We start from the raw sequence: 72,089 nt of genomic DNA on the forward strand, positions 1-72,089 counted from the left end.
TGGGCCCCAAATGGTCCAAGAAATCAGTAGATATAGCTGGCATCTGTCCCAATTTTTTCTAGAAATATAATTTTAAGGTGGGCCCCACTTCAGTTGATCTGGGCCACATATTCCTAGTCTTCCCTATGATTTTAGACGTGGGAATCGATTCGAACCGTGCATTAGGTTAACCCCACTATTCATGGGCCAACATGAAAAATCCATGCCCGATTTCGATAAATGGTGTGGAGGCGGCGATGGTGATGGAATCCTAAATCCCTTATAAATTACTCCGATGACATTTTATTTTGAAACCAAACAGTTTCTAAAATGCAGGTCACGTTTGGATACACTGCCGGATTGAATCGCGATTATTAGTCTCGTGAAGTTTAAATAATCAAATTGTAATTTCCTTATCAAATCCCCATTTCTCTTCCTTTTTCTCACTCTTAGAGATTTTCTAGGTTTCTTACTGATAGGGCTAGCAAATGGCCTGGGTTGGCCCTCAGGCTTCCAGCCTGGCCCGCTTCAGGTCGGGCTTAGGACTAAAATTTGAGCCCTTTTAATAATTCTTTTAAGAGCTTGCCAGCTCAGCCGGGTCCATTTAGGATCTCAAAGGCATTTTTGTCATATATCATGCATGAGTAGCCAGGCCTGAGCTTGGGCTTAATCATCAAGGTCTAGGCTTAGACCTGTCTTTTTTTTAAAAAAAATAATTTAAAACCGTCACAAGCCTGGGCCTATGTTTTAGTTTAGGAGCCCAGCCGAGGTCGTTGACAGCTGATGTTGAGTGGGTCACGGATAATTTCATGGCCAAGATGAACCAGAAAAGGCACAATCGGAGACGGAGATGATCCAGACCGTCAAAATTTAAAAGGATATATCTTGCGAACCGGAATGAGTTATCGGACGTAAAATATATGATTTTCGGGTAGGACGAGCTACTTTAGCCACCCAACCCCCTATGCCAGGTTGCGCAAGCCAGATTTGTGAAATACCATCAGATCAACGGCTGTTTCCCTATTTCAATTCCGTTTTTACTATAAATAGTATGTTTTAGTTTGATTATAACTCTTCATCTGCTGGGCTTTAGGAGTTGCGCCTAACATGAAAAGTGTTTAGAATAATTAGGAGAACAACTTGGTGGAGTCAAATAGGACACTTAACCGTTTTTGGCCAAAAACCTTGTGCACTAGTAGACATCATGACCATCTATAAATAGTAAGTCACGATTTCTAAGAGTTTTATTTGTAGTTTGATTCCAAAATTTCTTCAATGGCTTAGTATCCTAATGTAGAGTGGGTCACGGACAGCTTCATGGGCAAGATGGATCAGAAAAGGCCCGATCGACATCAGAAGTAATGCGGACTGTTTGACCTTAAATCAAGCGTATCTCGCAATCCGAAATAAGTTATCGGGCGTAAAATATATGATTTTGAGGTAGAACAAGCTACTTTAGCCACCATGCACAAGCCGGATTTACAAAATAGCACCAGATCGACGGTTGTTTCCCTATTTTATTTCTGTTTTTACTATAAATAGTAAGTTTTAGTTTGATTATAACTCTTCATCCGTTGGGCTTTAAGAGTTGCACCCAATGGGAGAAGTTTTTAGAATAATTAAGAGAACAACTTGGTGAAGCTAAATAGGATACTTACTATTTTTGCCAAAAACCTTGCGCACTAGTAGACATTGCGACCATCTATAAATAGTAAGTTTACTATTTAAAGTAAGTTACGAATTCTAGGAGTTTTAGTTATAGTTTGACTCTAATTTCTCTCCCATTGCTTAGTATCCTTATTTAAAAGGTTGTGAACTCGTTTAATTCATTCATCAATCAATTTTGAATTTCATAGAATGTATTTTCTATTTTTCTTGTTCTTTTCCTCATGGATTCAAGGAGTCTCTGCGAGGAGTCCAGAGAAGTTCCATGGATTTGGAACAGTTATCCCCTTGAGGAAGACGGTGCTCGACCTCACATCCTCCCATGCGTCATATCCCTATTTAAAGGTTTGTAAACTTGTTTATTTTATTCATCACTTAATTTCCTCGTGGATTCAAGAAGTCCCTGTAACGAGTCCAGAGAAGTTCTGTGAATTCAGAACATTTATCCCCTTAAGTAAGACAGTGCTCGACCTCATGTCCTTCCCAGCATCAACAGCCCTACTTACCAATGATCTAATTAGGCAATGGGCTACCATAAGGTGGTGTTTGTTATTTTAAATCATTATTACTTTTTATACATATTTACTCATATACACAGATAGTGAGTATTTCCTCATGGAAAATCAGTTCAAAAATGGTGCACTTAAATTTGTGGGCCCCACCATGATGTGTGTGACTTATCCACTATGTCTATCGATTTTATCGTAACATTTTTGGTTGTAAGCCAAAAAATGAGGCAGATTTGAAGCTCAAGTGGACCACACCATAGGAAATAGTCCTAAAGATGTCCACCTTTTAAAGCTATTTCCTTCTTAGTGCCCCAAATTGATGTTTGTTTGTTATCTAAACTGTTCATAAGGACACAAAGACATGGATAAAGAGAAAACACAAATATCAGCTTCTTCCAATACTTATGGGCCCTAAGAAGTTTTAAACGAACGGTGTCTAAATCCCACTGTTTGCTTAGTGTGGTCCACTATAATGTTGGATTTGCCTCATTTTTCAGCTCATGCCATAAAATGATATTGCAAAAAGTATGAATGCCATGAATAAGTCACATGCATCAAAGTGGGCCCTACATGGCAGAAATTACAAATGTAAATAATCATTATCCATTTAGGGGGCATTTACATGAGGATTTGAAAAATCAATCACTCCCTGACATCACAAATATATCTTGTTAGGCATTTGGACTCTTCAAACTACCACTTTGTTGAATTAAACTTAGTTTGAAATTGTAATATGGAATTTGCTTATGTTCCCATCATTACATTGAATAGTCAATAATCCTCTTCCATTAATCTATTCTTGAAGACCATGCATTAAGTGAGATCACATCCCTACGATGGGACGTTGAAAGTTGGTGGTGGGCCCGCATGGGCCATTCTCACCTAACGGACAGCGCCAGTTGTATGTTTGGGACCACTTACATTAATTAACATAATCATCTTAATCTTGAAAGATGCTAATGTCATTCTATAAACAAAATCTCATAAAAATCCGCATCTTATTATTAAAATGTGCTTTGCATCATATGCTACCACCTCTTCGATGTTGTTGGGTTTATCCTTCCTAGTTAGGCTGTCCACAAGTTATTTTCGTCTCTATCGCCACTTGAAATCCCAGTATATGTGTTGCCCTGGTACGGCCCACATGCTGAGATGGTCAGGTGACTATGGGACCATGGCTCACTCATGATAGTACTGAGAAGATGGACGGTTTAAATCATGACCATCTCAGTATGTGGGCTTGGTGAGGCAACACATTACTAACACTACCTAAATCACTGTTTCTCACACTATCATGACTGTGTGTAAATGGGAGCGTCGGGCAATATGAGCCCTTCTGTTGAGCTTTTATTCATACTCAAACACTCACCTGAATCGGTTATTGGGAACGGTTAAAAGACTCATAGACTTAAGACTGATTTGTTTCCTGAGTTGAGTTACCTGAGTTGGGGCTGAATCAGCTCAACTCACCCGAGTCAAGGTGACTCATTGACGCAAGGATGGACGTGATGAGGTTGATCACAGTCTTCTTCAAGGGGATAATTACTCCGAATCCATGGAGCTTCCCAACTCCTCACAAATATTTCTCGAATCCATGAGGGAAAATAGAAAATAAAAATAAATTCTAATAAATTCAAAAATAAATTAATTGATAATAAAGATGAAATTACAATCCTTTAAATAGTAATCTCAAATTTAAGAATAAGTTTCATAATCAAACTCCCTGAAAAACGTCACTTACTATAAATAGTAACGGTCATGATTCCTACTAGACTTTATGGTTTTCAGCCAGAAAAAAAGTAAGTGTTCAATTTGGCCTAACTACGTTGTTCCTCTAATTTTTCTAAGTCATTTTCATGATGAGCACGACTTCTAAAGCTTAAAGGATCAAGATTAAAACTTACTATAAATAGTAAAAACAAAATTAAAAAGGAGTTTCGACTGTCGATCTGATTGGAGTGGGCAACCCAGCGTAACGGGGTTGGTTGGCTAAAGTAGCTTCTCCTACCTAAAATCATATGTGATACGTCAAATAACTCATTTCAGTTTGCGAGATATGTCTGTTTTAGGGTTTTGACGGTCATGATCACTTCCACCTCCGATGTGGCCTTTGCTGGTCCATCTTGGACATGAAAGTGTCCATGACCCACTCTACATCACTCATGGTACTGAACCAGTTCAGGTGCTGCTGAATCTGAGTCGGCTCGGACGAGTCATGTCGAACTCATCCGAGTCTTAAAACCATGTCTGCTGAGCTTCAAAGTTGTTGACCTAGCCCCTGGGTCTATAGGCTCAACCCAAACCCAGTACATAGCAGGTTGGGACTGGGCTGGGCCCTCCCAGACTGGCCCACTTTTGACCCTAACCATAGCCTATGATATTCTGATGTGGATACGCCCAGAGGCTCAGCCAAGAGCCAACACTACATTGGGTTGAGTCTACAAACCCTGGTTAGTAGATGATGTCCCAAAAGTGCCAATAGTGCTGACATCATGCATGTCGCCATTCAGGATAACACCATGCGCATGTTAACAAACACAGGTGTAGCCATGACATGGGCATATACGTATGATTATAGTTTATTTAATACTCTGTCAGAATGTGAGCTCGATTCGCAGGCGCTAAAAAATCAGATTGGGTTGAATAATCCCATCTTCTGATTTGTAGACGGTTAATGCAGATATTGTACTCAAATAAGAGTGCAAGTTTTTTTCAGATTTGTTTGATTCATCGTACATCTAAACAGGGACCTACAATTTTGATAATTTAATCTGTAATTCCTAAGTAGTTTTTAAGTGCTTGCGTATCATCTATCACCTCTGCCAGATTATTAAAGTTTTTCTCTTGTGGTGTATATGTTTTAGGGTAAGCCTAGAACTATTGAGGAAATTAAATAAAATACTGTAGATATAAATGGAAAGGTGTCTTTGACTTTTTCACTAGGACTTATCTGCTGACATGGAGTTGTTAGATAGAGAAATAAAATCAATTCTTATTACACTAAATCTGAAATGGATTACGTCCACCTGAGCATTGATCTCACTACTTTCGGTGATAATGGAAAGCGTCGTATGTGTGTGTACAGGCATGGGACCCACATTGAAAAACTAAAATTGTTATTTTAGTCCGAAAGTCTTTAGGGCGTGTTGGGGAGTGTGGATTACGAACCCTTTGAATTTGAAATCCTCCTATTGTGTTTGAAACTCCAGAATCCCTTATGATTTAAAAGTAGTTATGTATCGTATATTTACATGGGTTTGAATTTAATTACTAGATTAATATTAATATCTTTAATTAGTGTATGTATGTAATATTTGACATGATGCTTATAATAAGCCCATTGAAATATATACTCCGCCCAAAAGTGATGAACTTCCTAATCTTGGATAGGCCACAAGCACAAGATCACATTTGAGAGACTAACCGGTGATTTTTTTACCATTGATTTATATGGACAATGTTTGGACGACACAGATCATCATATAAAATATAAGGCGACAAATGTCTAATTAATTTAAAAATTCTTCCAATCATCCCAACATGTACTTCGCATTTAGAATCGTATATCCCTAGCACTATAAAATATATTATCTAATAATCATTATATCATCTACCAAATCCAAATAAATACACGTACGTGAATGCAACATAAGGCCTATTGGATTTTCCAATAGCTCGTAAATTGAGAGTAGGGCTGTACACGAACCGAGTTATCTCACTTAGCTCGCTTGACTCGACTCAAAAAAGCTCAATTTGACTCTGTTCAAAATTGAATTCGAGCCCAGTTGAATTGATTTTTTGAGCTCAAAAGATTTTCAAACTGAGTTCGAGCTAGCCTGAGCTTGACTCAACTCGAATCGAATCAAACCCAGAATCGAACTTGGATTGAACCAGTTTGGTGACTCGGTTACTTTGATATCGATGTTGCTCAACAAGTGTTTGATGAAATGACTCAACGAAGTGTGGCAAGTGGCAAGGAAGGTGTGTATATAAATCAAATACCCTTTTTTTTTCTTGATTTTTTTGTTGCTAAGAAGGTATTTGACAAAATACTTGTAAAACCACCACGGCTGTTTTGCATACAATGAGATTTTGAAGGTGCAGTCCATATGCCTATGAAAGTGTTGCACAGGTGAACTCAACTCAATCTTGACTTGAATTCAGCTCGAATTAGCCCAAGCTGCTGACCAAACCGAGCCAAGCTGAGTTCGAGTTGGGGTCAGCAAGTGGCCGAGTCAAGTCAAGCTGTGCCCAGCTTGACTTGGTTCAACTCGTGTACACCTTTAATTAAGAGTTTAATATAGTGGTAAAGAAAGTATGTAAAATCAATTATAATTATTACATTTTTCACATTATAATTACCATTTATGAGTAAAATAAACAATGTGGCAAAGTTATTATAACAATCAAACGTAAATGATGCGATGACACAATTACAAAAGTAAATAATCATTATCTATTTATTGATAAATTAACATTATAATTGGAAAACAAAATATGCCTCTAAAATTAATGAACACTGAATGATTACATCCATGCATCAGGTGGGCCACAACATAAAAATCAAATCCAAAAACCAAATAGGCCCATAAAATCAAGAAACACCTAATGAGTTCATCCACACATTAGGTGGGCCACGGCATAAAAATCAAATCGAACCCAATGATCTGACCTAACACACAGGTTTCAGCCTGATTTCAAGGTCAGGCTATCTTCATGATGGGGCCAAAAATTTCTGCGGTTGGGATTTTCTAGGCATGTAACACACACAGGTTTCAGCCTGATTTCAAGGTCAGTGAGCAGCAGTAGTGGATCGCATGTCTCTCATTTAAAATCTTATTATGAGGTAATGACAGCGTCTTACTTGACTAATTGCCCTAGTCCAAACAAAGATTAGGAACTTGGGTGGGCCCTGATCTTATTAAATAATCTCTACTTTTCCAGTTGTATTAGAGGTGGTGGGTCACATTACAGATTATCTGGTCAATGGTATTAATATTGTAGTATGGAACTACGTCTAGATTCCTTGAACCCGAGCCCATGGTCACATCAGATTAATTAAAATGGCTGAAAGTAGAAGCTGCATGAGCCATGTGGTCCAGGGAATGCCAGTTGGGATGCCGATGGACGGTCGATGTGGGATTTTGAGTGGTCCACCATATCCACATCAACCTACATTAATTATTTTCCTATCGTGCTCCATTGGTTTTGCCCGTTTTGGGCTGCTAGTGATAATCAGGGACTAAGATTCTTTTCTTTGTTGAATTCTTGGAAGATTTTTGATGGCCCATCATGTGTGTGGCTGAAAATGTAAGACCACACGATTTGATTGGATCAAATAAGAAGTGGGGCCCACAAACCTGAGTATGGTTCCATTTTTCTCTGCTTATTTTAACTAATCATATTAGATCGCACCAAAACTTACAATAAATAGTAAAAACAAAATTAAAAAGAATATTCGACTATCAATATGATGGAATCTTGCAAATTCGACATGGGCAACCCTGCATAGCTGGTTGGGTGGCTAAAGTAGCTCCTCTTGCTTAAGATCATATATATTACTGTCTAATAACTCATTCTGTTTGTGAGATATGCTTGTTTTAAGCCATGACAGTCCTATCACTTCCGCCTCGGATCGTTCCTTCTTTGGTCCATCTTGGACATGAAAGTGTCTGTAACCCGCTCTACGTCAGCCGCCCAGCCCACTGGCCAAATATACACATATCACCAGTAATAATCATACATGACCCAAATGCGATCGCGAGCCTGGCAGCCCACCATGTGCAAATCAGGGCTGTTCATATATGTCCCCACCATGGATGATATATGACAAAAAAGCCCTTGAAACCTTAAATGGGCTGATCTGATGGGCTTATTGGCATAGCCCAAACTCAACCTGACTAATAAACGGCCTTAACTTTAGCCCAGGCCCAGCCCAAAGGCTTAATATTTCAGCCCAAGCACGGCCGATACGCTGGCTCATTTACAGCTGTACATTAAGAGTTAATTAATTATGGGCCTGAACAGCCTGAAATCTTGGGCTTTTTTATACAAATAAAAACCCAATCTCGGAAATACTGGTTGTCAGCATCAGAAATTGGAATTCATTCCCAAGGCCCACTTTCACCCCTAGATGGGCCCCACATGTTTCTATGTACAGACCGGGAAACACTAGAATCAAGCAAGGGAAAAATCAAGTGAGCCTTTCCTTTTCTAAGAATATCTTTCACGGCTCTTAGCAGATCAAACAAATCGCCAATGAAAAAGACTGGCGCTGATCTTAGCCACCCAAAATAAATAATAATAATAATAATAAAAGAAAAAAAAAAAAAAAAACCCACTAAGACAATCAAAGAGCCTGTCATCACTTGCAAAAATAGGTTTAAAAAACAATAAAAATCTTCGATGTTTACACCCAAATATTGCATTGGCCAACACCATTTCTTTCATCAAAGGGCCTGTCCTTCCGACTGCCGTTTTTATCGGTCCATGGCAGGTGTTCATGGACTGAAAGTTCACCACCATGACACCCAGCTCCATAGCTCAACTGGCAGACTGAGTGGAGATACCTCGTTTCAACACCTGAGGTTTTGGTATCCATCTCTAGTGGGGGTGGCTAACATGGAGTGTGTGTATGTACTAACAAACTCTAAGAAATGAGTACGGAATTTAAATGCTATAAAAGCATGTAGGTTTTGTAATATTCTCTATTTTTTCAAAAATCCTATTTGTGCTTTCTACCATTCGCGGGTCCTGCGCATCGTACTATCTGTCACGCGTGCACGTACAACCGTTGGATCATTTCATCACCATATAAATATACAGACATTAGTCCAGAGCCTCGTACAACCACTTCTTGTATGCATGAATTCAATTCCTGTATCCATGTGTCATGCACAAGAACGGATTTTTCAGAAATGTGAGGGGACAGATGCGTTTTGATTCTGTCTCGCTGGACCCAACCTAAGACGAAGTTGGGGTATCTATCCTCTCTCTCCTTCTTAAATCATGTCTTGGCATCTGTTGTTGTTGGGATTTCCAACTCGACGAGTCAAGTCAGATACGAATCACGGTGCTCGAAGGGAAGACCTCGGGAATATACGAAGGATAAGCAGAGCCGAGTCCACCCTCAGCTCATCCCGACTCCGAACCGCCATCGTTTAAGAACTCAAAACAGTTAATCTACGTACCAGTCTTAGTCCGAAGTTTGGAGTCAATGCCATCTTAGTCCGAACCCCAGATCTGAAGCAAAGGGTATTTGACCAGTTCCGACCATTAGTAATCGGCGTCGGATTGGATGAGGCTGAGGCTGAGGCCAAACGTAGATACTTCGAGTGCCAAACTAGGAAACTACCCAAACACGGATGTGACTGAATATCTCGCCAGCAGATACACATCTTTTAAACATGTAATGCTGTACGAATCATAGATTGCAGATCATATCTTCATGATCACAATATCCTGCTGATTGAGCAAATCATACCGAGATTAACGGACGTGGATCGTTCAACCCACAAGTATAAATACCAGAGAACTCCATTGTTACAGGTACGCAAGATCTCGCACCCTCTCTTTTTTACTTTCGACTTAGACTCAAATTTTTTAGCCTGACTTAAGCATCGGAGGGTCCCCCAGTTGAGCAGGGTCTCCTTTGCTCACCCTTTAGTTGGGACGAGGACTCGTTGGGAGATTTGTAGAATTAAGTAAAGGGTAGTGTAGATTTTGACATAAAAAGTATCGTTCCCTAGTGGGTGTGGCTAACATGGAGTGTGTGTTCTGACATGGGTGTGTTCTAGCCGGCTAATCCCCCCATCCCCCCCCCCCAAAAAAAGCATCGGAGGGTCCCCCAGTTGAGCAGGGTCTCCTTTGCTCACCCTTTAGTTGGGACGAGGACTCGTCGGGAGATTTGTAGAATTAAGTAAAGGGTAGTGTAGATTTTGACATCAAAAGTATCGTTCCCTAGTGGGTGTGGCTAACATGGAGTGTGTGTTCTGACATGGGTGTGTTCTAGCCGGCTAACCCCCCCCCCCCACCCCAAAAAAAAAAAAAAAAAAACAAAGAAAAGTTCACCACCACGTTAAACACGACAACAGCCCTTTAAGGCATGGAAGACCATCCAAATCACTCGCTGATTCAATTATTGATGGAGCATCATAACAGGAAGCGGGGATTGCGTACTGAGTACACTGTGGGGTCCACCATGGATGTATGTCTTATCCATGCCGTACATCCTTTTTACAAGTTATTTTATACCATGATGCCAAAATTTAATCAAATCCAAAATTCAAGTGGACCACAAACAGGAAATACTGGGAATAATGATAATGTCCACCGTTGAAATCTTCCTAAGGCCATAGTGATTTTTATATGTCATCCAACCTGTTTATAAGGTCACATAGACCTGGGTGAAGGCAAAATGCAAGAACCAAAACTTCTTTGGTTCCCAAGAATTTTTCAAGGGTAGGCATTAAATTTACATTGTTTAATGTGGTGTGGTCCACTTAAGATTTTTATATGCTTCGGTTTTGGGCTCATACATTAAATTGAGCTAGTAATATGGATGGATGGTGTGGATAAAAGACATAAATCACGGTGGGCCCCATATTGTTGGGTACAATCCAGTTCCCTCATGACACAAGTACACTGAAAATCTATCAATATAAACAACATCGACAGCCTTCTTTTTATAACATTTTCTTCTGGAAATTTTTGAATTTTTTAACATGAATGGTACTAAAAAAAAAAAAAACTGTGTAAGTAGCAATATCATAGGCCCATCGTTCTTTGATCTAAGTGATATACTTGTGTACCAATCAGGTCCATTCAGTTATTGGGCCCTGACATGGATGGCACATCTATTAAAAAGTACGTTTTGACATTCCTATTGCTCTGTATTGTAGCGATTAAAACGAATATAGAAACAAAAGTAGGATTTGGATTGAGTATTCCTCCTATCTCCATTAGGCTTCCTCTTCACTTGATGACAAGAGGCCGTTGCAAAATACCGAGCACTGTAAAGTATGTGAAAGTTGTCGAGTTGAATACTGAGCAATGTAAAGTACGTGGAAGTTATCAAGTCGAGTGAATGTTCATTGGTTTATTTTCGATAATATCTAATTTTTTAATTAAAGAAAGTGATTGAAATAAAATAAATTCAAAATATTTGATTATAAAAAATCATTAATTGGTGAAAAAAATATGAGAAATGAGAATATGTAACATTTATAATTTTTTGAAACATCCACCGTCCGTTTTTAGTAGTGGCCCTGATGGATGGATGGACGGATGGATCCTATGAGTGTTGTGTCCCATGCGATAAAAGGCTCTGGCAATAGGTAAAGAAGGTTCAAATGGTGAGAGGTCCCCGTCAGAGTTTTCCATGGGGTGATGTCACACAGGCATTATGGTGGGCCCCACTGGGATTTTTTGTTGAACGGCTCCAAAATCAGTGTCTATAGTTTCATGCAATTCTTCTATTCGAATTTGGATTATTTGGATTACTCACCATTTTATGTTTAACCATCCATTTGATTGTAAAAAAAATTTAATGGATAGGATTGCTTGATTAGTGTAATTTTAAAGATATGCTTCATCCACAGTGCACCTTACAATTTAGCCTACGATTTAGACGTCTTAGATGGTGGTACATGCGTGCAACATCCGAGAAGGATTCCTCACCGCCATTTTCCAAAATGGTGGTGAACTACCACACCTGTCTGCTGGAAAGGGCACTCCATCTACAAAAGATCCCAGGGTCCCATGCCCCAAAGTCCCGTCTAAATTTACCTTTCAAATTGATAAAAACATTAATACTCTGGAAGAGTGTGATGGATGATACACGGTCACCTAGAAATTGCATACACGGAGTTCTACTTATTATTAAACTGTCTAAATAATAGTCTAGTTAAGATGTATCGTGTATTAAAAATTAAAATTATTTGATTATCTAACCATCAAATTTGTGAACATTCATCGGACAGTTAGAAATGAAAAAATTTCAACAAGCGTCCACATATTTTATTTATTATTATTATTATTATTTTACACACTCACACACACCCCACACACGTACGCCGGGGGATTTCAACACTGATAGGTACTCGAACCCTTGACCCGGTGTTGAAACTCCTGGGAGTCTTCCACATATGACTATATGAGAAGTTAGAATTGCTCAGCTACAGTGGTTCCACAAATTATTATTCAGTTTAATCTGAGTGCCTGCGTATCAAACATCCTATACGGCCAGAGTATCAAATACCCGCCCTTTCAAATATCATGGCATCATGAACAAAAATAAAACACCAAAAAAACACCAATTTTCTTTGAACTGATACTCTCTATTTTTATTTATTTATTTTTAATTTTTTTTATCTTTTTAAACACGGACATACCCCCACACCCTCCTGAGAGTCTACCACTCGAGCCAGAGTAAGGATCCAAAACTGATACTCATCTACAAACCATATACTTTCTACAAAAAAAACTCATACATCAACCGATACTTATTATAGGAATTACGGAGACCGTACACATCTGGCCCATTCTCAACTGATCCAATCCATCGATTTAGTGGGGCCCATTAAAATTTCTTAACCATTTCAATCACCCACCAGCTTTGTATCTCATCTTATTCAGCATCGATCTGCCGGCAGCTGATCGAAAGGTCAGGATCTTCTGCTGTGGTGGGTCCCACAAGATCGGACTGCTGCAAATCTAAGATGCTATAATTCCACCTCTATACATCCCCAAAAACAAAAACACTCTCATGTACAGACTATCTTCTTCCCTAATGGGAATCGATCTTCTAACACCATGACTGATATTTCCAACGTCGTTTTCCTTTCTTTGGGATCTTTCTAACAAATAACACAGGAATTCGGATTCTCTTCAGCGCTCGGGACGTAGTAATGCGTGGTGAGATAAGGATTATAGGCCTGATAGGCCTTGACAAGCTCTGCGATATGATCGTTCGGATCCTTCTTCTTCGCATCTTCTTTCTTGCCCTCATCCTTCTTGGGTTCCTCCTTCTTCTTCTCCGGCTCCTTTGCGGGCCCCACCGAGAGGATCTCGGTGAACCAGAGCTTCCGCAGCTTCTGCACAATGTTTACTGGATCCACGTCTCCGGTCACCGTCAATTTCTTCTCTTTCATGTCCATCGAGATCGAATCGATCCCTGCACAATTAGAAAACCATCATATGCGTTTCCCTCCAAATGGAATTTAAATTTCAGGAACTGAGGTTTCCCAAGAAAGGTAGGATACCTGAAAGGCTAGAGACTGCCTTCATAGCCTTCTGTTTGGCTTTGTCATCATGAACTTCCAATTTCAGAATCACTTTCTGCAATCACAAGAAGATGGAAAATCCAATCAAATCATGAGACGAGAGAGACCCAAATAGATTCAACGTGATAAGAAATCCTAAGTATAATCCAAATCTCCAAGAAAAAACCCACATCAAGTGCTCTTCTAGATGCCCAAACAGCAAAAACATCAGAAAAGAAAATGTTCCAAAAAGCAAGAACATCAGAAAAGAAAAAAGTTTGAAAAAAAAGTTTCAGATTCTTCAAAACCAAAGAAATAAACAGTAATACATCAAAACAAAAGAAACCCACAAATTCTTGATACTAAAAACCACTAAAAATGAATTTTTGAATTGGATTTCAATAAAAGATAGTAACAAAGAAGAAGAAGAAAGATAAACCCAAGATTCTAAAAGCTATAAAAGAGAAACTGACTTGAATTTGGATCTTAAGAAATGCTTATGAACCCTTCATAGGAAGAAAATAAAGAAAAACAATGATTCAGAAGACCATCAGAACAGAGAAATTGGATTAGGTATGCTTGAAATTGAGAAAATCTAACCTTCATTTCTTCAGCTTCTCTGATGTCTGATGTAGAAAGATAGATAGAGAAGCAGAGATTTGATGAAGAAGAAGAAGAGATTTGAAGAAGAGAAGGAATGGTTGATGTCGAAAAGAGAGATGGAGATGTCCATTTAAACGAGTAGTCGTCAAGGAGAAATAGGGGAGTCCGTCAGCAATTCAGCTACACGCGCGCGAGGAGTCTTCCATCGGAGTCGCGTTTCCTGTAGTCCAAAGTACACGGATTTCACCGCGTTCGAAAATTCATAGGAATTTATGCCTTTCAAGTTGGTTTAAAAGAGATGATTTAAATTTTTGAACTACAAGGTAATGCATATGATATATCCATACCGTCCATCTACTTTATTACAATATTTTGAAATTTAAAACAAAAAATGAAGAGATCCAACTTTCAAGTGGCCCACGCCAAAAGAAACAGTGGCCCAACAAAGTTTTTAACGGTCAGTATTGGATTCCCTTTTTTGTATGACGTGGTCCACTTGAGTATTGGATATGCCTCAATTTTTTACTCATGCTATGAATTCAAATGGAACAATGGATGAACGGTGTAGATAAACGAAATGCATCATAATGGGACCCACAGATATTTTGTAATATTTTTGGCTTACGTGTCAAAAAGTAAGCAGTCAAATCTAGTATGCCGTAAATGTATGGATAACTATTACTTTTTTACCCACTTTACCGGAAAATCAAACACGCCCTGAAAATGAGTGATTATTACCGTTTCGCGCGTTTGAATAGTTACGGAGATTTCACTTCTTGAAAACCGGTTCAGAAGTAGTAGTGGCTATTTTAGGACCCCATCTGGATGTATATGATATATCTGTTCCATCGATCCATTTTATCACAATATTTTGAGATATAAGGAGAAAAATGAGTTAGATCCAACACTCAACTGGCTGATACCAAAAGAAACAATGGCCCCAAAAAGTTTTTAATAATAAGTATTTAATTCACTTTTTTCTATGGCGTGGTCCACTTGAGTGTTGGATATGCCTCTTTTTTTTGTCTTATGCCATAAATTTATTTGACATAATGGATGAACGGTGTAGATATATGATATGCATCATGGTGGGACCCACAAATGTTTTACAAAATTTGTCACTTTTATTTTAAAAAAGTAGGCCGTCGAATCAGCTACGGGGAAGTGTGCGGCAACTACGGAGGAAAATAATTATTACCACTTACCTGGGTATTTCCCACTTCCTTGAAAAACAAGCAGCCCTAAAGAGCGGCGAAGGAAACGTCCACCGCTGGAACCTTCCTGTGCCCCTCGTGGAGACGCGGATTGCATACTACCCTCGCCCGTCCCTACCTCCGAACGGCCAGTTATGTAGGCAGGTTCACAGTTATGTATCTGTACATCCAAACCGTCTATCTCTTTTCTCAAATTTTTTTAAGGCACAAAAAAAAAAATGAGGCAGATCCAACGATCAAACGGACCACACCAATAATAAGCTTAGTTGCATTAAAATGCACAAAACATTAAATCTCAATGGCATTAAATGCAAGAGTCATCTGTGTGGATATATCTCATTCTTATTTTTATGCTTAAAATAATCTAAGAAAAGGAATAGACGGTTTGGATGCACAGATACGCCACGGTGGGCTTGCCCACAGAACTGCCCGTTCGGAGCGAGGGACGGGGTAGTACGCAATCCGCATCCCCCTCGAGGATGTTTACGTGTCATCGAACGCCCACAATCGGAACCTTCTTGTGGGCCTCCGTGATATTTGTATACCATCCAACGACGTGATTCCCAACGGGACGAAGGAAAAACACAAATATTACAATCATCCAAAACTTCTGGGCCTCACAGGAAGGTTTCAATGGTAGGCGTCCAATCTCCACTTTTTATTTGTGGTTTGGCCCACTTGAGTATTAGATCTACCTCATTTTAAGTCTCACGTACTAACATTAGCTTAAAAAGCTGATGGTCGGAGTGGATTTCAACTGGACATCTCGGTGGACCCCACAGCTTTGTGTTGCAGAAAAACTCACGCCCATCCCATTGGGACTCTCCCTGCACGTGCCACTTTGGCTCGTGCTATTGAGATCCGATCGTTCGCCACGTGGCCTCTGTCGTCCAGTCCGGTGGCGTCCAGTCATCAGTTGTGACGGAAGTGTACGTAAGACGTGGACCGTAGACTCTTGCTCGGGTTATCATAACCGTCCAATTTCCTACATCAGCCTGATAATGGGCGACGGAATGAAGAGGGCAAGGTCCAAGTGTCATATTTATAACCGTCCATTCCTCATACATGTGTAGCTCCTTGTGATGACTAAATTGGGTTGATCCTTGTGGGCCAGGGTACAATGAGGGGTGGTGGGATCCACCAGTTGAATCATTCGGATCTGGCACAAGATCGCAACGTTGATGCGTGTGGAAAGAGTATCTACGGTTTGGATGATACCAATTACGTGTAGCATTTTTCTCCCCTCCCCTGACGACAAAGGGAAGACGAAGAAGAGTCTCCGTCGGTAGAGAGAACTTCGATGCTCTGGCTGTGGGAAGACTGATACGCCGGCACTTAGAAATTATTTTATAATTTCTCACAAGGCATATAAGTAATTCAAATTAAACTAACCAAATTATTCTTCTTAGTTTATATGTTTTATGAACCAAAAATAGTAGCTTCTTTCATCATCTCACTATTGGATTGGTGGACATCTATTGGACGGTTAAAAATGAAACATATGAAGCATTCTTTTTTCAACAAACAAGTGTTCACAAATCAGATGCTATGATTTCTCAACCAATAAAAGTTTTGGGCTATTACTTAGAAACAATGGGATCCACAATTTAACCGGCTCTTATTGTGTTTTGTTCTGCCACGCGTACAATCTCTAAGTGCCTGTATATCAAGCATTATAGGCTACTAGACTATCAAATAACCCTCCTCGCTCGAGTGCTGAGTGAGGCCAGCACCATATTTTTATTAAAATACGGATATTTTTATTAAAATACGGTGCTGGCCCGACCCAGCATCCTTGCGCAGGAAGCTCCTACGAAAGGAACTTTCAGTCATGACCGAAGACTCGGCAAGTCAACGTCACTTGGTTTTCTATCGATCGCGCCTTTTAATAATCAGGGCGGCTATCAGCCGGTTGAAAAGATATTCAACGGCTCAGATCAGCTTCCGTTTGCTGCAAGCTACTAACCGTAGCTGGGCATCGGCATACATGAAGGTCCATCTGGGCCGTCTATATCGGCATACACCAAACTTCAAGATGATGGAACGACCCTAACATCTAATTGGTTTGAAAAGGATGGTTAAAACCTAAATTCAAACCAGATTGTAAAAATCGTTTTATGGGGGCCCACCGCGGTGATTAAACACCCACCATTAAAAAGTTTCAAGATAGAAGTTTTGAATCAAGCTGATATAAGCGTTTTCTCTTCATCCACGTCAGATTAACCTCATGAAACCGTTGGACGGATAATAGACGTCATAGTGAGCCTAAGAAAGTTTCAACGGTGGACGTCATTTTACCACCGTTTCCTGTTGTGTGGTCCACTTGAGGTTTGGATCTTTCTCATGTTTGAGTCCATGCCTTAAAAGAGGAGTTAGCAAAACCGATGGACGGTGTAGATATAACACACACATCACGGTAGGCCCGCAGAGCTAGGTGCTGCTGTAATCTTCGTGCAGCCGGGCGCTGCACGGCAAGGTCTGGGTTGACGCGGCCAACGCACATACACACGATGACACGAAGGGCTACTTCGGGAGCGGATTGGCTGTTACCCGAGCAACAGCATAGTGGGTGTTACCCTTACCGTATGGGGCCCACATTGATGAATGAAATCATATCGCCGCCGTTCATCAGTTTTTTCAGATCATTTAAGTATGTTATCACAAAAATTAACAAGATAAACATCTCTAGTGGACCACACCACTGGAAAAGATAGTTCATGATCATTAAAATCTTTTTGTAGGCCACAAGAATTTGTATCTAAATAATATTTGCCTTTTATATTCATCCAGTTCTGTTTGATCTTATAAACGGGTTGGATGGAAAATAAAATTTATGGATATGATTACAGTGGGCCTTGGGAATTGTTTAATGGTGACCATTCAATCATCACTGTTTCTTGTGATCTAGTCCACCTGAGATTTGGACATATTTAATTTTTGGATATTACCTAAAATGGGATTTTAAAACAGATGTACGGAATGGATATACGAAATATAATCAACGTCGGCCAAACAGTAAGAGCCTATTTGATTTTTGAGGATATGACAATTTACTTTCTAAACATTTAAATTGAGAAATTTACAAAAATCAATGTGTGGCTATGCCGCTATGGTGATGTGTGTGACTTATCTAAATGGCTCATTTGTCATGAGCTTATCGCTGCATGCCCTAAATGTGGGCCCATCTTCGCACGTATACTTCTATAAAAGAAATGCCATCGTGCTTATTGCTGCACGGAAGTTCTAAGGATTTCACAAATTAATGCATAAATGGAAAAATTTTCGGAAGATCGGGACCATCGATCTGGTTGTCAAATCTTTGGGTGGGCTATGGAATGAAATTTTAAAAAGTACGGATCTAACTAATCGTCTATTTTTTGTGTGTTCTTCTGGTAAAGTGTGGAGTGCTTTTTTAAGCGTTGGATTTGCAGGACACTTCTTTGATAGAATCCACAGTCCAATCCTCTTGATTTTCAGGATATTGTCGATCCACATGTTATATCTCTGTGGATCTAATTGGATTAGCGGTTTGGATCGTTGATGCATGACCCAGCATCTACGTAATCCTGCAAAGCAACAAAAAATGTACTTTTATAGTGATAGACAGATCTTTGGATGGATTCACTTCCGTTCCCACAGTTTCCCATGACTTGCCCCGCAAGAAACTCTCTCGAAGATTATATGCGCCGCGTGGTATGCACATGCTTTAAGTTCGTGTAAGCAAGGCCCACAGTTTAGTGATCCAGTCCGTTGATATGATGGAAATAAGATTGAATAGATGATTATGTGAAAAAATCCTTATAAAATCTAACCCTTCCTTTGGAGACCTTTGAGTATAAAGTTGAGAAATGAAATCATCAAGGGTTCTCATCCATCTCCAGATATGTAATGGATAGAATCTTCCTTGCTAGGAATTTTTATGGTGAGATCCATCCATAATGAGAAAAATCATATTAACGGTCTGGATGACTGAAAATGGGTGCATAGTCGAAAATTGAAAGTAAAAAACTATATGACACTGTGCATTTTTTTGTTGGAGGATCGTGTAAGTACTGAGTAAACTCTCTGGCCCACCGTGATGTGTGGTTTCTATCCATTCCGTCCATTCGTTTTTTCAATTCAATTTAGATGATGAGCCGAAAATTAAGGCATATATAAAGCTAAAATAGAACACACCATTGGGAATAGAGAGGATAATAACGTCCACTCTTGAAACCTTCTTAGGACCTACAGTTATGTTTATTTGTCATCTAACCTGTTCATCAGCTCACCCAGATATGGATGAAGAGAAAAACGTAAATATCAAGTTGATATAAAACTTATGTGGACCACAAGAAACTTTCAATGGTCGGCATTCAATCACCACTGTTTCTTTTGTTATTTTCTACTTGAGCTATGAATATGCTTCAATTTTGGGCTTATGACATATGAAAAAACGAATGAACGGCGTCGATAAGAGACATAAGTAACAGTGGACCCTACATAGTTTACTCAGCATCCTATACCGTCCTGAGTTACACGATTTGTGTCCGACGCGAGCGGACGCAGATCAGGTCGTGTATTGGTGATTCGTGATGCATTGTACGCTGTAGGCTCACCATGATGCATGTGTTTTATCCGTGCGTTCGGTCCGTTCGGCGAGCTCATTTTACGGCACAAACCCAAAAATGAAACAGATCTGAACCATAAGTAGACCACACCACACGAAATAGTGGTGATTGGAAGCTGGCCATTAAAACTTTTTAGGAGCCACAAAAGTTATAGAGCAAGCTGATATTTGTGTTTGCCCTTTTATCTGCGTGACATTATCAACAAGTTGGCTGGCAAATAAGCATTTAGGTGAGTCCTATGAAGGTTTCAACGGTGGGTATCTTTGTCCTCACTGCTTCCTCCATTTTGGTCCACCTGAGCTTCTTATTTACTTCAAATTTTAGGTTCATGAGTAGTAAAAATGGATGGACGGTATGGATATAAAACACATACATTACAGTATTACAGCAGTGAGTAAGCCCGACCGTTTCCGACACATCACCCCCACCACCGCTGAAGTGGCTCCACCACCTAATCCGCGTCCGACGCGGCCTGCCACAACCGTCCGTATTTTTCCACTACAAATGGTCTGTTCTTTTTCCTTTTTTAAGAATAAAGGACAGGATTGTCTTATAAGGAGGTTTGTTTTGGAATGTTCATCCGTTGCGGATTAGTGGCATCATCTGGGTCACTAAATAATGTTACCCACCTTTCCTCTGTGCAGTCAGAAGCTAAGTGGGGCCCATAGTGATGTTTATTGGAAATCCGCTCCGTTATTTTATTTTGCTAGCTTATGCTTGGAATTGAGCCAAAAACTGGAGTGGATTTAAAACTCAAATGGGCCACAAAATAGGAAAAAAGTGGGGAGGGAAATGGCTACCGTTGAAACTTTCCTAAGGTACTTGATGTTTATACGCCATCCAAACTATTCATAAAGTCACTCCCGCTCAGATGAACTGAAAAAAAAAAAAAAAAAAAAGCTCACCTGGCCCACGAATGTTTCAACAGTAATTGCTCAGTACCTACTTCCCTACCGTGTAGCTCATTTGTGTTTGTATCCAACTTATTTTTTGTCTCATGTTTTAATACCAAGTTAGCAAAATGAATGGATAAGATTGATTTTGAACGCAGATTGTCTTACCTCCGCTGGTTTCTAGCTGAGAATAGGCAAGAGCTTTGAGTGGCCACCTTGATGCATGCGTCATTTTAGGGTATAAGGCCAAAAATGAGATAAGTCCAAGGGTCAAGTGGAGTACAAAATAGGGATTAAACTCTCACCGATTGAAAACAAATTGAGGACCACAAAGTTTTGAATGGAGCTAATATTTGTAGGTTGGAAGGCAAATAAACATTGGGGTGGACCATAGAAAAGTCTCAACGGTGAGAATCATTATTTCTCATTATCTCCGTTGCTTCCTATGGTGTGGTCTACTTAAGCATGGGATCTGTTTCATTTTTGGATTTATATTATACCTTAAAATGATATGAAAAATGGAAGGATGGTGTGGATAATGACCCATACATAACGATGGCCACTCAAAGCTCTCGCTCGTTCCCAGTTAGACCCGGGCAGGGTAGGATGTAAAAAATAGACCACTTAAAGTGTGCTTGTAAGTGGTTCAGTTGAGCAGGTAATGAAATGGTATCACAGGGCTGGACCGATCAAATCTCATTAGGTAGGGTTTCAATATTGTTTGAAAGTTGTTAGGTGAGTGTTCTCTCGCTAAATCGCTGCATCCCAACACTTTGGAAGTATGTGCCACGCAATCCCCTCATACGATGCTTTTTAGGAAGTTTAAAGAAAAACCTACCTACTTAATATACATTTAGGTGCCATTTTCAAAAGTGGTTTCCATAAACTACCTCCTTAATTTGAGTACTTATCGGCCTAATACATTGGGTTAGATTTTTTTAATTGTGCAGGACTTGGAGGCTTGAGTTGGCCCCACTGAAGTCCACCCTAATATTCGGGTGAGCCACCACCTGTTAGGCGTATGATAAAAACATAAAAACAAAAAACATAAAAACAAACTGGTCTCATGCGTGATTCAAGTGGACAACATCCTCTAACCTTGAATCACATATGGGCGTGATGTTTGGGACTCAGACCAAAATTTTTATGTGTCATCTGGTGGTTGAAGTGAATTTCATAAAACTATAATGGTGAGCTTGTAAGAAATCAAGGTTAGACATCTCTCTCCCAATAATTTCCTTTCACATGAGCCACCTAAATCATGGGTTAATTTGATTTTTTGGCTATGGGCTTAGCATCATATAATGGTTGGGATAGATCTTACATATGCATTGTGGAGGGCCCATGACCTGTTTGGTACGTGAGATTGGATTAAATGGTATGGAATTATATTAGATGAGATTAACATTATTATTGCACAATGATTGCATATCTGGAATTACCATTTGGGTCATCCAATTCCCATGTTTGGGATAAAATTATTGCCATGAGAAAAACACAATAATTGCATGCTTGGTTGATTATAGCATTGTAAACAATGAACCAAATTTATAATGGATGTCGGTTACTTGTACATGTATATAATTAGAATGTCATGTGCAAAAGGTGTGTATGGATGGATAAAATACATGCATCAATGTGGGGCTCACATGTATGATGGATTTCAAAATCTACATAAACCCTGCATTGGACCAAATGCAATTCCATGCCACCTAATCCCATCTAATACCATGTGCCAAACAACTCTACATAAATAACGGTAGCTTTCCCATCCCAAGTATTAAAATGATATATATTAAAAAGGAAAATTATGGGACACTAACCCTTGATTTTTTACAAGTCTACCGTAATGTTTATATGACATCTACGTTAGATATATAATCTCATGGTAGGTGCATGGTAAAATATATGGCTGACCTATGATTCAAGTGGGAAATGTCAAAGGAAACAATAAAGAGAAAGACATCCACCCTTGCTTTCATAGGGCCTGCCATGATAATTATGCAAAATCCACTCTAATCTATAGTTGAAACATCAAAATTTAGGTCAGGGCTAAAAAATCAAGTCAACTTGTGATTCAGGTGGGCCACACCAATACAACATTTCCCATTTGGTGACCGTTGTGATAACCAACTACACGAAGAGTTCATGGTGTGTTGACATCCCTAAGTTATGTGTGCCACACCATGATGTACGAATGTTTTACATTCACACTATCCATCCCTCGATTTAGGCATGATCCCAAATATGGGGTAGATCCAAACCTCAAGTGGACCACACCATAGAGAGCAGTGGGCACAATGACTCCCATGATCCTAAGGCCACCATAAATTTTATTTTCCATCCAACTTGTCCATAAGGTCATACAGACCTAAGGGAAAATACAAATGTAACCTTGATCCAAAACTTAAGTGGCCATCAAGAAGTTTTCAAGGGTAGGCGTCCTAGCCCTATTGCTTTCCATGGTGTGTTTCACTTTAGGTTTGGATCCGCCTCATTTTTTGGCTCATGCCCTCAAAAAATCCGGTAAATTTGATGGATAATTTGGATACACAAATACATCATGATAATGGGGCCCACATAACTCAGTGACATCAATTCATTAGGGAGGTCGGTGGTGTGTGGCACATCGATCGCACAATCTGCTTCTACTACAGGAAGCTGAATGGAGCCAACCATCATGTTTTTGAGAAATCTACTCTATCCATCCATTTTCCAAATCATATTACCATATGGGCTAAAAATGAGATATATCCAAAATTATTGTGGGCCACACGATGGGAAAAAAATAAAAATAAAAAAAATGAGTAGTAAAATGCCTATAGGTAAAACCTTCCTAAAGTCAGTAATGATTACATCATCGGTACCATTCATAAGGTCATTTCTAATGAGATGAACTGAAAACACAAAAATATTAGCTTAATTCAGAACTCTGTGGCCTATGAATGTTTCAACGGTGGACATTCAATCCTCACCGTTTTTTGTTGTCTGGCCGATGTAGGAAGTTCATGTGGTTGAAGCTATCTGGGGATGACAGAGATGCTGGTGAGAAATCCACTCCGTCCATCAGTTTCTCAGGCTCACAATACAATAAACAGAATCCAAAAACTTTGTGGGGGCCACACAACACCAACGGCGGGATTGAACGCAGACCATTGAAAACTTTGTGGGTGCCACATAAGTTTTGGGTTAGGATATTATTTGTGCCTACTTTTTAATCCAGTGATAATAACCCCTTGTGAACGGTTTGGATGGCATATAAACATTATGGTCGGCTGTAGAAAGGTGTAAACGGTGGTAGTTACCTTTCCCACTGTTCCTCTCGTGTGATACACCTGACTTTTGAATCTGGCTTATTTTTGGGCTCCTATTGTGAGCTTGTGGAACTGATGGACGGTTTAAATTTCTGAGGGGAGTATTGGTAGGCCCCGTATGGCTTCTGACCATTGGAACTTACCGTTAGCTACTCACGTGGGCACATGCGCAAGGGAATATGCATTGACTTGACCATTGACCAATGTACATGTGGGGCCTACCCACCTAGTGTTTTGTGCCAATCATCTCCATGGTGGGGCCCACCTGATGAGTGGTTTGGATCTTGAAAGTATTCCAAAAGATGCACACTTGACCGCATATAGGCAGTTCCTTTCGAGGAGAGTCCAGCCACTTTATCATATCAACCCAGAAATCAAGGTGGCCCATGCGATATTGAACCCGGATAACTCCATGTAAGATGTTTTACTTGTCATGGGGCCCATCTTGATACATGTATTGTATAGGGTTGCACACGGAACCGGTAGAACCAGTAAACTGGACGAGAATTGATCAGACCGCATGGTTTGATCTAGTTCTGAAGTGCATCAGTTCTGGTTCTTAAAATGAAAGAATTGGTTAGTTTGATTCGGTTTTTGATTTGGGGTTATGTAGGCTTGAACCGAACCGTGAACTGGAAGTGGAACTAGACCCTTGTCGATATATATTTAAATTTTATTATCTTTTTTTTAATATAAAGACTATACCATCTATTAAATTGATCACAACACAAATAAACATTGGCAACAAGGTCATTTTGGGAACACAAAAGGATCATAAAAACAAACTATGACATGATTTCTCTATGTGAATATTTTCAGGAGAGGAACTTGGGCTGGATTATAAAAATAAAAAATCATAAATCATACAATTGGGCTGAATTATAATAATAAACCTAGCAAGTCAGTTGGATTATAAAAAACCCAGAACCATAAAACAGAACTAGTTTTTATGGTCCAGTTCTAATTCGGTTATACCGTGCAAACGGTTGGGTCGAAGTTCTAGTTTTCCTCAAACTGTTTGGGAGCGACTGAACCGTGTGCACCCTTAGTTGTATATCCATGCCATCCATCAGTTTCAACAGCTAATTTTAGGGACCATGCATAGTTCTCAAAATGAAGCCGATCTAAATCTCAATTGGAACACACCATAGGAAAGAGTAGTCATTGAATGCCCACTGTTTATTTGCCATCCAACCTGGTGATAAGGAAAAACAGATATGGATGAAGTGCAAATATCAGCTTGATTCAAAACTTTCGTGGCCCACAAAAAGTTTGTAATGGTAAATCACCACTGTTTCCTATGTGGTCCACCTGAGATTTAGATCTGCTTCATTCATGTAACCATGCTCTGTTTATTTAGTGGGCCAAAAATTCAAGAGGCATGACAAGTGTAACCGGAATCTAGGCCCATTTTGGGTCTACTTTTGCAATCTTGACCATTGATCAATAGTCACTGGATCCAGTTCGTTGAAGGTTTGAGCAAAATCGAGTAGGTGGCCCCCATTAACTAGAGTCCAAATGTGTTAATATAGACGAATTTGCATTTTAACAAGCAATGGTCGGGTGGGGCTGCCTATGATCAACCATGACTATTGCGTTGGATGGGCCACTGCTGGTCCAAAAATCGTCCTAATTGGATGATCCTAGCCATCCAATTAAGCGGCCAGGGAATGGACGTTAAGATCAAAAAAGAATCCGTGGATTGGATAAGGCCGTACGTGATCATTTTAGTTAGCAGGGTTTTGTACGGCCATGTGCGTCCTTGGTTGATCCCACCCATCCAATGGTCATTGAAGATCATAGGTGGGTCCCACAGCAGATCTATTTGCTACCTGCTATGATACGAAATTTTTTACAGGATAAACTCTCTTATTTTAATAAAGAGATATGCTCTAGTGCTCTCAGAGCACTATAAGTTATAGTGCTCCTAGTTGCATCAGTTCACTTGGACTGTCCATTTGAATGATCCAAACCGTCCATTAGATCCAGAGCACATATCGTTGACTACAATTCAAAATTTGTACTAATCGAGTGATCCAATTGATCATTGGTTTGGCATTATTTTCTACTTGAATGCACGGATAGGATGTTTATATTTGTCTAATAAGAGTGATTCTTTACAAACGTATGCAATCTATGATATACCCTAACAAACAGATAAATCAAGTTGCTGATTTGATATATTTTTATGTAAACGGTCTTGACCATCCATATGAAAGCCCACTGATCAAATGGTTCACATATGCCAAAGTGGTTTGATGTTGTCTCCCATTATATGTGAGGTGAACTTAATATACTGTCAAGGTCGAAGGATCTGATTATCCATGTGTGGTGGAACTAGGAGAGATCTAAAGCATCTCTCTTTAATAGATGTTGAATTTAGATTCTCTCCTCGCCACAAACAGGCAATTGTTATTTTGCTGCATCATGATCAGTGCACGTCATCACTGACATTGTCAACGGCTGCATTAAATGTAATGTCTGATGATGTGGCCCAGCTAGATCGCAACAAACAGAAATTTTCTGTTTGCGATGAATAAATGATCTGAATTCATAAATATTATAAGTAAGAATCCAGATCATCTGCATGCCACAGAGCAGAAAAATCCTGCTTGTTGCAATCTAATTAAGCCATGTCATCATATACTGCATTTAATGTAGTAGTGCAGGCAACGTCAGTGATGATGTGGTTCAATCATGTTGCAGTAAAACAGAAATTTCTTGTTATGCCGGGTAGAGGACCCGGATTCTACAGGTAAAAGTTCATAAATAAAGAGAAAATATTTTATAGAGAAAAGATTTTGTATGCACAGGGAACACTGAAATTCGATGCAAACATCCCCATGTTCCAACAATTATAGGCGGGAATCTCTGCTCATTTCAAAATTGGTATTTGACAGCTCACTTCAAAATGCTTCCCAAATTCCCGCCAACCTTTTCTTAGCAGAGAGAGGTCCTTCTGGTGGGCCTACAATTGAGTTTTGGAAGCCCTTTCTTTGAAGTGATGTATGGGATTGTTTTGGGCCTTGCTTCAAGCTTTAGTAGAAAATTTTGTAAAACATGGTGCATATAACAATGGTCCTATATTACAAGTCCAAGCCCATTCCATGTGGTGCTGAGAATGAGTCATAGTGACTTATGGTTAAAAGACTTGACAACTTCGAACCGTTCTGATTGCTTTATGAAAAACAACCTTTTCAATTTTCCGTGTAGAAGTAAAATCTCCACATCCATTCATTACAGCTTGTAACAAACCGTCCAACCAGTACAGTGTCCTGGGGTGTCCACGTAGAATTTTTCGCAGGACCGATCACTTAAACCATGTGCGGTGAGGTACCACAAGCAAATCAACCTAAGATTATCCCATTAAAATAAGCCGGTCGGGATATGACAGGACCCGGTGCGGGCCGTCTAGCCAGATGGCTCATTTGCCCTTATCGACAGCCTGTGTGGGCTACACCGTGACATAGGAAGGTTAGAAAATTCTAAAAATAAAGGGGACCATAAATCTCACTGGGTTTGTGGACCATCGCGGACCACAGACCTAGCGGACACCCAGAAGTGGGATCTAGCACTAACTAAATGCACCCCACCAATGCCAGGACCGAAATCTGGCGCTTTCAAATGAAACCGAGATACCAGGCCATCCAACCGTCGAATCTCTTCCATATTTACGGTGGAGGTCTAATGAATTTTCCTACACCCGTCCACCAACTTTGGGACCCGATCGTGGAACGGTGACCATCGATCACAAATCAAACCCGTACAACCAATCCCCAGATCCGATCGTCCCCAAATTTTGCATGGCCCTTCATCGGGCCATGAATCATCTATCCTAGAAATTTCATAGCCAGAGGACCACCAGAACCACTCCAATCACCAGAATGGACCCCTAAAGGTCGTTTAAAGGTTAGAACCGTTAACTCAAACCCCACAACCGTCCATCCGTTTGTTCCCAAATTTTACACGGGCCCTAATCGGGCCACAGGGCGCTTACCCACTAAATTTGGTAGCCAAAGGAGTATTAAGGCCACACCAACCCCAAAAGTGAGTCCTAGTAGGCTATTTTGGAAATTTGAGGAAACTTAAGGCCAAAGGGCCCAAGTCTAGGGAATAAACCCTAGCTCCCATAACACTCTCTCAATTCCTACAACCACCAAGGGAGAAAGAGAGTAAAGGAGAGTGAAGGGAAGAAAAAGAGAAAGGGAGGGAGATTCAAGGTGAACCCTAGATCGAGGAGGGGACTAAGGTAGCCGATCTTGCATCTCCTTATCCTTCTTCCAAAGGGAAAACCCAACACTACAACCTTAAGAATCGTCCGTTGATTGTCTAGGTAAGATCCTTCATCCTTTTTGCTTGAAACCCTTGTGTAGAGGAGAGGCTTACATGGGATTCTAACATACAAATGTATGCTTTAGGGATTTCGGCGATTCAATCCCAAAATCCCCGCTCCTAGGTCGTTCATAAGCCTCCAACGAATTCGAAGGTGCGGACTATTGTTCTTAGGTGGCCTAGCACTAATTCTAATACGAGTTTAATGATTGTGAATACTTGGATGCTATATTTGAAAAGTTTAGAGGAACCTTAGAAATTGTATAAGTTTGCATGCCTAGTTCTTAAATTGGTATGGATCTTGCCTCTTGCATGATATTATGTATAGATGATAGCTTGCTCATGGGTGTAGATTCTTTTCTCTCATATTTGTGCTTTATTGGGTGAATAATTTACTACCATTGTGCTCATGATTTCTTTAGTTGGAGGAAGTGCTCAACTTTCTCACAAACCCACACACTCACATGCACCTTGTTTCTTGAAAATGTTTACTTGCTTGGTAGAAGTATTCGTTTGTATGGTTGAGATGCATGAGAATATGATATTATTATGTCAATTGATAATTTAGATAGTTGGCATGTTATAGATCACCTTTATTCTAATGGGTTGGTCTGGAACATGATGAGAAACGGTAGTCTCATCGGTAGGACTATGCTATGGCTAGACCTGTGGGTTTGGGCGGGTGTGTTCGGGTGGCTGTAGTTAGAGCTGTTCACGAGTCAAGCTAGCTCGAATAACTCGCTCGACTCGGCTCGAGTTAGCTCGGATTGACTCGGCTTGAATGGCTGAGTCGGGGCCGAGTCAAGCTAAAATATTGTAGCTCGATTTGAGTTCGAGTCAAGTTCGACCATGGGCCATTTTACCTCGACTCGAACTCGACTCGACTCGACTCGAAACTCGAACTCGAGCTCGACTCGGCTCGTTAGAAATAGGTTTCTATATATTGTTAAATATTATATATATAATGGTAAAAACTAAAAACTAAAAACCCTACCCCACGTCCCCACCCCACCTGCACGATTGCCTCCCTTTTCTTCTCTTTCTCCGTCTCTACCCCACGGTCCCCACCCATCCCGCTGCCCCTGTTCGCCGCACGCCCGCCCGACCAACATCACAAGGTGAGTTCTTCTTCTTCTTTTTTCGTCTTTTTTGATTCCGTTGGAGAATGGGGTCCACCTGATGAGTGGCTTGGATTTTGAATCGGGTTCATGATGGCCCGCCTGATGCCCCACCTGATGAGTGGATGGATTAGATGTCTCATGTATCTGCCTGTAGCGTGGGTCCAAGAATACCTATAATTGTAGGAGGGTTGGAAGTGGAGAGGATGGACGGAACTGGGGTTGCAGGTTTTGTTCAGAGGAGGGATACGGTCATACGGATAGGCTACTCATCTTGACAGCAGCCTCTGGTGGTCGGTGCTTTATGGGCCCCACCATGATGTATATGCTCCATCCATTCCGTTCATCCATTTTTAAAAATCATTTTACGTCTTTCTCCTAAAAAATAGAGGGATATAAATCTCAAGTGGGCCACACCACAGGAAAACAACAATGATTGGACATCCATCATTTAAATCCTCCTAAGGCCCACTGTACTGTTTATTTGACATCCAATCTGTTGATTAGGTCATAAAGACCCAGATGAAGGGAAAAACCAAAGATCAACTTTATCCAATACTTTTATTGCCACCAAAAAGTTTTTAATGGTCGAAGTTCATTCAACACTATTTCCTGTAATGTGGTCCACTTGAGACCGGGATATATCTCTTTTTTTGAGTATTAGCATAAATTGATGTAGAAAAATAGATGGACGGAATGGATGAAACACTTACATCATGATGGGGCCCACAAAGCACCGACTATGAGTAGCCAATCCATTCAAGAGAATAGATAGAAATCTGCCAAAAGGAGCTCTGGCAACGTCAATTCAAGGCATGGGCTGTGAAGCCCTCCTTGGAGTATGCGCTGGAGCAATGGATTCATGCACTCCGGCGTTGGATTTGGTGTGCATAGTGGTTGGTGCTATGTGGGCCCACCATGATATATGTGTTTTATCTATGCCATCAATCCATTTTGAAATATAATTTTAGGGCTTGAACAAAAAATTGAGGTAGATATAAATCTCAAGTGGACCACACCATGGGAAAACAGTAGTGATTAAATTACACCATTAAAAATCTCGTAGGGCCAACTGTTATTGTTATTTGACATCTAACCCATTGATTAGGTAATAAAGACTTGGAGGAAGGGAAAAAATATTTATCAGCTTGATCCAAAACTTTTGTGGATCCTAAAAAGTTTTTAACGGTGGGCGTTCAATCAACACCGTGCGGTTCTTTATATTTGGATCAAACTCATTTTTGGGCTCATATCATAAAATGATATGAAAGAATGGGTGGACGGCATGGATAAAACACATACATTATGGTGGGGCCCACAGTGCTTGGGCTGACCTACCATTATATATAATGGCGACCACATAATGCCATTTAAAAGGTTTAGGACGTCATAAACCGTATGCTAGATGGTATGTTACCATGCCATTGCCATCGTTTACAGCCATGGAGACATGGCCATATGAGATGACCATCATCCAAACAGTTGAGTTTTTTATAAACTAGAAATATAAGCCATGAAGAAATTCTTCTTGAATCACTCTCTATGAGTAGAGAAGGTAGTTACCATACACAACACAAACTCTTCTTTGGAACTCCATATATATCATCTTAACAGAATCGTGCCAATAAACCTTTCCTAACCGGATTTTCAGTAAACAAGAATCTGGAATGTGGTTACTTTAGGACCCTCTCCTATATTGGCTTTGAGATTTTGATCTCCAGAATTGGCCACAGCTGCTGGAGCTTTGTTGCTGATTATTTCTAAAGGGCTTATAAATAATGTTAACTGTCCATCAAATGGATTCTACAATTTAATTTATTTAATTTGAGTCAATATATTCCAAAAATATATCATTTTTAAGTGACTGCATATCAAGCGTCATAGGCAGGCAAGCAGAGTATCAATTAATTTCCCATCTCTCTCTCCGTTTACATTGGTATACAAATAATTCAAATGAAACCATTCAAATATTGGGTACCGGATTTTATGTATCATGAACTGAAAACTGAGATTATTAGATAATATAACAAGTGTTCAAGAATCAAAGGCCAGGATTGTTCAACTAATCTGATTTTTGGATGGTAACTCAATGAGGGTGGATCCCATGGGAAAAAACTAAATGCAGGTGATGATTTCTCTTTCATCCACGACGACGTACACTTACGTTGATCTACGGTGCCCAAATCACGGCCCCCAATAGCCACACTGATAAAATGGTCTTGATTATCTAAGTATGGCCAGCAAATGGAAAATTAAAAAGGTGATCATCTATGGTCCAAACCTTATAGGTAAGGCCGTATCCTAAGTGAGCTGTTTTAGATGGTCATGATTGACATACATGCATGCCACTTGTTTGGTTAATAAGTCATCAATATTTAGACAATTGTATAAAAAGTACATGGGAAGGCAACTATGTTGGCAGTAATTGACTTAATTAGAATTACTGGCTGTAAGATATCATAAAAATACAATAATTACAAATTACAATCTCTCTTTGATTTACAAAAAAAAAAAAAAAAAAGTAACTTGACTAACCATTTTTATATTTGAATATAAGTGGTAAGATCTTAATAATAATATTTTTACATTACTAAAATATTAAATTAATAGAAAAAATATTATACAAATTATTTTTTTTCCATACAATACAATATAAAATTGTGTTATGTATGTATCTTGGTAAATTTATTTATTAGGAGATTATTTGAGACACTTGTGTCTTACAGTTTATGGAGGGGCTCGATATTATTTGTATTATATATTTATATATACATAAAAATGTCATTGACTGATTTCTTCAACCTATAAAATCCATGATCTTACCCTACTCTTATTAACTTTTGATTTTTAGATGACTACTGAAGAAAACCCAAGTACTCCTGGCCCTGATGCGTCAATCAATTCTTCTTTTTCCGTGGATGAAGAAAAATTAGAAAACAAAGTTGAAACAGTTTCAGGTTCTATGAAAGGAAAAAAAAGATCGATAATATGGGAATCTTTTGATGAGATCACGCAACCAGATGGTTCTATCAAGATTAGATGCAAGTTTTGTAAGACTCTTTATAGCAAGCATTCTGGTTCTTCTACAACTCACTATCAGAGGCATCTAGATAAATGTGTGAAGAAACCAAGAACATCGAAGGGTGGAGTCCAGCAACTACTTTCATTTAATATTTCTTAAGATGACGACTCTAAAGCTGTACTCTCAACGTATAAGTATGACCCGGATAAATTGAATGAGTGGTTTGCGAGGTTAGTGATAGTCAATGAGAAACCATTCAGCATGGTAGAAAGCAAAGTTTTTATGGAATTTTGTAAATTTCTAAATCCCAGATGTGAGAAGGCCTCTCGATATACTGTGAAAAGAGAGTGCATGAAGATGTATGCCATTGAGAAAGCTAACTTGAAAGCTCTCCTGGAATCCGTATCCAGAATAAGTTTGACATCTGATATGTGGACGGCCTCAAATCAGAGAAAGGGATATATGTCATTGACTGCACACTTCGTTGATGCGGATTGGAAACTACAAAAGAAGATTTTAAACTTCCGTCATGTTCCTCCTCATATCGGTGTGGTACTGTCCGATTGCATTTACAACCGTCTTGTTGAGTGGGGTATTGAAAAGAAAATTTCTTCAATTACTTTAGATAATGCCTCGTCCAACGATACGTTGATTTCTTTCTTACGTACTCAGTTCAAGGCTGCTGGAAATTTATTCTTCGAAGGTAAAATATTTCAAGTTAGATGTTGTGCTCACATACTCAACTTGATCGTGCAAGAAGGGCTGAAAGCAATTGATTCGACGATTGCAAACATACGAGATAACATTAAATATATAAGGGGGTCACCTTCAAGAATGAGTACGTGGAATGATATAATCCAACGTTTGGATTTGAAATCTAAACAGCAGTTGAAGTTAGATGTCTGCACTCGCTGGAATTCCACTTATGAAATGTTGGATACGGCTTTACAATTTAAAGTTGCATTCCCTGAACTTGCGGCACGTGATAAAATGTATGCATATGTGCCAAGTGATGAAGACTGGAAGAAAGCTGAAGATGTTCATAGGTTTCTCAAAGTTTTTTACAACTGCACGAAGATTTTTTCAGGAAATAAGTATCCCACGGCAAATTTATTTCTTCCTGAAATTATTTTCATTATGAATGCGCTTAAAAAATGTGCTGCTGATGGTCTGAAATTTTTAAAAGCGATGGCTCTAGGAATGCAGATGAAATTTGATAAGTATTGGGCTGAATGCCACTTGTTAATGGCCATTGCAGTTGTCCTGGATCCACGATGCAAGATGGCAATGGTTAGATTTGTTTTCAGATCGCTTTATTCCAGTTCCGAAAGAGTTTCAGCAGAGACCGCCATTATTAATGCTGCAATTGAAGAGCTGTTCGCATCATATGTTGATAATTCGGCCGATCCATCAAGTGCAATAGGTACTTCTCAAACTGCGGATAGTTCTTCTACTGTGGGCGAGCGACTTCATGACTTTATGTCTTTTTTAGACGAAGAAGAAACGGATACGCAAAAAACTGAATCCGAAGTGGACAAGTATTTAAAGGAACAAGTCATAAGGATAAAAGATAATGATTTTGATTTTTTACAATGGTGGAAGTCGGGAGCTCGTGAATACCCTAGACTTTCGATAATGGCACGAGACATTTTATCAATTCCAATTTCAACTGTGGCATCAGAATGAACTTTTAGCACCGGGAGCAAGGTAATTAACAAGTATCGAAGCTCACTCGCCTCGAATACAGTTGAAGCACTGATATGTACGCAAGATTGGTTGCATCCAGTTTGGGGTGGTAACACTTTTGATGCTGAAGAGTATGAAGAGGAGAATGAAATTGAAAATGCGGGCCAGAATGCTTGAAGGAATAAAAGCTTTGAAATTTTTCATGAACGGATCTAACAATTTTTTATATATTTTAACTATTTTAAATTGATGTTGATTTTGATTGTTGAGGACAAATTATATTTTTTGTGGTATGATATTAATAGTATTTAAAGGTTATCATTTATGTCTTAGTAATGTGGCATTTAATTTGTATTTTTTAGCAAAAATTTTAATAACTTAACCTATGATGAATGATATGAACAAGCTTGAGCTCGACTCGAGGTAAACTCGACTCGACTCGAACCACTAGCTCGACTCGAACTCGACTCGACAGCTTTGGCAAACAAGCCAAGCTTCAATGTTGAGCTCGAGGCCGAGCTCGAGCTCGAGCTCGAACTCGAGTACACCATGGACAAGCCAAGCCAAGCTTGGCCTAACTCGACTCGACTCGACTCGATGCCCACCTCTAGCTGTAGTTCGACTACATGAGTCCTTTGTGCCCGATGTCACTCGTCTCACGCTCGCCTGACTCGTGCGATTTAGCCTACTGCCTGACCAACCTTGATTGCTAACCCTGTTTGCTCACCTATGTATAGAACCTGAAATACCCTACAACCGTGGCAGCCCATCAATAACCTGCTTATAATTGGTCCACAGCCTCGTGAGCCGGGCATAGTGGAATGAAACACTGTGTCCGAGCTGTCAGCCTATGTTAGGGTACCTCGCCTCCCCGTAGTCATCGCGAGCGATCCCTTTCTCACGGCACTCCTCATGTGCTTGAAATCGAGGATGAGGAACCCGACGGGATCACGGACTGCGGGATCTCGGTCTCACGCATTGGGGGGTCTTAGCCTCGCAACCCGTTTAGGGCATTGATACGTGGGGTATACCAGATTTCCAAATCTACTGGATGAATGGACCTAACTAATAACACGGATAACACGATCGCATTGCATCGCACTTGTTAGGGTGGCGACTCGGTAGTCGAGGTCGCACTGAGGGAGTGTTGTCATTGGCGATCGTTAGATGGTGTCGTTCGAGGGAGTGTTGTGGTGAGGGCATGCATCATATCATGCTGCATACATGCGCATTAATAAGATTACTTAGACGTATGTGATTGTCTGCTTTTCATTATGACCGTATTATAATTGATGCCTGTGATAACTTGAGACTAATAGTACCCACTGAGTTGATCACTCACTCCCACTTTGGGACGGTGTTTTAAAACACCAACCAGACCCGTTTATAGATGCAGGTGGTACAGGGGCAGAGGAGCCTGGTGAGGCGAGCTTCGACGAGGAGGACGAGTTATCCTACTTTCAGTTGATGGAGGGCTCACCGCTAGCTTGAGAGGCGGGATTGAATCGCTGAGCAGGGAGCTCAGTCTTATTATTTTGGGCTTGCTATTCTTTTAAAATTTTGTTGGATAGCGTCATATGCGCCCCTTTCATTTTTGGTCATGTACATGAATATATGTTATTTTTTCGCTCATTTCAATAGACTGTCGTGGTTATGTTTCATGCTCTAGGAACCTTCAGGTTGCGCAACTAAACCTGATTAAATGCATTAATAAAATCGGTTAATAGTGACCCTTGGGAACTCGGGAGTCGAGCGTATGCACGACCCCCGAATTTCAGGGTGTTACACAACTCAAGATCATATTGGGCAATCAGTGCCAATACGAATCTGATAGACACCCGCTACACCGTCGGCACGAATATCTTTGAGAAGTTGATCCATTCTCTTTGAGCATAACCCTTCGCTATCAATCTCACTCTGTATCTGTGTTATATCCTTCTAAAGATCCACTTGCATCCAATCGCTTTTCGGTCTACTAGAAGCTCCACCAGCTCTTATGTATCGATCTGATACAATGAGTTCATCACATCGTCTAGAGTCGCCTTCTACTTCTCAGCGCCAGGCTTACCAAGAGTCATCTAAATAGTAGACGGATCCCTCTCGTCTGTAACAAGAGCGTATGTAATATTGGAGTCGTCCATGTACCTCTCCGGTAACGTGCAATTATGCGGTGTGATTTTTCTCACAGGTGGCTGCTCCACCTACTCCGTATTTCTATCTACGCAGCTTAGGTTTCATGCCCTGCCCACTCATGTGGCCATGTTCAGCATGTCACATATGTGCAGAGGTAGAATCCACTACAGCTCAACCTGTTGAAGTGCTCCAGATCAACCTATAAAGGTTATTGAGTCGTTGTGCTTTCATGATTACCAGTGCCCCCTTAAATAATTTAAGGACACCTTCAAATCTAGTGAACTTGCAGCCCTGCCTTAAGTGCACCGAGAGAAATCAAACTATTCTTCATGTTGAGAACGTGCCTCATCTCAGTCAGGGTATGCTCTGTCCCATCAAATATCTTGATGCGCACCATACCAATAGCCACAACATTAAAGGAAATGCCATTGCACATAAACACTTATCCACCATCGCACTCTCTGTAGCTAGTGAACTAATTATGATAAGAAATCATGTGATAAGATGTCCTTGTGTCTAGAATCCACTCATCCCTATGATCATAATATAAGTGTCCGATTGTAGACACAAACAATACATCACCTTCACATCCATTCGAATATTCTTTGGACATGGCAACGTTGGCCTCCCTGTACGAAGCCTCAGAGTCTTCTCTCTTAGATTTAGGATTTGTATAATCCTTCTTCATGCGTCCTCCCATCCCACAATTCCAGCACTTTAACTTACCTTTGGCCTTGCTTATAGACTTAGATATTGACCTTGAAGATCTTGTACCTTGCTCAGAATTTCTACCCATCATAATCAGTGCATCTGAATAGGCCTTTATGGTATCGTTTATCGCTCTCATGGCCTTACCCTGAAGGGATGAGATAATGGTGGCCACACTTAGGGACGAATTCTCGGTGCACAATGAGTCCCTGAATTGCTCATATGAGGCCGGCAAAGAGTTTAACAAAATATATACCTGGTCATCATCTTTGATCACTTCCTCCATGTCCAGTAACTTACAAATTAACTTGTTAAAATTATTAATGTGGGCCTCCACATCTCCACCTTCTATCATCTTGAAATTGAACAACTTCAGCTTCAAGTGTAAGCGATTTTCAAGGGACTTTTTGGCATAAAAGTCCTCTAACTTCGCTCATAAACTCACTGCGATTTTCTCTTTTAAAACATTGTAGAGAACCTCATCGGTGAGACAAATGAATAAAGGATAAGGCATTTTTATCAAGGGTATTTCAATCATCGTCACTCATAGACGGTCATCGCTCCTCAGGAGCCCCATCTTCGTCTTGCTTAGTTAATAGGCTAATCATCTTAACCTTCCATAACTCAAAATTATTTTTGCTTGAGTATTTCTCAATATCATACTTAGTGTTTCCCATTAATACTAATCCCTTAGATTCAAACTTATGCCCCAAGGTTCGCTCTAATACCACTTGTTGGGGGAACCGAGAAAGCACACAGAGATGAATATAGGATAACAATCCAATAGCACCAAGCAAATACAAAGAGAACACAGGGATTTTAATGTGGAAAAACCCTTTTGGGAAAAAACCACGGCACGAAACGACAGATGATCACTATGAAAGAAAAAATTATAAAGAGAGAAAGCTTACCCAATTTGAACAACCTCGAATCTCACCCTTACTATACCCCTTTGAAACCCTAGGACGATTTAGAAACCCTTAGAATACTTACCAATCCTGTTTACACCCATATATATAACTTTGGAAAGAATTCCAAACAAAATCGAAAACAAATCCCGCAAATTCGTAGTTTTGTGTAAAATTTGCGCAGAATCTTTCGATGTCATCGAAGCCTTGTCGATGCCATCAAACTAATCTTGTCAATGGTATCGAACTAACATCTCAACTGTCTAGAAACAAAACATGATTTTTTAAAAATTTTTGATGGCATCGAATACTCATCGATGGCATCAAAAAAGTGCCCAGTTAGTCAAGCGATCAATTGAAGAAAATTCAGAAAACATCGATGGGTTCGAGAACTGTTCGATGCCATTGAAGGTGACATTGAACAGATTGTCGATTGCATCGACAGATCCAATAACAAACTTGATTTAAGACATCTATTACAACACCCAATTTTAGATTAAATTGCAACATTAACAAACCAATCTATACACTAATGATGGAAATCATAAAGAAAATAACCATAGACCAAATGATCATACCTGATTAGGAAGCCATTCATGTGTGCACTAGAAATTGCTTGGATGTTCCGCACTTTACACGCCTTACGAAACCCTACACCCCGAACACATAAGGTTTTAAAAGTGTTTTTAATTGTTGAACCTTTTTTTACCATTAAAATTATTTTAATTGCGATTAATGATAATCTAATGATCTAGATATGAGAGTCCACCACTTAATCTGCATAAGTATTACATCTTTAGTTGATTCTCATACTTAATGGAAGTGTGTGTGTGTGTGTGTGTGTGTGTGTGTGTGTGGAATAAGGTAGGATCAAATGTAGTAGGGCATATGGAAGACTACATGGTGGTAGAATATTATAATGGGGTCTACCTAAAATCTTTAGCTCTCCGCAGCGTCACTAATTAGATAAAAAGAAGTGAGAAGAAGAGTGAAAGAATACCCTCTCTCCCTCCCTCCCTCATCCATCATCGTTAATGCGCGTGAGCTCCACCTACTTGGATAGTGTGAGTGAGTCACTCTTAGCCCCAACCAATGGCTAGCATGTTTGATTCTCACCTCTCCTTTACCTAAGATAGATTTAAGAAATTCTAGTTTAGAAGATTGACTACATTAGAATCAACAAGTTCATTGACACTTTTCGATAGGTAAAATGTACTATTAGGATTCATGATTTAAAAAAAAAAAAGAAAATCTTTCATAGAAACTTGGATTTATCTAAATAAGAATCCATAAGGTTTAATCACATAATTCAGACTCTTGAAAATTTTTAATTTTTTCTTTTTTCAAAAAACATTAACAATAACTAGGATGTCACCAAAAGTGGAGATCTAATTTTTACTTATAATCTTTGATCGAATCCTGACATATGATTGATTGGTCCTTGATTGCAAGGACACTGACAATTTATGAAAGGAAAAATGTAATTTTGGCATTCAGATGTCTTAGTTTAAGCTTTAGGTCGGTTCAGATTGGATTGGTAGTAATATATGATGCAGTGCCTATGGTATGTACGTACTAAGTATATGAGTAATATAAGATGCATGACTGACTTGAATTAAATTGCAAAGTTTAATTTAACTAAACAAAAAAAATTTTAAAAAAATTAAAAAAAAAGAAGCAACATAAGGTTCCAATTTCAATTTTAACATCTTCATTTTATTTTTACACATTTGGCACATGCATGGACGAAGCATGTGCAATGCTTTAGATTTTTTATTTTTTATTTTTTTTCTCTCTCTCTCTCTCACATGCTCTAGATTTTTTATTTTTTCTTTCTCTCTCTCTCTCTCTCTAAATAATTTATCTCTCTCTCTTTTTAAATAATTTATATGGACCAAGCTAATTAGGATAGTTTAGAGGATTTTGGACTGGGATTGGGCAGCATGAAGCCGGCCAAGCCGTTATCGGCCCTACCCAAAAATCATCATTGCCCAGAAATATCCGTTGTTGAAACATTAATAGGAAAAATCACAATTCTAGAAGAAAATTCAGGAAGAATTTTTTTCAAAATGGATGGTGTTTAAAAGTAAGTATGCTAACAGTAAGTTTTGGCCACATGCTTTGAGATCATCATAATTTTTAATGTGATGATCCTCACTCAAACGCTTAAAAGCGACAAATCTAAATAGTTTCTTGAATAATTGCGTGAATCAACAGTTAGATCCACACTAAATCAAAAGATTTGATTGATTGGAATACAATGATGTGAAAAACGGACGTAATCACTGTCCGCTCAAATAGTTGTGGCCCACCTGCTCTAATATATTAGCAAATGCTGGGCAGATCATTCTAGTCTATCCCACCATGATATGGAATTCAAGCATGCTAAAAGCCTTCAATCATACACGTCTGCTAATTATCTTTTTAAGGATTACTGCCTATTTATTATAGTATTCATGTAAGTGTAAAAAATAGTTTTCATGAGCCGCTTCTGTTAGATTCCTCTAAAGATTGTTGGATTAAGTATATTATTTCTTGCTAATGAAGAACTGCCATTCAAACAAGAATGAATTTCCTAGAAAATATCATCGGTATAGAAATCTAACCTTCGTTTCTTTAGATTCTCTGATATCTGACGTAGAAAGACTGATAGAGAAACAGAGATTTGAAGAAGAAGAAGAGATTTGAAGTAGAAGGGTTGAATGTTGAAAGGAGAGATGATGATGTGTATTTAAACGGGTATGCAATAGCTACACGCGGGAGGAGTTCCCCAATCCAAGGGAGTGTATTGGGTGAGACCCCGGACTCACCCAAGACAGTGCGACCCTTACCGTGGGGCCCACCTTAATTTATGTTATCCGTATCCATACCGTCCATCCGTTTTTTCAGATTTTTTTAAAGGGTATTATTCCAAAATAATGAAGCAGATCCAATTATCAGGTGGACCATACCATAGAAAACAGTAGTGATTGACTATTAATGGGGCACCAAAGTTTTATATCAAGTTGGTATTTATTTTTTCCTTTGATGAAGGCTTATACGACCTAATAAGAAGATTGGATGGTAAATAAACGGTACCAAACATTAAGGTTTGCCCTAAGAAGTTTTTAATGGTAGGATGTTCAATCACCACAGTTTCCAATGGTATGGTCAACCTGATAATTGGGTCTGCTTCATTTTTGGGACACTGCCCTAAAATGATGTCGAAAAACGGATGGACAACGTGGATACGGAATAAATACATCAAGCTGCGCCCCACGGTAAGGGCCGCACCATCTTGTGGTGAGTCCGGGTCTCACCTAATCTGCTCCAGTAATTCAAAGTTCTGTGGGGCCACTGAGATGTGGGTCTGAAATCCGTTCCGTCCATCTGTTTAGCCAGTCATGTTAGAATGTAAGGATTGCGTGGAGTGCCACATCACTAAGTTACCTGGGCACTACTATGATGTATGTGTTTATCCACACCGTTCATCCATTTTAGGGCATGGGCGAAAACAAGGCAAAACCAAAGCTCCAGTGGACCACACAACATAAAGATGCTCACCGTTGAAACCTTCCTAAGGTCTGATATTTATTTGTCATCCAACGTGCTCATTAGGTCAAACGGAACTGGACAAAGGGAAAACAAAAATACCAGCTTTATCCATGACTTATGTGGCCCTTAAGAAGTTTCAACGATAGGCGTTGAATGCCCACTGTTTTTTAAAATGTGGTCCACTTGAGCTTTGGATATGCCTCAGTTATGGGCTCATGCCTAAAAATAGTTTCCAAAAAAATGGATGGACGGTGTGTATATAACACATATATCATAGTGGGCCCACATATCTTGATGACGTGAACACACCTCTCAAGTCGGTGGTGTGTGGCACACCACGCAGTCCGTAGACGCGGATTGCCTACTGACGCTACAGGTGGCTCCTGGACGGTGCTCGGTGGGCCCACCACGATGATATACTTGTTTCACCACTAGTTCGTTTATATTTTCAGATTATTTTAGTGCATGAGATTAAAAATGAGAAATATAAAAAGTCTGAAGTGGACCACACTATCAGAAAACAGTAATTATAAAATTCCTACCATTAAAACTTGTGATTAGGTCACACGTGACGAGACGAAGGGAAAACACAAGCTTCATACAAAACTTCTGTATCCCCGGAGAGTTTTTAACGGTGGGTGTTCAATCATCAATGTTTGGTTCACATAAGATTTTGATATGCCTCTGTTAGGGTTCATACCCTAATTATGAAAAATGGATGAACAGTATAGGTGAAACAAATACATCATGGTGGGCCCACGTGGCACCGTGCAGCAGCTAGTGGCCATTGACTGAGTCAGTAAGCAATCCGCGTCCATTGGAACCTTGGAAAAGCCAGGAAGTTTCCAGACTCAAGTGGGCCCCACTACAGGAAAACATGCGGGGATGAAAACGCCCACCATTGGAACTTTCCTGTGGCTCTCCGTGATGTTTGTATGCCAATCAACGCCCATAATTGGAACCTTCCTCTGCTCCATCGTGATGTTTATATGCTATCCAACCCGTTCGTACGATGATTCCTACCTCGACAAAGTAAAAACAAAAATATCAGCCACATCTAAAACTTCAGACGGCCACAGGAAGGTTTTAATGGTGAGATCTCGATCTCCACTGTTTCCTGTGGTGTGGCCCACTTGAGTCTTGGATCTACCCCATTTTAAGGCCCATCCTGACATTAGATGACCAAATCGGGCTGATCTTTGTAGCCCAGGGTATAATTATGGGTGGTGGGGTCCACCGGTTGAATGGTCCGGATCTGGCCCAAGATCACGACGTTGGTGCGTGTGGAGAGAGTATCTATGGTTCGGATGGTGCCAATTCCTTGTAGCATTTTTCTCAAATCGGGTGGTGGACGAAATTTTTATATTCTCTGGCTGTGTGAAGGATGTTACATAGGCCCTTAGAAATTATCTAAAAAGTACATGGGTGGATTATAAGAAATTCAAATTAAACTAATCAAATTATTCTTCATAAACTAGACGTCTCATGATAAAAAAATAAAAATAAAAAACGATAGCTTTTTCATCATCTAACAATTAGATTGGTGGACATCTATTGGACGGTTAAAAATGAAACATATCTACAAGTATTTACGAATCAGAGGTTCAGATTTCTCAACCAACCAAAATTTTGGGTGATTACTTAAAGAGAATGGGTTCCACAATTTGGACGGTTCTTCTTGTGTAATTATCTGCCACGCGTACAATCTCTAAGTGCCGGCGTATCAAGGGTCATACGCTACCAGATTATAAAACAACCCCTTCGTTTTTCATACGCTTTGCGCGTCGTGAGGACCGAAGACTAGACAGGTCCACGTCCCTTCTTTTCCATTGATCCCGCGTTTTAATAATTAGGGCGGCCATCAGCGGGTTGAAAAGCTATTCAACGGCTCAGATCAGCTTCCGTTTGCTCCAACTACTAAACTGTACCAAGTCATCGGCGTGCATGAAGGTCAATCTGAGCCGTCTAAATCGTCAGCCCCGTTTCTGATGGACCATACTCCAAACTTCACGACGATGAGACGACCCTAATGTCTAACTGATTGGAAATGGATGGTTAAAAAGAAACGGTCAGCTAACCAAATTCAAACCAGATGGTTAGAATCGTTTATCTCGATATTTATCTGTAACTGGACACGATTTAGATGGCTTGGATCGACGGACGATATGCTATGGCAAAGTGGGATGGGGATTGCTTATAGAAACCCTATGGGGCCCACCGTAATCTATATATTATATCCACTCCGTCCATCCGTTTCCCTTCTCATTTTAGGGCATGAGCCCAAAGTAGAGTAAAATCGAAGTTTCAAGTGGACCACACTACGGATGGACGGTATAGATATATAACACAGATATCACGGTGGGCCCACAGAACTTAGTAATGCCTTCCGGGCGCTCGAGCAATCTTCGTTCGACAAAGTCGGGATTGACTGGGTTCAGTTGACGTGCTCAATGCACAGGCACGCTATGGTCATCTTTCAAAAAAGAAATGCTTTCGTGCATGTTGCTGCACAAAAGTTCAATGGATTTCACAAATTAAAGTATACATAGCAAAATTTTCAGACGATCGGGACCATCAATCTACTTGTACAAATCTTTTGGTGGCTATAGGTTGAAAAAATGAAAGTTTCTGGATAGACCTGACCATCCATTTCTCTTGAGTTCTTCTGGTGAAATGTGGACTACTTTTAACCATTGGTTTTTCAGGCCACTTCTGAGATGTACTCCACAGTTTAATCCTCTTGTTTTTCCGGAAATAGTCTATCCAGATGGTATGTCACTGCGGATCTAATCAGATCAGCGGTTTGGATGGCCTAGCATGCACGTAATCCTGCAAAGCAAAAAAAAAAAAAAAAGAAAAAAAAAAAGGACTTTCGTGGTTAGTAGATCTTATGATTAATTCATCCGAGGTGTCCCATGACTTGCACGGCAAGGAAGTTTCTCGAAGAGTATATGAACCTCGTGGTATGCACATGTTTTAAGTTCGTACTAGTGGGGTCCATGGTTGTAATCCAGTCCGTTGATATAATGGAAACCAGAGTGAATAGATCATAATACGAAAATATCACTGACAAAATCTAACCCTCCTATTAGAGACCTACAAATATGAAATTGAGAAATAAAATTATCAAGGGTTCTTATCCATCTCCAAATATTCGATGTATAGGATATTCCGCGCGTGCTGAGAATTTTTTATGTCGTGATCTATCCAGAGTGATAAAAATCATATTAACGGTCTAGATGACTCAAATATGTAGCCACAGTGCCAACTACAAAGGGAAAACTACATGACACTACGCATTTCTTTGTTGGAGGATCATATAATTCCTCATCGGTGACAGAAGGACGCGGTGGAAATCATTATCCTCAAAGTTTCTTACGGTGCGATCTAATTATTAGATATACATAAAATTTAGCATCAATTCCTCAAATCATCTAAAAAACTGATGGACAGTGTGGATAAATCAAAAAAAATTTAAGACAGGTCCACATAGTTTACTCAATGGATAAAATATCTCACTGCAAAATCAGCTTCTCGAAGAAACTTTGTATGAAGGGTAGTGGATTGCGTAGTGAGTAACTCAGTACGGTAAGCGTACTGAGTAAACTCCATGGGACCCAGTGGCATTTATGCATTGTATCCACTTCGTCCATCTCTTTTGAAACATAATTTTAGAGCATTATCCCAAAAATGGAGTATATCCAAACCTCAAATGGACCACACTACCGGAAACAGTGTTAATTGAACATCTACCGTTGAAAAATTCTTGGGGACAACGGAGGGTTTAGATCAAACTGATATTTGTGTTTTCCCTTCATCCATGTCTTTCTGATCTTATGAACAAGTTGGATGACAAATAAACATCATTGAGGGCCTTAGAAAATTTTCAACAGTTGAAATCAATACTTCCACTTTTTCTAGTGGTATGGTCATCAATTTTGGGTTAAACCCATAAAATGATCTGGCAAAACGAATGGACGGCGTGGATGAACTATATGCATTCGCGGTGGGCCCAACTGAGTTTACTCAGTACGATAAGAGCGTACTGAGTAACTCAGTGCGTAATCCGAGAAGTAATGCCTAATATAGCTCATGCCAGCTATACGTACCTGCTCTAGGTATGTGTCGTGCAAAGACGAGCACTGACGCTCCTTGAGCTCCGAGTTGTACGAACGGTCCAAAAGGAGATCAAAGTTACATGGCCCCACAGTGATGTATTTATTATATCTATACCATTCATCTAGTTTTAGAGATCATTTTAGAGCATTATCCAAAAAAATGAATTAGATCCAAAGATCATCTGGACCACACCATAAATAGCAGCGGAGATGATGATTTTCACTGTTAAACAATTTGTAGGGCCCACCATAATGTTTATTTTCCATCCAATCTGTTCTTAAGGTCACAAAGACCTGAATGAAGTGGAAAAACAAATTTCATGTTGATCCAAAACTTTTGTGAACCCAAAAAGGGTTTCAATGGTAGACATTCAATCCCCCGCTGTTTTCCGTAGTGTGGTCCACTTAATAGTTAGATCTGTTTTATTTTTGTCTCAAGCCTTAATACGATATTGTCGAATGGATGGACAGTTTGGATATAACACATACCTCGTGATTAGACCCACAGAACTTGCTAACGTTACACTAGCCAATCCGCTTTTGTCTTTGGGTTTGGCTGTCAAGACAACGCCTGTAAACAGCGGTATGTCGACCTTCTTCGATCAATGTCTGCTGCGAGTCTCTTTCTCTTTCTCTCCTCCGTACACGGCTATCCACCATATCTCAGTGTATATCTCTCCAACAGAGAAATCTCCAAAACCCAATGACAGAAAGAGAGGTATTTGATCTACTGCATATCTAACTAGTCTTCTTCTCGCCGCCATCTTCAACAGAAAGGGAGAGACAGATATAAAGAGAGAGATAGACAGATATAAAGAGAGATAGAGAGAGATAGAGTTGGGGGCTCAAGTGTATATTGGGCAGGTTTTTTTTTGCGCTAAATGAAAAGCCAAAGATATAGAGATATTTTATAAAATAAAGGGATATTTACATGTTGGGTCGGGTAGGGTCGGGTCGGTTCGGTTCGAACCTTTTTGGTCCGGATTTTCAGATTGGTTCTATCTAGATACACTACTATGCGAACCTGACCCGAAAAACGATCGAATTTGGATGGACAGACTCGATCAGGGCTGATCTAGGCCGTCGGTTCTATTCGGAACGGTACCGAGTTGGATCGGATCGGGTCGAATCCACCGAATTGGGTCCAACATGCCCACCTCTAGCCCTAAGTTTTTACAAGTATGTATTCAATTCCCACTGTTTCCTACCGTGTGATCCACTTAACCTTCGGTTTGCTTCAATTTTGAGATCATGTACTAAAATGAAATTAAATTTTTAAAACAAAGAAAAGAAAAAGATGGACGGATAAGACACATGCAATGGTGTGTCACACATATTTTACTGATCACGCTATAACTTTGTGATTGATGGATGTGTCTTATATCCTCGCCTTCTGTTGGTTCTATCAACTCACTGTAGTGCATGAACAAAAATGGAACAGATATGAAGCTCAAGTGTACCACATTCCAGAAAACAGTTGTGATTAAACGCCAGCCATTGAAAACTTCTCAGGACCCACGAAAGTTTTGCATAAAGCTGATATTTATATTTTTCTTTCATCCGGCTTTCTGTAACATTGTCAAGGGATTAGATGTCAAATGAATCTTACGGTGGGCATAGGAACGTTTCTGTCGTTTGTTGTGGGCTTGTTTTCAGTGACACGTGGTGTGTGTGGGTGTGTCAGCCGATAGATTCAATTGGAACAAGTTGACCTCAAGTGCCAATATAAGCACAGATGTCAAACGGAAACTTACATGACCTAGATATGAGAAGATTGGCTGTGAATTTAGCCACTGATGATATAATTGTAAAATATCTAGGTGGTTGTGAAAAGATGGGGTTCTTACTTCGAAAATGAGTTGCACTTTTCCTTTTGTACAATATGACTTTTGTTATACCAAGCAATCAGAAATAACCATTTCAGAAAAAAGAATACTCACAATCGACATGGGGCAGGATTACAATTAGATTTTCAGAATGATCAGAACGGTCTATATTGAGACAGAAATAGTCCAGAGTGTAGACTCAGATAACAACTAAAGATTACCATTACTCCTAAGATAGAGTTAAAGATATGATAAGAAAATATAAATTGATTTGGTTTACTTAGTTGGTAAAATACGATTTGTTTTACCAAATTTTTTGCTATTTATAGATTTCTTCGGCACCCTTTAGATGCTTCTTTTATTATTTCAACAGTTATGACCACTGGATCATTGTCATATTTGGTTTCCCATATCTTTTCATTTCTTCTCAACATGTGTCCCTTTAACAATTCTTTTTCGCTCAACCACTTTCTGCCTCTTTGTTTTCTTGACCATGCCTCGTCATTAGATGACGTGTATCATCCAGCTCAACGCCAATGGTACATCTGTAAAAAGCACTCCAAATATTTTTGCAAATCTTTTGCATGTTATTATTTTTCCGTGCAATGACACATGTCATTCCCTGATTGGTTATTTTAGGATCGGTTAGAAATAGTGTACAACATTACCCCTATATCATTTCGTATTTAGTTTAAAAGGTGAGAGTAATGTTGTTTTGTCATTCGACATAATAAATGTAACTGTTCAATCGATCAAAAATATCAAATTCGGCTATCTTAGTCTAACTCAACTATCTCAATCAAAAAATATCAAATTCAACCATCTTAATCGAAAAACATTAAATTCGGCCGTTTTAGTCGAAATCAATTATTTTAATCTAAAAACATCAAATTTGGCTATCTTAGTCGAACTCAGCTATCTTGGTTTTTAAAAAATATCAAATTCGGTCGTCTTAGTCGAACTCAACCATCTTGAATAAAAAAACGTTAAATTCGGCCATCTTTGTCGAAGTAGGCCGTCTTGGTCGTAAAAACATCAAATTCAAACATCTCGGTCAAACTTGGCCATCTTGATTGAAAAACATTAAATTCGGTCACGACAATCGAGCTATTGGTCAATCCATTCCGAATAAGGCTTATGGTAGATTGTCGTAGTAGTTCAACCAAGAACTTGCCCTGCTACTTCTTGGACAATTTACATGACTCAGTCACAATCCAAATTATGATGTTCTACCATCAGATGTGTCTTAGGACCTATTAGATATTGTTTCCCATTGTAAGCAATATTCTTAGGAAAAGGATGCCCCCAAGGTATTACCTGATTCCTGATCTTAAGAACAAAATTTTTCTTCTCCCATTCAAATCGTCTAATCTCGACAGGAATGGGAACATTCCACACTTCTTGCACCAGAGCAAGATGCATGCTCCATTGTAAAAGAGGAGTTGTTAGTATTAGCTATGTTAGCGCCAAGTTTCCAACATAGCTTGTCTCAATAGTTTAGTGAGGCATAATCAGCTGAGACACTGTTTGTTGAGGCACAATGAGTGCTCTTTCAATGAAAATGCCCATCATCTTATTCAAACTTTCAATCTGACTAAGCGCTATTCACATGTTAAAGGTTTCAATATGAATTTGAGACTGCAAAGCTTAAGCTTATGACTATGCAATATGCCGAATCTCCATTTATATATCGTGTAGTCCAACTGACATTATCTCAAGATGATCAATCTAAGATGAAGATGTCATATCCTGATTTGGAAGATTAAGTGTTAAGTTTGGCAACAACTCAAGTACTAGCTGCAACTGGGTCTTCTCTTATTCTGCAGGAAGTTCAATAGTACTAGAATTCATTACGACCTCTTTGGCTCACATTGTACCGGTGAACTGTAAATATTTATGATAGCCTAGTAGTTCTTCAACTCTCACTAGGCATACCAAAAATTGTATGGTTTCACCAAAATTGTTATACAATGAATATTTACGACAATCAAATAGTTTTTAATCCCACCGGACGTACCAAAAATTGAAAGCACACTACGCCAAAATCGCCAATTTGCGACGGACCAAATCCGTCGCAAAGCCAAATAAACGACGGATTTCGACCGTCGCTGGGTCCGTCGCTGTTTACTGGGTCGTTTTTTTTATTCGACGGATAAAATCCGTCGTTTAATCTGCGACGGATAACGTCCGTCGTTTCATAGCGACGGATAAGATCCGTCGTAAAAAATAAAAAATCCGTCGGTAAAAGTCAAAAAATCAGTCGTTACTAAAAATATTAGCGACGGATAAGATCCGTCGCTAATATGAGTAAGCGACGGACCTCAAATCCGTCGTTGATTTTCAACGATCAGAAATTAGCGACGAATAAGATCCGTCGCTAATATGAATAAGCGACGGACATCAAATCCGTCGTTCAACGGTCGGAAATTAGCGACGGATAAGGTCCGTCGCTAATATGAGTAAGCGACGGACATCGAATCCGTCGTTGATTGGTAATGTTCACAAATTAGCGACGGATTTGGTCCGTCGCTAAAATATCTGTAAATAAAACAAAATATTGATAAATTATTATTATTATTTTTTTTAATCTTGCACCTAATAGTCATTCAAAAAATAATTCACACTATTGTTTGATAAGAATCTTATTCACAAAATTGGTAACAACTCAATTCAATAAAAGAGGAAATGACCCAAGTGGCCCACTCCAACAAAAATTGACTTACCCTACAAACTAAACATTTTCCCCTCTTAAACTAGGACCCGTACAAAAGAAATTACCCGGAACTTCAACTGTTGGCTATGCCTTGCCTTGAATTGGCTACTTAGTATCTGCTCTTGTTCAACCTTCTTTTGAGTCCTTCCTACATATATTACAAACAACCAGATTCAATCCAAGAAAAGAATAGTTTAGTCAACCCTTCATATATTACAAATAACCAGCTCAAATCCATGAAATGTGAAGAGTTTAATCAACCAAAACCAATTAACAAAATAAAAGATTAGAATTCATCCTAGCCATTAGAGGTTCAGGTAAGAGTATTTCTTAACTTCATAGCATTCACTGGGAGAGCACAATACGGTTTGAAAGGATCTTTAGATGTTGGAATCAATACACAACAGTGCAAGGCAATCTGCATTTAATGCACTAGTCTAACGACATGACCAAAGGAAAGTGTAGGAATTGGGAAATTCCTATTTCTCAACAATTCGAACTCTTTTATGAGCAGGGATAATGCATCAAGTTCAGCTAAGTTGGACCGTAGGTTATTGTCCAGCCAGTGGACAACTTCTAACCTGTCGTGCATGCAACATCCAACTTGTCCAAAACGTGGGCCTACCATGAGGAGCACCTTGTGCAAAAATTAGCACAATCCATGCATCAGATGAACCCTATATGTATAGATGCCCTGACCCATAATTCAGGCTGGTCCCACATGCATGTTGATTGTTTGAGACCACATGAAGAAACTTGATTTGTATATGAAAATATTATGTGTTTGGTCAAGCACATAGTCTATTTGAAAGGGAAAAAAAAAAGGAGAAAATGTACCCATTTAAATAGATATCCATGGTTTAGATTCCATGTATATGAGAGATTCATGCCAAAGATCCTAGCAACCAATGAATAAATAGAGAGGCAAACAATTCCAGAGCTAAGGAAGAGCTCTAGGTGTAATGGAAAAGAAGAAAAGATAAATAGATCCCCAAACATGCATTGCAACTAAAACAAATACTGTTAGTAGTAAAATGCAAGAATTTGGAGATCAAACTAAAGAAAAGAATCCAATGCATGTGTAGTTCATTACCAATGTCCTTGTAAAATCTCACCTGAATCAGTTGATTTCAATGACTGTCAAGTTGGGGAAAAAAAAAACCATGATTGTCAATTGCATTAACATCTTCAGTTTTGCAATAACCATCACCATTGGAGTCAGCCATGTATGCTGTAAAAGATACAAAACTTGAAAATGTCCACAGAAGTGCTTAATGCAAGTGCAAGGGATGATATTAGACTAAAAGAATCCCAGATAACTTTGGAATGAAAAAATAAGGAAAAAAATAGCAAATTCAATCACATAAACCGAACACTTGCAACCGTCCATCACACAAATCGCATTAAAAGAAGAAAAAATAAACATTAAACTATCTATTCATTTCCTACCAAAACATGCCAGGTTGGTATTTGTTAAATCTGAATTCCAAAGTATGAATCTGAAGTTGGAAAACTAGTGGTGAATGGATGTTTGGTTTATCCAAAAGGTATCCAGTTTGAAGCTGAAAGGCATAAAAAGTACATCTTCCAAGTTCTTTTACTCGGTCTTCCACTCAAAACAAAATGTTTACTATTGATCCTAGTATTATCTACTACATACTAGTAACATACAACCAATATTGGGGCACCATACCATAAGCTACAAAATTTCATATCCCCCTAAATAAGGCATACACACACAACATATATATATATATCTATATAATACATATATATATATATATATATATATATATATATATATATATATATATATATATATCATAAATTTTTTATTTTCATTTACATTCACAAATTCATTCATCATCCATCCAACTATTAACAACATTTACAAAAAATAAAATATATCCAACCAACTCTTAATAATAATTTGCAACTTAACTTGCTAGGAACCGTCATGCACCGTAATGTCTTACGGCAGAGCGGGTTCTGAGGAGTTACAAGTTAGCCCTGACGACAACATATAAATGAAGCGATAAAGATATAAATGATTCAAGCTTAATTAAAGGTTTCGAGAACTTACATCCACCTCACTCTTATTGCCAAGTAGTCCTGACGAAAATGCATCCACACTACGAGAAGGGAAAAAAATTTTTTGTGGCTGTACCGATACGGTATAGTATGAACGGCTGCCTACGTACCCAATGTTGGAAGATTGGGATCAAGCCACTACGTAGTTCTTAATATTTAAATCAGAACATTTTATGCATAAGCAAAGAAAAAATTAAAATAAATCATAATAGAAATATGTGTACCTTCTGTCATGCATAAGAAGATGAAAAGCTGAAACAAATCACTAGATTAGTCAAGCAAAACTACTAAATAATTCAAGATAAAGATTTAGTCAAATAATATCCAAAATAACCTCAAACACAATCCATATGTCCTGACCAAATTACAAAAATATGTTCTTGACTTAGGAAAAGTTTTAAGTAAACTCCTTTAATATTTATGTTTTCGTCAGCACTCTAGGCCAAACGAGAACGTCACCCACGTCGCAATCGGCTAACGTCTTCTCAATGTCACCAAACACATTCGCACTGGGAACTTCAACAACATCCAATATAACTTTGATGCAATCTGGAGGGATGCCTGCATTATCTCTAATCAAACGCCCACGTGCAACAACTCGACTACAAATATCTGTCAAATGATAGATTTGTTCCACCCGTAGAAGTGGAGGTGGAGCTGACTCATCACGATGACTTGAGGTATCGCCAGATCGAAAAAATGCCTACAAGAAATAATTTTTATTATTTTCATGGATAAAATAGTAACTGTACATTATTCTTTTATTGTTAAAATACCTGAGAACCAGCAATGCCTGGAGAGCATTGCATTGGTTGAACTGGAGTATTTATTTGATTCTGAACTTCAAGCAAACGTTCTCCAATGGTCAATATCATGTCCTTGCACTCGTTGATCTTGTTTTCCATTTGCTCTTTTAATACAATTATCGATGCTTTAACCTCAGCAATTTCGCCCTTTCCTTCTCTAATTTCATTAATGTAAGGGGTTGAAGCAATAATGGTAGTTTTTGCAATATGACCCAACCCCCTTACACGTCCTCTTTTATCAAGACCACAAACCTAAATGATAATTAACCATTATTAGTAATGCATGTATATTAGTAACAAAAAAAATGTTCAGAAAGCTAAGTATGTCAAAGTGAAGAGAATGAATGAAAAACCTGTGCAACCGGGTCATGATTTAAATCATTATGTATACAAGCCGGGTCATTGGCAACTATGTCTTTTATTTTTTCCGTTGTGATGCTCAGCTCCTGTGAAGGGAGAGACCCATCGGATCTAGTATGAGTTGCCAGAAACAATTCAGTTCTTGTGATTTGAGTATCTGGATTTTTTTGTTGCTGTAATTTACAATGAGAAATCATGTTAATTATTGTGTATTCTTAAATTGGATTAAAAGAAATTAAAGTTATATTAAAAACTTACAATCAACTCTGCCGTCCTAGCAGATCCCCGTCGCCCAGTCGTGTGAGGGAACTTCATTTCGCTTCTGGATTCCTTTCCCTTTCCACGACGAGACTTTGCCTCTTTTGTAGATTCGTAATCAACGAATTTGACCCAATCTTCTAGCTTTACGCCATTAGGGCAATTTTTTTTCCTGTCTCCATCATTATCATACATATCCAGGACAGTTCCTCGTAATCGGTTCTTCCAGTCTTTCCACATATCATTAGCACGCTTAATTATGGCAGTTTTACACCTGTCACTGTCGTCAAGATCATATTTGGCCTACATATTTCATTAAATAGGGCAATTAGTCAACAACAATTATATTATAAACATTAGAAAGTAAAACTCATGTATTTAAATGCTTACCAAAATAGTTGACCAAACATTATCCTTGATGGAATCTGGCACAAGCCGCCAGTCTTTGTATGCAATTGGACAATGAGTCCTGACCACATTTCCTAGAAATGAGGTGAATTGATTTTTGTTATCTCCAGTAATCTCTCCAACTGGACTAATTGAAACTTTTATCTTTGTGGTGCTTCCTGGGGCAGAACTAGAAGGCCCTACATACGACATAATTCCTAAAAAAAATTAAGATTATTAGTCATTTAATATGTTACTATACATAATAAAGAGATGACACTATACACATGCATAAGTTTTTACTGAATTTAGAAAAAATGAAAAGGAAAATAATCTAATATAGTAAAAGTAGTTAAATTTATTTCAACCTGATATGAAACTTGATCAGTTTCTTTTTCGCTTCTGAATACGTGGGTTACTTGATACAATTTCTACATATGACCCTTCTTGTATATCTTCACTAGTTGGTTCATACAGATCATCTACTAAGGAAGGGCTCGAGGAACCTGCAGTTAACCTGGCCTCAAACACTAGCGGATCCTCAAATGCATATGCATCTTTTGTTAGTCGCTTCGGAACATCTAATACAACATGCCAGTCATCTCTTGTCGGATCCTTGCAATAGAAGACTTGAGCCACCTAAGATGCATGTATAAATGGCTCATCCTCTTCCTTGATATTCCTTCTAAACCTTCCTAGGTTAACAAATATCAGATTTGTTTCAGGATCTACATAACATCCATTTGAAGTATCTTCGATATGCACCCAATCACAGTAGAACAATGTTATCTTAAAGGTGAAGTAGTTTAATTCAAGAATTTGTCTAATGATACCATAATAGGTGGCTTCCTGTTCTACCAAGTTCTTATCCCTGGCACTCGCCCTGAACATAGTTAAGGCTTTCATAGAGACTCCGCTGTTTTGTGTTGTCAAGTTTTTTTCAGAGTCTGATGTGCAAAAAACATATCCATTTACTGAGTATGTACTGTATGATGTGGCATCGTAGCTAGGACCAGTAGCGATTCTCTTAAATTGTGACATTTCTTCATTCTCTAATTGTTCCCTTAACCAAGCATTGTAGTCTACTTCTTTTTGTACCGACGGATTGCCCCTCCTGTTTTGTCCCTTACGTGTTTGGCCATGAATGTATTCATTGTACTTCCTACAATTCACATATAATATAATGTATGAATTAAACTTTTTACTTTATATGGTACAATTTAAAAACATTAAGGATAGAAACATAGACTTTTGTCAACTTACCCCAGCCATTGAGCATTTTCAGCGTGATGTTGTAATACCCATCTGCGTGCTTGTTGATATTGCACATTAGTAAGAAGATAACTTTTTCCTTTTTTATCGATTTGGAAATTATCGGCATTATCATCACCCTCATCATAGAATATCTTTTTCACTCTCTTATGGCTTCCTAACATCTTATCAGGCATGTAGTCCATGCAGTACATCATAGACTCTTCCAGTATGTAGCGTTCAACAATACAACCCTCTGGATAAGTTTGATTCGTCACATACTTTTTGTATGTTCTCATCATCCTATACACATTAAAATCAGATATGGATATAAATTTAAAAAAATGGAAAAAGAAAGTTGATAAATTTTGATAATTAATGTTACCTCTCAAAAGGATACATCCACCGATATCTGACAAGTCCACAAAGTTGTACTTCCTCTGCTAAGTGCACCACTAGGTGTGTCATAGGAACAAAAAAAGATGGGGAAAAATATTTTTCGAATACACATAATGTTTCCACTATTTTATTTTTTATATTTTGAAGCTCTTCACGATTAATAACTTTTGAACATTTGATGTTGAAGAATCTTGACATTTCACAAATGGCGATGCGCAATGTCTTCTTCTTTCCTAAAAACGAGTGCATCAACAAAACTGATAGCAATTGCTGCATCACAATGTGATAATCATGTGACTTGAGGGCCTTTAGTTGACAATCCTCTAAATTGACACGATGTGTCCAGTTTGTACAATATCCTCTTGGGACTTTCAATTTGCTCAGTGTCAGACAAAACATGTTTCTTTCAGATGTGGATAATGTGAAAGGAGCTTTGGGTAAGAATAACCTTCTGTTTCTTTCTTCAAGCCACATAGACTTTCTTATCTTCATAGCCTGAAGATCCTGACGGGCTTGTAAACCATCCTTAGTCTTATCTTTTATATCCATGATTGTTGTAATGAGGTTCTCGGTGACATTTTTCTCAACATGCATCACATCCAGATTGTGACAAATGGGCAAATGCTCCCAGTATGGCAAGCAAAAAGGATTGATCTCTTTGTCCAGGCAGTAATGTTGTTCGGGTCATTCTTAGACTTTTTCTTAGTCTTTCCCACTTGCTTTCCGAAAACGGTTTCAATATTATTCATTTTACGTAGTACATCTGAACCTTTCATACGCTTCGGAGCCTTTCTTTTTTCCTCTTTCCCATTGAATCTGGTTCTATCAGTCCTAAAGTCATGACCTGATGACAGGAATCTTCTATGTCCCATATATGCAAACTTCTTTCCATGTTCAAGCCAAACCGATTCTGTCTCCTCACTACAAATAGGGCATGCGTACTTTCCTCCTGTCCTACAACCAGAAAGATGTCCATATGCTGGAAAATCATGTATTGCCCATAGTAAAATTGCCCTCATTGTGAACATATTCTTACTGTGCGAGTCATATGTTACAGATCCTTTCCATAATTCAAGCAACTCTGCAATCAACGGTTGCAAGTAAACGTCAATGTCATGTCCTGGACCTTTTTTTCCAGGGATCAAAAGTGTTAACATGGTAAACTCCTTCCGCATGCATAAATGAGGCGGGAGATTATACGTAACAATCATAACAGGCCAGCAACTATATGAATTGCTCATATTCCCAAAAGGATTGAATCCATCCGTTGCAAGTCCTAAACGAACGTTACGTGGCTCCGCAGCAAAATCAGCATACTTTTCATCAACAATCTTCCACATAGACGAATCCACTGGATGACGCATGTAAATATCATCTTGAGCCGACTTTGAATGCCATGTCATATTCTCTGCAATCTCTGGTATAGTGTAGAGTCTTTTTAACCTCAACGTTAATGGAAAGTACCTTAGCACCTTACAAGGTACACGTGGGGCGGTTGACCTTACAACACTATTAAATTTTCATCTGTTTACTCCACATTTTGGACAACACTGCTTATCAACATGGTCCTTCCAGTATAAAATACAATCATTAGGGCATGCATGTATTGTCTCATAGTTCATACCCAATGAACTGATCAGCTTCTTTGCATTATAAGTACTATTTGGCAAAGAGTTCTCGTTGGCAAAATTTTCTTGAGCAAGTTTAACAACTCTATAAAGCTATTGTCTGACCAACGAAACCTAGCCTTCATACTCAGCAACTCCACTATCACAGACAACTTTGTATGCTCTGGTTTACACGATGGATATAGGGGTTGTTTTGCATCCTCCATTAACTTCCTATACCGAGCCTCATCGCCTAATTCATCATGAGCTTCAATATCATCTCCATTATTAACCTCATCCATGCATGCATCTAACTCAATGGGTTGAAAACGACCGAAAGCATCATTCACCAAATCGACCATTCTGGGCAACACATCTTCATTACGATTATCGACAAATGTACTCGCACCTGTTTCAAGACGTTGTTCCCCATGGAGAAACCATGTCGTGTACGTTTGATCTATGCCATTAAAAACCAAGTGTTCGGAAATGGTTTCTAATGTCATCTTCCCACGTATATTACAACACTTGGCACAAGGACAGCTGTGCCAGTCTTCCCCATTTGAATTTTGTTTCACGTACTTTAGAAATGTTACAACACCTTCCATGTATTCAACAGTTAACCTTCCTGCCCGCATCCAGTTCTTGCATGGTGTCATGGAAGCCATCTCTGGTAACGTATACATGATGTGTTTAAGTTAGATTACGAATGAGTATGTCTATTTAACTGACTAAATCAGTTGCCCATCCAAGACCAAATAGATTGTAACGCTTTCATTTTCAAATTTAAATGCCTACACCGAAATTCCGGCGGCATCTCCCCATATCTCTCCAGATATATTGATCTTGTATTTGATTCCCACGTCAGGTATCAACACAAAGTGATGATATTTGACAATGGAAATAAATGCAAGAAACATATCCAGAGAGAAAGAGAGATGATGCATAGAAAAGGCAAGTGCATTTGAATTGCTAAAATGAAAGCATTACATTCTATCCGGCATTGAACTGTCCAAACAGGGACAATTTAAGGATTTTTATGTACCAAGGAGCACATTGTATATATGCCTGGCCACATAAAAACCCTTAAATGGGTAACTGATTGTCTTAATCTATATACAATCACATCAAAATTTTTAATCTAAATGAACATAATTCAAAATACAACTCATTTCTAAATGTAGAATCAAAGCAAAAGAACTCGTAACCTGAGTTGTTTTCCTGCAACCAGTCTCACCAGATGACAGCATCACCTGTTCTCCATACATAAGCAGATAAACAAAACTCAGAGCATGACATTGAATAACATTGAATCCTCCTTTCACCAGTAGTAACAAAAAGAAAATGCTCAATACAAGTGTAACAGGTTTATCCTCCTTTCTTTTTATTAAGCATGGTGATGGGGATATTATTTTCTAACAGATGGGTGTAATCTAGTTAGTCCCATACATGAAAGTAGACATGACCAAAATCTGAAAATCCGAATCAATCTAACAAAAACCATCAAAATCCAAAACCCAAAATAAGATTCAAAACAAACCAAAATGGATGCCTAAACTGCAAAAACTACACAAGAAGCATCTACATGCATCTACCGACCAGTTACCACCTGTAGTTTCTCCAACAATGCATGACATCTATAAACTTCTGCTTTTGATTTTTCTATATAGCATAAATTAGAAAAGATTCAAGTGACTAAAATTTTTCTATGGATGGTAACTGGCCAAGAAAAGCTAATCACATTATATATAGTAAAAATTAGAAAAGATTCGAGTGACTAAAATTTTCTCATGGATGGTAACTGTCCAAGAACAGTTTAGCCATTTGTTCTAAATGACATGGATTGACAACTCATCTGAGTTACACATGACTTGTCAGAGTAAACTTGGACCCTAGTTTGGAACCACAAATAATCTATCATGTAGTGGCCAAGGCAGGATCAACTGGTCCATTTTCAGCATCTATCATGGTCATGTAGCAGCCGAGGCAGGCACACGGCTCAAGCAGTAAAACACTGCAATTACTGCTGGTTGAACTCGCCTCACACGTGTGTAAGATCAGAAAGTTGACCAGGCTTTCCTTATTGTGTAGATTACATGCATCCAAAAGCAGCCAAAACATGTCAATTTGCTCTTTGCCTTCATTTATATTGTACAACAGGCATCAGCACTGCTGGGATCAAATGACGAGTGGGTGATATTGCACACGTGTGCCTTGATCGCATTTTTGCACAAGGTGCTCCTCATGGTAGGCCCACGTTTTTTTCGAGCTCTCAAAAATTAACTCGATTGGGCCCAAATTCAATTTTGAGCCAAATTGAGTTGAGCTTTATGGAACCGAGTGGAGCGAGTTAATGGAGCTGACTCGGTTTGTAAATAGCTCTACATATAGAGACGCACCAGGCCGATCTGATTTGAGCCTGGTTAGGGCTAAAATGACTTGACCTAAGCCCAGCCCACATGCGAAGTAGTGGGTCCATGCTCGGTCTAAAGCCAACCTACTCAGCCCGTTGCTACCCCTGGCCCTCTTTTGAATCATATCACCTAAACGGTAGGACCCACTTGCCATGAAGATCACCCGATACAAATATAATCCTGTCCACTCATCTGGTGCCCCAAGAATTAATGGACAGCCCACGATTTGACACGATATACAGGTGCGGGCCATCTAATGAGTGATGAGGCGTACTATTGCATGGTAGGGATGTCCTCCACTAGTGATGATTTGAACCGTTCATGTCCCGGTTCTTCCGGGTACAACCTTAGTGGGTGTTACCCTTACCGTGGGGCCCACCTTAATGATGTATTGCATATCCACAACGTCCATCCGTTTCTCCAGTCCAGTTTAATACATGGCCCCAAAAATTAAGCAGATCCAAATCTCAAGTGGACCACAGCACAGTAAGCAGTGATGATTGAATATCCACCATTAAAAACTTCCTAGGGCTTATAGTAATGCCCACTGTGACGATCTTTTCCATCCCAGCCATTGATAATGTCAACCAGACCTAGATGAAGGAAAACTATAAAGATCAGCTTGATCCAAAACCCTCATGGCCCACAAATAGCTTTTAATAGTCATTCACCACTATTTCCAGTTGTGTGGTCCATCTGAGATTTTGATCTGCTTAATTGTTAGGATAGTGCCTTAATAATTTCTACACTCGTTTTGAATATTTTCACGGGCTTTCAAACTCAGTATTTTATATATTTAGCAAAAACCCATTAATCAAAGGTTATTTGTCCTTCTTTTCAACTAACGAAGGGTTGGAGGTCTGGTGATTATTTTAGAAAAGGAATGGAGAATCGGGTTGGTGTTTGATACTGGTATAAAAAACAAATCAATCGAAAAAATTAATTTTTGAGTTAATTTTTGAGAGCTCGATAAAACACATACTCTATGGTGTGGCCCATCTAAAAGGGTGGACGGCGTGGATGGGTCTCATGGACCCCACCATCACACACTCCACTGTCAGCACACACCCACCGTCAGTACACACCCACCATCAGTTAACACTTCACTGTTACCAGAGAGAGAGAGAGCATTACCTGTGTTGGTGAAGAGATCGACAGGAAGAAAGAGGTGGGAGAGATGTCTGCGGCCGGCGTTGGGAGAGGAAGAGACGGAGGTGGGAGAGATGTCTGCGGCCGGCGTTGGGAGAGGAAGAGACGGAGTGAATGAGAGGGAGAGAGAAAAGGGTAGTCATTTTAGGCAGATTGCGTTCTAACTCAGTACCTTGCGTACTGAGTAAACCATGTGGGGTCCACCGTTATTTATTTATTTTATCCACTCCGTTAATACATTTTAACAGATAATTTTAAGTCTTGATACCAAAATGGAAGAATATCTAAACCTCAAGTGGACCACACCACGGGAAACAGTTTTTTTGAACCTCTACCATTGAAAAATTAATGGAGGTCACAGAAGTTTTGGATCAAGCTGATGTTTGTTTTTTCTCTTCATCTATGTATTTGTGATCTTAAGAACAGGTTGGATGACAAATAAACATCACTGTGGGTCCTAGGAAGTTTTCAACGGTGTAAATCATTATTCCACACTATTTCCTGTGGTATGGTACTCTAGAGCTTTGGATTGACTTAAAATTTTGGATCAACCCCTAAAATTAGAGGGAAAAAAGGATGGACGGTGTGGATTAACCACATACATTCACAGTGCAAGATCTAGACCATGAATCAGGTGAAAAAAAATAGTCCGTTGCAATGGGGAACGGATTGGCTACTCCCCCTGACACCAGCCCTGTGGCTGGTGGTCGGTGCTCTGTGGGCCCTGCCATGGTGTATGTGTTTCATCCATTCCGTTCATCCATTTTTAAAGATCATTTTAGGGCTTTATTTTAAAAATACGAGGGTTATAAATCTTCAATGGACCACACTAGAGGAAAGCAATAGTGATTGGATATCCATCATTTAAATTCTCCTAAGGCTCAGTGTATTGTTTATCTGACATCCAATCGGTTGATTAGGTCATAAAGACCCAAATGAAGGGAAAAAACAAATATCAGATTGATCCAATACTTTTATGGCCCCCCAAAAGTTTTTAATGGTTGAAGTTCATTCGACACTGTTTCCTGTAATGTGGTCCAATTGAGATTTTTATATATCTCATTTTTTGTGTAATACCATAAAATGATCTATAAAAATATATAGACGGAATGGATGAAAAACATACATCATGGTGGCGCCCACATAGCACCGAACACCAGCTATTGGCTGGTGGCAGGGGAGTAGCCAATCCGTTTCCCAAATCACTTACTATTCACGTATACATCGAATATATACCATTGGTGATTGTGTTCCTGTAATTTTCCATTATATAATAAATTAATGGATAGGATATATGGAATATAGAATTAAATTGATCTAAAAAAATCTGATTAATGGGTCAGATCTAATAATATGTAGGTATATCATCATTTATACCGCGATTCATTTCTTCACTCTCTTCTCATGCGAGTCGTCATGGAATTTCAAATTTAAAGAATGGGAAGGTGATGTGGTTGCCTGACCAACCGTGCTCTGTTAGGGGACGTTGATTATATACACGTACACATTCTCACACGCACGTTTCGTACCTTCACTTAATCTTAACCGTCCAAAATATCAGATCCAGTAAGAATTAGGTACATCCCATAAATCGATTCGTAGCCATTTGATTAATGGTCATTTCCTATTGAAATGTGACTGTTGGATATCCAATCAATATTGTTTTCCTATGATGTGGTCCACCTTAGGTTTATATCCCTATCATTTTTTTGATCAAGCCCTAAAATGATCGGTAAAAATGGATGAACATAATGGATGAAATACATACATCATGGTGGGGCCCACATAGCACGTAATACTAGCCAACGGGTGGGTGGCAGGGGAGTAGCCAATCCGTTCCCATCCATGCTGGTATTTGTGGTGTGGTCCATTTAATCTTTGGAAATGATTCATTTTTGGAATAATTCTCTGAAATGATCTCGAAAAATGGATGAACGGTGTGGGTTAATCCCAAATTTTCGGTAAATCCAAAGCTCAAGTGGACCATGCCACACGAAACAATGTGGAATAATGATTTCCACCATTAATACCTTCCTTGGGCCCACAGTAACGTTAACGTTAATTTATTTGCCATCCAACCTATTCATAATATCAAATATATATGAATGAAGAGAAAACACAAACATCGGCTTGATCCAAAACTTCTATGGCCTCCAAGAATTTTTCAATGGTAGAGGTTCAATCACACTATTTCTTGTGGTGTGGTTCACTTGAGCTTTGGATATGCTTCCTTTTTGTTCTTTAGACCTCAAATTATTTGTTAACATGGATAAACGGAATGGATAAAATAAATAAATAACGGTGGACCCCACAAAGTTTACTTTGGTAAAGGTAATGGCTAATTCACCTGAATGTAGAGGGGTTTCCTTAAAACATTTATAATCATATATTAGGCTTGCCTTAATGTAATTCACATATCCAACCCACTCATTATGTGTGTCCCACTTGGATGAGGGGTCAGACCAAGTTTTAGCCGCATCCAAAACTCATGTGGGCCCCACCAAGTGCTTTTATATTTTTTATGATGTCTTGACGTGGTTTTAGATGGTATGGTCCACCTGAGTTTCGTTTACGGATGATTTTTGAGATATCTCATAACCTAAAGGGGACACATTAAATGCACGGTGTTGATGTTCGACACACATCATGATGGGGCCCACAAAACTTATCTACATCAATTCGTAGGTTCTCACAAGGTCAATAAATTGGGTCACAATTTTGACAATAACATTTAGCCCATTTTATATGTATAGTCCATTCACTCTATTTTATTGATCAATATCCTCAATTTGACTAGTTACTCGCCTCAATCAGGCTAGCTACATGTGAGAAAGGTATTGGGAATACAAGATTGATCAACAATTTGAGTGAAATTTGATTTAAACATATGAAGTTATTTACTCTTCAATCTGGACTAATTCGATTGTCCAAAAATGGTTAAATGTTCAATTAGTGGATGTGCCTAATAATTTATTAAAAAATATTTCTTTTTCATAGATAAATTTCAATTTTCATTTAAAAATAACATTATTTTTCAAAATGAATATTATTTTACTCTTAATTTTTCTTTGAAAACTTGTAACAAAATATCATTTTTAATATAAAATATTTCAAAAAAATAAATAAAAATACAAATTCTGAATTTTTATTTTCAAAATATCTTAAATTTTCACAATTTTTAATTTTTTTTCCCAAAAATTCCAAAATGCCAATTTTTTTTTCTTTAAAAGCATCATGTTGTTTTCAACTTTTCAATTTTTTTAAAAAAATATATATATTTTTCAAAATCTTAGTGTTTTTATAAATAACTTTTTTCTTTTAATTTCGAATTTTGAACATTTTCAATTATTTTTCAAAATCACAAAATTTTTCAACTTATTTATTTTTCATTTCAAAATGTTTATTTTTTGATAAAGTATCGATTTTTTAATATCGTTTTATTTAAAAAATTTCAATTCTTTCTCACTTTTTCATTTTTTTAAAAATCATTTTATTCAAACTTGTCAATTTTAATTGAACTTCACAATTTATTTTTATTTTTTTTTTCAAATTTCAAACTCTCATTTTCTTTTTAAAAATATTTTCATTTTTCAACATTGTGAAAATTTTCAAATTTTTAAAAATATTTTTATTTTTCTTTTTCAGGATATTATTTTTTCTCAAAATCAAATTCTATTTTTTTTTTTCAAATTTATCAACTTTATTAAATATTCCTTTTTATTCCCACAATAGATTTTTATTAAATCACGATTTTTATTTTTTCAAAATCTAATCTTTTTCTCAAACATTGTTAAATTTTTTAAACTTCTCAATATTCTTTTTCATGTGATATTACAAATCATTTAAATATTAGTTTTAAATTAAAAAATAAAAATAAAAATTCCACTCATTTGATATAAAAATAAATAAATTTTCTTTTTGCATTTAATCAATTGTTAAAAAATAATCTTAGATACAAATATGTACAATTAAACCACTGAAATTATATTAAAAAACAATTATTAGACTACAAAAAACTTAATTTTCCACCATATTCTATAGAAAATGAAAAAAAAAATTAATGTTTGGGCAAAAGTCCTTTTACGACGGATCTGATCCGTCGCAAAATCAACTGAAGAGCCCGCCATTTGCTAATTTCGGCGGGAATTTGCAACTGTTCGTTTTCCGTCGCCAAATCAAACTTTGCGACGGATTTCATCCGTCGCCTAGTTACGACGGACAAAAAATCCGTTGTAAATACGTCGTAAATCGGATTTTAGCGACGGATTTTCGTCCGTCGCTAAATTTCGCGACGTTAGGCCTACGGATATTCAAGAAAGACAAGCTTTGCGACGGACTTTTTTCGTTAGCGACGGATTAAATCCGTCGTTAAACCAAGAGATTTTTGCGACGGACAAAGTCCGTCGCAAAAATACGTCGCAAAATAGCCGCTTTGGCGTAGTGAGGGCCCAACATGCATTATTATTATATAATTTTTTTTAATAACATGTGGTGTGTGTGGGCAAGCTAGAACTGATTGTGCAGATATATTCAAAACGAATAACTTAACCCCAAACACTAAGATAGAAAAATACGTCAAATGTGAGCAAATATCATCGAGACCTATGAAGATCAATGACCTACTCAGCCACTTGTAATATGATTGTAAGATGGTTAGGCGATTGTCATAAGAAGGGGTTCTTCATACAAAGATGGGTTACACTTTGGCTTCCATATGAAAAGACTTTTGGTATATTAGGCAATATGAAACAATCAAATAAAAAGAGAAATACTCACAAACTAAGCGACACTACACGGAGCCTGAACCTTTCTGAATGAAAAACTATTTGTATTGAGACGGAAATAATCCAACGCTTTCATTCCCTAAAATGATGGACGGCGTGGATATAAAACACATACAATATTACTGTGAGCCACACAGCCCCCAACAGATCATCACGTTACCGCATCACCGTTGGACCACCACCTGATCCCGGTCCAACGCAAACCGGGTGTAGATTGCCTGACCGTATTTTCCACCGTCTTTTCTTTTTTTCTTTTGGAAGAATAAAGGCTATGATTGTCTTATAAGGAGAAAAGTTAGGTGCAGCCCATCACGATGTTTGTTAAAAATCTGCCTGGTCAATTATTTTATCAGCTCATACTCAGACATGAGCTCAGGAGCAAGGTGGATTTAAAAATCAAGCGAGCCACGAGGCGAGAAAAGGTAAAGAGAACTTACTGTTGAAACCTACTTGAAGTCCGTCTTGATGTTTATATGCCACCCAAGTTGAGCAGCTTTACCTCCTGAGATGAGCTGAAAACACAAAATTATTAGCTTGATCTAAAACTAACCTCGCCCCACAATTGGTTCAACGATAAGTGGTCAATCTCGATTGTTTCCTTTCGCATGACCCACTTGAGTTTTGGATCTAACAAAACAGATGAATGAGGTAGATTACTTAAAAATATCATGGTGGGCTCCACCTAGCTTCGACTGCAAAAAGACAATTCGCATCCACGCAAACCATGTTTGAAAAGAATGCTGCTAATTGGGTACTGCTGCTATATGTGCTGATTAGGAGGGCTTACATAAAGCTTGCATAACAATGATTTGGTCGACTATGTTTTCAAATGGCCCACTTTTGACAACAGCTTACAGGGTTCTTGTGCTGGCATCAGCACACAGACAGGCAATGCCAATCCTCATCCGTTTGAAAATAAGTGTGGATTTGGTGAGATGCACAGTAGTAGCAAGATATGAAGATAGATGATTGGACCACACGTTACTATCAAAGATGAGAGCCATGCAAAGCATATTTCTAAATAATTTCAATTGAAAGTAGTTCAATCAATCATGTAGTACTAGACCAACATCACAAAGGGCCCAACAAATCAAATCTCACAGTAACACTCATCTCTAAAAAATGACACATGGCCCAACCAAGTCCTGCCACCTCCTAAAACTATCAAGCTACTTGCCACCCATTCCCTTCACATAATGTCTCATGAATTTTAGAAAAATCTATGTGCTTGATATATGTTCAGTACCTTTTTTTCAAAGAAGTTTCTATTCAGCTATCCCCTTAGTTGAAGAAATTATTGTTGGTGTACACAGGGTGGTTGGAATATGGCCACTTACCAAGAAGTTGGAGACTTGAGTTGGCCCACCTTCATATTTATGTGAAATTTACCTGACAATAAGATGAGTCACATTATAAGATCATAATTAAAAAATTATCCTCATCCATGATTCAGACAGGCCACACAAATAGACAACTCTTACCCTCCAAAACATTTCCCTTAGTATGGCCCACCTGAATCACATATGGGCCGAACGTTTGGGACGGAGGCCTAAATATCTTGGTGTAGGCACCCGTGGTTGGAGCGAATTTCATGTAATTATCATGGTGGGCCTTGTAAAAATAAAAGTTGGATATCTCTCTCCCAACTATTCACTTTTGTGTGGCCCATTTGAATCAGTGGTCAGCCTGATTTTTTTTGGGCTTAGGTGTAAGGCCTTATAATGGTTGAGACAGATCTTAAAATTGGACAAAGGCCCTCTCAACTGTTTTTTTTTTTTTTTTTTTTAAAAGAGATTAAAAGTGAATTTATTGGACACTAACCCTTAATTTTTTTAGGGTCCTGATGCTTATGTCAGACCTAATCTGACCATTTGGCCAAAGATCTAGTTGACCTATGATTCAGGTGGGTCATACCAAGGGAAACAACTGCGGGAGAGACATGCACCCTTAATTTTGACAAGACTTGCCATGATAATCATATGAAACCTACTCCACCCCATTAAATGACACCAAAATTGAGGCCATGGGCTGAAACATCAGGCTCATATGTGATTCAGGCGGGCCACGCCATGGGAAATAGTTCAACGAATGAGAGTTGTTGTGTATACTATTTTCAATCATGTAGTCCACTTGAATCATGGATGGAGCAGATTTTTACACCCGGGGACTGCACATGGGTGAAGCAACAGATTGTCAGAATAGATATTACATAAATATTATGGTGGGCCCACTAAGCCACTGACCCCTTTGCTTGCATACCGACAACTAGAGGTGGGCATTTTTTACCCGATCCGGTGGATCCGACCCATTCCGAACCAAACCGACCGGATCCGACCCATTCCGAACCGAACCGACGGCCTGGATCGGGTAGGATCGGGTAAGATCATTTAGATCCGACTAGTTTTCAGATCGAGATCGGATAGTGGTTAATCCGGACCGTTCCGATCCGAAAACCCGATCCGAATAGATCCGGACCGTTCCGATCCGGCCAGATTCGGAATAAAAATCAATATTTTTACTTTTTCTTATGGTGTGGTCCACTTGAGCTTTGAATATTCATCAATTTTGGGTTCAACAGCTAAAATAATTTGAAAAAACAAATGGACGGCGTGGATACACCACATGCATTCACGGTGGGCCCCAACAGAGTTCACTCACATATGAGAATGAGTTACTTGCACGGCACGTCAACTGGCGGGCAACAGCTGTTTACTTGCTTTGCATGTCAAAACGGTAGGTTGTGAGAGTATGTATTAAAGTGGCTTAACCAAGTTACTTGGGCCCCACCATGATGTATGTTTTGTATCCAACCTTCCATCCATTTGGAGAGATCACTTCAGGGCAATATCCAAAGAATGAATGAAATCCAAAGCTCCAGTGGACCCCAATATAGAAAGTTCTATGGACAGTGACGCCCACCATTAAAAACTTTTAAAGGCTACAAAAGTTTTAGATTAACCTGGTATTTGTGTTTTCCCTTATTTCTTTATTTTTCAACTTTTGAACAGGTTGGATTTCAAATAAACATTACGATGGGCCTTAGGATAGTTTCAACGGTGGGAATCATTCTCTCCACTTTTTTCTGTGATGTGGTTTACTACAGATTTTTATCTACATCATTATTTGGCTCATGCCCTAAAATGATATCTCAAAATTGATGGACGGTGTGGATATAACACATACAGCGTAGTGGGGTCCACAAAACTTGGTGACGTTACTTCAATAGCCTGCTCGATGGGACAACACATGTAGCAAGCATTGATACAAATTTTTTATAGTCATGTGGGGCCCACCTTAATATATATATGTTATCTAAGCCGTTCATCCATTTTGACATATCAATTTAGGCGTTGAACAAAAAATTATGATACATTGAAGATTGAAGTGGACCACACCATATGAAATGATCCGAATAGTGTTCAACCCGATCCGACTCGGTTTCCCTCGCCGAGTCAGACTCGAATCGGGTCAAATGAATCAAGCATCGGATCTGTCCGAGTCAAGTGACCTAGACACGGTATCGGATCGAATCGATTTCAGGTCTGCCTATTAGAATTTTGAATCTGACCGGGTTAGGCTAAATCCGGTCCAACCCGGACCGATGCCCAGCTCTACCGACAACAACTTCCGTTTAGGAAATTAATGAGATACCTTATTGAAAATATTTTTATAAAAGGAATGTAAATTTTATATTAGGTAAGTAGTTATATATATATATATATATATATATATATATATATATATATATATATATATATATATATATGGGAAAAGGTACTATGCGCTCGACCTCACGATAAGCTCCTGTGAGGTCGAGCTGTGTGGGCCCCACCGTGATGCGTGTCGACCATCAACACCGTGCATTTGATGGTTCCCCTCTAAATTATGGGATATCTCAAAAATCAGCCGTATATAGAACTCAGGTGGGCCATACCATCTAAAATCATGTGAAGACACCGTTAAAACATATAAAAGCACTTGGTGGGGCCCACCTGAGTTTTGAATGCTGCTGAAACTTGGTCTTAACCCTCATGCAAGTGGGACACACATAATGGATGGGCTGGATTTTCAAACCACATCTCGGTGGGCCCAAAAAACTGATTATAAATTTTTTAATGGTGGACGGCCCCTCCCCACTTCTGTATGTGGTGTGGCCCACACAAGTCACTGATTGACTTAATTTTTGAGACCAAGGCCCACGATGGAATGTTGCATCTGACTGATGGGGTAGATGTTCGAAACGCTTCACGGTGGGACCCACACAGCTCGACCTCACGGGAGCTTATCGTGAGGTCGAGCGCATAGTACCTTTTCCCATATATATATATATGGGGAGCGATGGGCTGGGCCGCTTTCGGCCGGACCGGGCAGAGATTTGTCAGACAGCCCGTGGTAGACACCTTGCGCACCGAGAGCCACATGGGTAAAACTTTCGTGAGATCCACACCGTCCATCTGCCATTCTGCCTCGTGTTCACGTTGGAACCCACAATTCATTACCACCCAGAGCTCGGGTAGGCCGCACCTTAGTAAAAAGTTGGGATTGACGTGCACTTTGTGTAGGGCCCACTGTAGTGTTCATATGTCATCCAATCCATTCATCTCATCTGATGTGCCTCATCAGTATGATAAAATTACCCAAAATCAGAGTATTCCTTCCTACACTGATCAGGTGGGCCGTATCATGTAAATTTATACGTATAAATATAGTTTTATCTAGTGGCCCACCTGAGTGTTGAATCAGTCTGATTTTTTAGATCGATGCTAACAAGGTGTGGTGCGCCTAATAGATAGGGGTGGATTTCATTAACCTCAAGTCGTTTTCCATCGTTTGAGAAAGTGACTCTGATAGGTACCTCTCTCTCTCTAGGGTCCATGTGCCGTCCGCACCCGTTCATAACGTAATACCTACTGTTATGAACTGAAAGCATCCAAAAAAAAAGACATGAGCATGATTCAAAACTTCTGTAGCCCCGCGAATGTTTCAACGGTGGGACGCTCCACACAACAAGAAACAACAGGGATTGATCCCCACCATTGAAAACATTGTGAGGGCCATAGAAGTTTTTGGATGATATGTAAATATCATGGTCAGCTCTAGGAAGGTTTAAACGGTGGATGTTTCCATTCCCACTGTTCATATCGTGTAGCCCACGTGAGTTTTGGATCTGGGTTATTTTTGGCCTTTCATACTACAGTGAGGTTGTGAAACTGATGGACGGAGTAGATTTCTCACAAGCATCTCTGTAGACCCGAATGGTTTCCAACCACAGAAGCTTTGCGTGTCCAGGGCATCGTCTAGAACAATCCTTGCCGGTCATGTAACAGAATCATTAGCTCCTCACGTGGGCCATATGCGCAAGGAAATATGAATTCAGGACCTGACCAATCTACACGTGGTGGGGCCTACCCACCTAGTATTTTGTGCCAAGGCATCTCCATGGTGGGGCCCACCTGATGAGTGGTTTGGATCTTGAACTTATTCCAAAAATGCACATAGGCAGTCCCCTTCGAGGAGAGTCCAGCCACTTTATTATATCAATCTTCAAATTAAGGTGGGCCCCACACCATATAGATCCGGAGCAGATCAGGTGTTACCTCCTGACTAACTCCATAGTGGGTGTTTCTCTTGCCGTGGGGCCCATTTTGATGTATGTGTTGTATCTACAGGCCGTCCTTTAGATTTTTTAGCCCATTTTAGGGCATGGTCCCAAAAATGAAGGAGATCCAAATCTCACCTGGACCACACCGCAGGAAGCAGTGGTCATGGAACACCCACCGTTAAAACATCCTAAGGCCTACAGTGATTTTTGTTTTCCATCCAACCTGTTGATAAGTCAAATCAGACATGGATGAAGGGAAAACACAAATGTCAGCTTGATCCAAAACTTTTGTGGCCCACTAAAAGTTTTTAATGGTCATTCACCATTGTTTCCTGTGTGGTCCACCTGAGATTTGTATCTCGTTCATTTCTGGAATCATGCCCTAGAATGACTTACAAAACCGAAGGACGGTGTGGATATACAACATGTACATCAAGGTGGGCCCCACGGTCAGGGAAACACCCACTACAGTGGTAACACCTAATCCTCTCCCATATCCATTGGGCCTGAAGTCAGGCCCTTATTTGGCCCATGACAATCATTAATGGGCTTGGACTGAGCCTCTACAGAAAAGTCCGTAACCCTAAGCTCTGGGCGGGCCTATTTATTTAGTGGCCCAAAAATCATGCGAGGAATGACAAGTGTACCTAGAATCTAGGCCCACTTTGGTTCCTACCTTTTCAATCTTGACCATTGGTCAGATTCACTAGATCAAGTTCATTGAAGGTTTGAGCAAAATGGATTATGTGGGTCCCATTAACTGGGGCCCATATCTATAAATATGGACGGACGGTTTTGCTTTTTAACAAGCAATGGTCGGGTGGGAATTCTTGTT

At 39.1% G+C, this 72,089-nt stretch overlaps 1 protein-coding gene across 2 annotated transcripts; it reads right to left on the reverse strand.

The window, feature by feature from the left end:
• Nucleotides 1-12,640: 12,640 nt before the first annotated feature.
• LOC131233032 (heavy metal-associated isoprenylated plant protein 39-like) lies at nucleotides 12,641-40,646 on the reverse strand. 2 transcript variants are annotated; one of them, XM_058229596.1, is made up of 4 exons: nucleotides 40,593-40,646; nucleotides 14,015-14,045; nucleotides 13,415-13,490; nucleotides 12,641-13,326 (listed from the first exon to the last, which is right to left on the reverse strand). In XM_058229596.1, exons 2-4 carry the CDS (start codon nucleotides 14,018-14,020, stop codon nucleotides 13,010-13,012), a joined length of 399 nt encoding a protein of 132 aa, XP_058085579.1. In that variant the 5' UTR covers nucleotides 14,021-14,045; nucleotides 40,593-40,646; the 3' UTR covers nucleotides 12,641-13,009. The 2 variants fall into 2 exon arrangements, with proteins under 2 accessions (XP_058085579.1, XP_058085580.1); XM_058229597.1 differs by lacking the exon at nucleotides 14,015-14,045 and having other exon boundaries at nucleotides 40,562-40,646.
• Between the last annotated feature and the right edge of the window lie 31,443 nt (nucleotides 40,647-72,089).

Source organism: Magnolia sinica, chromosome 18 (genome assembly GCF_029962835.1).
Source record: "Magnolia sinica isolate HGM2019 chromosome 18, MsV1, whole genome shotgun sequence".
NCBI lineage: Eukaryota > Viridiplantae > Streptophyta > Magnoliopsida > Magnoliales > Magnoliaceae > Magnolia > Magnolia sinica.

Bases quoted from the DNA above. Each gene is read 5' to 3' on its own strand.
- LOC131233032 (XM_058229596.1), bottom strand. The intron at 13,327-13,414 runs GTATCCTACCTT...CTAATTGTGCAG, and splicing joins GGCAGTCTCTAGCCTTTCAG to GGATCGATTCGATCTCGATG.